The sequence below is a fragment of the Cynocephalus volans genome, chromosome 4 (assembly GCF_027409185.1).
Source record: "Cynocephalus volans isolate mCynVol1 chromosome 4, mCynVol1.pri, whole genome shotgun sequence".
Taxonomy (NCBI): domain Eukaryota; kingdom Metazoa; phylum Chordata; class Mammalia; order Dermoptera; family Cynocephalidae; genus Cynocephalus; species Cynocephalus volans.
The window spans coordinates 5,489,282-5,561,370 of NC_084463.1; the positions used below are offsets into that span (position 1 = coordinate 5,489,282).

The 72,089-nt window shown below is 36.5% G+C and overlaps 1 protein-coding gene across 2 annotated transcripts; it reads right to left on the bottom strand.

Annotated features, from left to right (window-relative positions):
- Positions 1–1,893: 1,893 nt before the first annotated feature.
- ZC3H12C (zinc finger CCCH-type containing 12C) lies at positions 1,894–57,273 on the bottom strand. 2 transcript variants are annotated; one of them, XM_063094438.1, is made up of 7 exons: positions 57,138–57,273; positions 32,121–32,298; positions 28,517–29,268; positions 12,548–12,687; positions 7,013–7,247; positions 4,875–4,981; positions 1,894–4,222 (listed from the first exon to the last, which is right to left on the bottom strand). In XM_063094438.1, exons 3-7 carry the CDS (start codon positions 29,194–29,196, stop codon positions 2,826–2,828), a joined length of 2,559 nt encoding a protein of 852 aa, XP_062950508.1. In that variant the 5' UTR covers positions 29,197–29,268; positions 32,121–32,298; positions 57,138–57,273; the 3' UTR covers positions 1,894–2,825. The 2 variants fall into 2 exon arrangements, with proteins under 2 accessions (XP_062950508.1, XP_062950507.1); XM_063094437.1 differs by having other exon boundaries at positions 57,134–57,155.
- Between the last annotated feature and the right edge of the window lie 14,816 nt (positions 57,274–72,089).

The window sequence follows — 72,089 nt, forward strand, 5'->3', positions numbered from 1 at the left end:
TCTATCAGTTGACCACTTCTGGCAATTTTATTAACACACCTCTCTGGTTATTTATTAGCAAGTCTGGCAAAAGACTTGACTAGGGAGAAAGTTTAGGCTAAAATGAAGGTTTACCATCAGCTGTGGATTTAAATTAATGATGAACCCCTTTTACTTACTGCCTTAGACAAAAAAGAATTTGCTGTACCTAAAGTCTGCCATTCTTATAAGCTCGGAAAGTAACTTTGGTGCTCCAAAAAAGGGGGACAAATTGTCCTTTGTTCATTAAAAAACTGCTGTTTTTTAACTCACAATTAATTATACTGGAGGATTTCAGTGTGAGTAGTTCAGAGCTATTCTCTTCAGTACAGGTGGCAGCTAGCCCATAGTTTTCCATATTTTTCCATAGTTTAACATCCACGAAGCAATGACAAATAGCTAAACATTAGGTTGAATTAAAAATGTCATATACATTTCACCTAAGATGTCATTTAAATAAACTTAGTAAAGTTTAGCAGAATCTTCAAATAATTAAAATGCTTAAACAAAGAAAATGAAAACAAAATCTACATGTACAATTTGAAAGTGTTTTCATCCTAAAAAAGATTCTTAGAATATGAATCAAAGAAAAGGTATGCTAACTATACATTTGTAACCCTATTTTTGGCACTGGGTTAGCCTCTACATTTAAACTTGTTCTATAGTGACTGACAAAATCAAGGAGAACAGTTTCACAAGTGAGTAGGGTCGCTCTCAGACGCCACTCAGGTGGTTTGTGTGGCATCGCCCGTATTACTTCTGGGTACAGATGAGTGCCACGCTCACTTCAAACACAACAGCAACAATTGTGTAGAACACCACTTTCCTGAATTAAGTTTGCTGAACACGGTTCAGATTATTGGATATGTCAATATGCACAATGCCTTTTAGAAGCATTTACTGTATACCCAAATCCTACTTCATGCAACACACAGTGTCACACAAGTAGTGAAAATGTTATCCTAGTCAAAGGTGCTTGGACATTATTTTCAGGCAGCATTTTACCTTTATTTTAAGTTAAGTTCACACTAGATAAATTTTAGGAGAAATAAAATGCCAATAAATTTATTTAATATGTTTTAATATATTATATAAAACTAGGACAAACACTTTTATTTACCTAAATTGTTATTCTTATTTTCTACCCTATTCTAGACCTCAATTTTACTTTAAAAATTTGTATTTAAATAAGGGATAAAATGTTGCCCAAAAGTCTAATCATAGTTACACACTTGTGTTTTAACTAGATCTACAAATCAAAATAGTTCTTATAGTTAAAAAGATACAATTTGTATCAACGGTTAAAGGTACTTTCTGGTTTTTCAGGGCTTTACTTCAAACTGTAGCATGAATAATCAGAACAACCAGGGCATCTAAGAAGTCTACAGAAACAGATCTGAATGTGTCCATTACACTAAGTAAAATTCAAAATCTGGAGGCAACAGTCAAGTTATGTCCATCATACAACCTTCTGCCACTGATTGCAAAATCAATCTTCTAATCTGCAGAAATGTTTTAGCAGTTAGCAAAACCCATGACTTTGAAACCAGAAATATCCCTTACTAATACTAGAACAGACTTTAGTCTGTTTCTAAAACTATACTATTTGTGGCAAGAATCTGGCCTTAATAATATAACAGGCCTCCCCAAAAAAACTACCGTCAGGAAAATGGAAAATATACAATATCTTACAAAAATTTTAAGTTACCATTTACAACTCCTCCATCACCATTTCTATAGTGCAGTATCAATAAATGTTGCATATCCTCAACACATAAAACCACCTCAGGCCAGCCTTGATAAATAGAAGGAAAGCTGAAGAGTGTATTAAATATAAAAGTTGCATTGAGATTAGATTCATTAAAAACAGCCAAGTACTGCTAAAGGGTTATTTAATCCAGTATTGTTGTGCCCCAAAACAAAAAGACAGACATATTAAAAATAAAGGTTAATGGAAATCTAGGAATTCAATTCCATTTCTACTGTCTAGAAGAAGCACATCATAGCTGGATAACAAAACTCTAACCTGCAACAGTTACAGCTTTTACCCTCTTAAAAAAAAAATGGAAACAATTTTTTCCACTGATTGCATCTGCTTTCTTTTAAATCAATCATACTAGATTAACTAATATCTTAACAGAAAAAAAAAAAACAAAAAAAACCCCAATGAAAAGTGCCATACTGTAAATCATTCTAATATATACTGTTACCCATTTCAACATAAACTGGTAACTTACATTTTGTTTAAAATATAAAGTCAGTGCTGTAGTATATCTTTGTTTCTATAAATAATGATTATAGCACAAAGAAGCCCACTTTCCCCAAATAAAAATAACTTAAAAAGCTGTAAAAGAGTCTAATTAAGCTTGGCTTGAAAAAATAGTTTGCAAAGTCTAGTCAAATATTCCACATTCTGAAGGTATTGTAATTGCTTGCAATTGATAGATAAACACCAAGTTAATAAAACATGAAACAAGGATAAAAAGTGCTGCATATAAACCCCTGATGCACCAAAGATTAATATCAAAGATCACAGATACATCTATTAAATCAAACTGGAAAAATTTCCAGCCGAAGATATAGCTTTAAAAAGGAAATATTAAAAAAAAGTTTGAATGTAAAGCAATCCCGTGATACTTCCACCATGTGGGGCTATACATACAGATTCCATGATACAGTATTTCACATAAATGGATACTATATAACCTCCTTGCTGAGAAGGAGATCACATGTGCTATTGTAGCAAACCTCCCTCAGCATTTGAGCTGAACAAAAAACTACTAAACACCACAAAGATGCATCATCTTTCAATAACCCAGCTGGGATTTCTCCACTAGAATGGCTGCAGCAAGCTGCTGGGCATCTGTCATGTGAGGATTCCTTTTCATGACAATTCTCACAAGGTCAGGTGGGAAGATGTTGCACAAGTTGATATAAATCTTTTCTCGGTTGTCTTGGTACCTTGGAGGATCTTGTGGCATTCCACAGTATGGTATTCGCCAAGTTGGCTCTTGCTGTTCAGGTAGGCTCTGGAAGGTGAACTGCTCATAACACGGCTGTGTGGAGCTGTCAGGCAAGGAGTAAGTCTGCCGATATCCATATGCATCAATCCCGTAACTCGGCCTATCCCAGCTTCCCAGCCCTTCCTGGCGGGAATAAGGCTTTCTTTGTCTTGATGGAGAACTGTCATAGAGTCGCGAATCAGAAATGCTGTCTATTCTCGTGGCCACTAAGGACCTCCCTAGGTGTGGTGCTTTAGAGTGCGCTGAACTTGGAGGAGAGGGGTAATCCCCGGGACAGCTGGACCGGGCCCCCACAGCAGGGTGCTGCAGATGCATAGCCACATGTGGAAGAGGAGGCTTGTGATGGAACTTTGGTTCTTCATGACTGTAACTTTGCACTCTGGTTAAGGGGTCGTGGAAATTCTGCAGGAAGGGTTGGGAATTAAGGCGGCTGTGAGGGTGCATGTGTTGACACTTCAAATTCTCTTCCAGCTGCGGGTCAGGAGAACTGACATAGGACCGGTCATTGTACCCCACGTAGGAGTCACTGCTCCCGCAGCTCATGCTCCCTTCACTGCTGCAGTCAGAAGCTACAGAACTTATTCTATAATCAGTGTCTAATGAGAAACGCCTTTCAGGACTTCGTGGGCCTGAGATACTCAGATTTGAATATGCATTCAACATGGAGTAATATCCAATGTCAACAGGAGAGTCACATTTTGGATACTGTTCATAAGGCATTGGCGTTCCATGATTTTTGGTTGCCATCATCATTGGAGGATATTGTCCCTGTGGTCTTTGATCCTGAGGTGGGAAATGAACTCCAGATGGAAGGCCATTGCTTAAAGATGTAGTGCTTTGGGGTTTTGCAATAGAAGTAGCCGGTATACTAACTAAGGAAGGTACAGACCTGGTTTCCAATTTGTTTTTGGTGGGAAGCTTTTCTTCAAGGTCTTGGTAGACCTGAGTCCGAATGCTTGGGTCTGATTGCCTCTTTGGAGCACCTCGTTTGACTTCAGAAGTGCTATCAGCCTTAGTGCTACAAGGAACACTGTTGCTTTTCACCAGTCCTCCTTCATTTGCAGTTTTGGCTGCTGTGTTTCTAGACATGGCACGAAGTTCATCCGCCACTGACCGCTGAGGCTGGCTGCCCCTTTCAGGATGGTAATATTTGCACTTGTGTCCATAGGTACACTTCTTTCCTACGAAGAGTAAAATTAATTAGGCAAAGGAGCATACCATCAGACCCTGAAAATTCAGTTTGGCACTACTATGTTAACTTATGAAAGAAACAAAGGTAGAAATGGGAGATATGCTAAGTGTTACTCTGTTTCTTACTCTTAAGAAATGTCACTTTTGGTTTTCTCACTTCCTTACTATCAAGAGCAGTAAGAAAAGTGGCCAAATGATTAATAATCATCTCCAGAGTTTTTGGTTAATACCTCATGTCCTCAACTCCCACCTGCCTCTTCTCTTCCAATGGGACAGTTTAATCAGGTAGGAAATTCTGTTTTGAAGAGCAACATGTACTGCTGTAATGTGATAAAACCATGCTCATCTGATTTGTATCTAGACGTAAGAACTCCAAATTTTTATCCATCCGAAAATTAACTTCATGTAGAATTAACTGAGCTTTTCAAATCATTTTTTACCTCAGGGAAATGCATTTGTATTGAATCCAAATAGGTAAAAATAATTCTTTTTCATGGCTAAGACACTTTCTTAAATTTAACTGAAATCAAAAGAACCACATACTATGCCATCCAAAATTTTAAATGTTTATTTTTATTAACAAGAGTTTAACAATATAATGTGTTCTGAAGGCATATATTAAATATTCATAAACAAAGTTACCATATGGACAGGGCTGCTTTTTGTGTTCAGGAACAATAGGTTTCTTCCTCAGAAAGTTATCCAGACTTGGGCCATGTCTGCCAAGAGGGTCATCAGGGGGCATGAACCTGTCACGGAGATAATAAAAAATGATACCTAAGTAGGTTGATAACTTAAATATAACGATAGAGTACCAAGATTTATTCACTCTGAGGTATTATTTTGAAAATTTTTTTGTTTTGTCTTTTGGTGGCTGGCTGGTACCAGGATCCAAACCCTTGACCCTGGTGTAGTAATAGCATGTTCTAACCAACTGAGCTAACTCGCCAGCCCCTCCTATCTTTTTGAAATTTTAATTCAGTGTTTTGATTCAATATTTATAGGATAAAAAAAATCACTAAAGTTCTCTTTTGTTAATGAAAACAAAATTAAAATGTTTCAAGCTGAACTGTATTTAATTCAAATAAGTTTTGAAGTTTAGCATGTTCTAATTAATTTTTCCTTCCTCTCGGTCTCAGAATTTTATAAGGATTTTAGACAATGTTTTATCAACATTAATCTTGTGAAGTAGTATGAAGCAGGAGGGGAGTGAGGCAGAGCAGCCGTGCAACAGAAGGGAGGGGTGAAAGAATATGATAGGAAGACAAAAACCGACCTAACACCAATTATGTGTCAGATACTTTACACACACGATTTCACTTCGTCCTAACAATAATCCCATAAAGTATTCGCTCCACTTTACAGACTAATACACTTTTCCAATTTAGGTTTAGATTAATTAAGTAATTTTTATCCAACACTATACGTGACATAGTCAAGATTCAATAATGTCTAACTCCAAAGTCTATTCTCTTTCCACTGTACTAACGTGCTGCTCAGCTGAGACAGAAAAAAATCTTAAAGTTGGTAAGCTTATTATTTTGGATTGACTTTCCAATGGAGGAAAGAAGAATTCATGGCATGCACAATGAAAATAAGTTATGATTAAAGAATTCTACTACTTGTTATGTCAATGTCTGAACTGGAAATAAACCCAAGTATTTACCTATAAAATGGGAATAATACAAATAATGTATGAACCCTTACACAAGTGTCATTATGGCTAAGTAAAAGCACTTAGCAACTATAGTGTTTATTATTATAAAAACAATATGGCAACATTAAAAGTTAAAAAATAGAAAATAAAATCACTCAGTCCCACAATCTGAATACAAGTACCTTCCATGTCTGTGTTAGGTTTAAGTCATTGTCCATATGCACACATCATTTTACATGACTTTAATCAAACACAAATAAAATTTTATGCTTTTGTCTTTTTAACATAGAAATATTTTTCCATGTTTCTTAACTGCCTTCATAGTAATAATTCTATACAGCTGAATGATATTCCATGAGATGTATTGCAACTTGATTATTCAGTTGCCTTTGAATTTTGCAATTATAAATAATTTGATCTTTCTTTTTTTCCCATTATATATTCTAAGAAATGAGATTATTGGGTCTAGTGGAAGACCATATTTTTGAGGCTTCAGTTAGCCTCTGTCAAATTGTCTATCAGTTTAGGTACATGTTTAACAGCGTAAGGCATATAAAAAACATTTCTATGAAATAGGTGAGAAAATATACTTTTCAGATTAATTTGTATTTTGATTAGCAGCAGGTGAACTTTTTCTACATATTTATAAAAGTATTTACTTATCATGAGACACGCTTATGTCATTTGCCCATTCATCAACTTGTAGACTCTGCTCATGACTAGTCTTGCACTGGTATAACAACTTAAAAAAATCAGGTAGTCAGTCAGCCATCGATGCTCTAAATTGAATTTGAAAGGCAGTTGTTGCGGGGTGAGGATGGAAAGTCTCCCTCTATCTGCTACCACAGGTTCCTCACACAGAGTGTTACAAGACTTCCTCTGCCTCAGTGCTCTGCTAGTGACACAGGGAAGGGCAGGGACCTGCCACTAACACGGGGCCTCCTGTAGCACAGTTCTGCAGTTTTTCTTACTCCCTCTGAGGATTAGTGGGGAAACCAGTTGTTGGAAGAAACCTTTCTGAGGTCTGGTCAGTGGCAAAAGGAGAAGAACTCTGCAGCAGCTTCTAGGAATAGTTATATTTTCAGGGAAGCAGTATCATTGGTAAGTAAATGGTTTTACTTACTTGTCATTGACAAATGAATACATTAATAATCGCTCATCTATGAACTTCTTCCATTCTGGTTTTTCATTAGCCAAATCCCTGTAGTTATCATTGGACACAATTATACCATCCGACTCAAAAGCCAGCTTCACGATGAACCTGTCATCGTAACACACCACTCGCCTCCCCTGGACTCGCCGGGATGGCGTGAACACCAGGATTTTCTCCTTCTCTAACTTACGTAAAATTTCCTGATCTGCAAGAATAATAAGGGTAGAATTTCAGGAATAAATACATACATAACACACAAGGCAACTTTCATACAATGTGAGCTCTTATAATGTGAACTGAATATATGTAATCATTTAATTAGAGATTATGGTTGACAGTTTGCAGTCGTAGCAGAATTGGTAACTCCCAATAACATTTTTCCTTCGGGAATTTCAATAATGAAGGCTTTAAAAATAGTTAAAAAACCCAACCACCCAAATAGCATAAAACTTAAACAGGACTGAGCAAATTCTGATTTTCACCACATGAAGCTTCTGCTTAAGAGGCGGGCCGCCGGCACTACCACACAGAATATAACTTCTTACACACTCCTGTCACAAGGACATTCTAACAGAGCAGCTGTGTAGGCTTCAGGGTGAGCAACAGTTCTTCTCCTTTCAAGTTTGTTTGTGTATTTTGTAGTTGTTTTGTTCTAATTAGTGGATGTGAAGGTGGGAGAGTTTGAAAAGTAGTAGTAGAAGTAGTCAAGGCAGCAAAGGAAAAAAAAAAAAATCTTAAAATGCAGAAAGTTCAAAGAACTAGGAGGCAGCAAGGCCAAGAGTGCTGTTACGGTCATAGCTATTACGTGTTCCCTGTCCTTTCCTATGAAACATGTAGTTACACATGCCTGCGTGCTCACAGGGGTCGGACCGAGTAAGGGACTAGAAGTGATCAAGTCGGGAAAACAGCCATTGATAGGAAAGGATAGGTAGAGTAATGCTCATTTTGTCTCTGGTTGGCATACTCTTTCTGCGCTCTATAACTCTACTGACTTGTTTAGTGGTTTAGGGAAAAAAAGGTGCTGAAGTTCATATTTTGATTACTGATAAAAAGTCTTTCTCACCCATCCCTTCTTCCTACTTTTGCTCCTCTATCCCCTATTGTCCCATGAATATAAACTAGGCAAACAGTGCCAGATACAACCTTACAGAAACTATGATTTAAATAATAAAAAAGGCTCACTACTTCTCATGCTTATTAATACTGGCATTAATAGTTTTATTCAAATCCATCTCTTACAGACAATTACTAATGTGTTCTCTGTGGCATGTACTATGCTAGGTGTCTATGGCCATCGAGATTAATAACCTGTCCTCAAAGAGGTCTCAGTCCTACTGGATCGGACAAACATGTAAACTAGGCACACAAAGGCTGCGGTTGCCACAGCATTAGCATGAGCAGGGTATGCAGGAAGAAGGAAGGGCAGGGTGATGAGGGTCAGCTCTAATACTGGCATATGAACTTGATGATGTATGTTCCTCACATGAGAGTTCTTTGACACCAGAATGTTGGTGTAGAAAAGCAGTAGAGGCAGAAATATGGGCATTAGAATCAGCAAGTCATGGATCAATCTTCCCACATGTGGCAATCCCAATCCCAATCTTGTTGAGCCTGTTTCTCTGTGTCCTCAAATGCAGTGGATAGGCTATGAGAAGTAAATGAGTTGACATGGTAAAAGCACCTCGCACAGTGCCTGGCAAGCTCTCAATAAACACTGTGCTCTTCAACTTAATTTTGCTGAATCAGTGTATGCAATTGTTGATCTCTTAAAAATCACAGAACACCAATACAAAATCAAAAGCCCAGTCTCAATTACAGGATTTTTCATATTATAAATTTATATGCTTCCCTTATAAACACTTTGAGAGCAGGCACCATGTGCCATTTCTTTGTATCCATCTGTACCCAGCCCATGAAGCATATCAATAGATGTTCAAGGAACATCTGTGGAATGAATAAATGTGCCACTTAAAGATGATGCATGCTCTGAAGTCTTCCAGTTTATTCACTGTCATATGTTCGTGAGTCATCCATCCATGGTACTTGATTATTTGAGGGGGTGTTTGCTCATATATCCTATGCCTTGATCCTCACCAAAGTGATCGGTGGAATCAGTGTAGTTGGTCCACCAAACAGCCACCATCACCTTGCTTAATTTACATTTAACTGCTAATGAGGGTGAAAGGATACTAATTAGGACACATAAATAATACTAACTTAAATAAATATGGAGTCAGTAAAGCTAGTAAGTTAACTAAATCTCTTGTTCCTAGCACAATACCTGATACATAGCTAGTGCTTGTTAAATATTTGTTAAATGAATGGAAAATTGGCAAAAGTACTGTTTTGAATCTATGACTCTGACAACTTTAATTTCTTATCAAGCCTCTTTTAGGTGGAATTACTATTCAATTTACTGGGTATTATCTGGTTAAGGTTTTTAGTCAAGAGAATTATTACCCTAAAAACCTCTAACATGAGTTCTGGCATTTTACAAAGTAAACTGCAGACTGACGTGTTCCAGAGACTGGTGTGCTGGTATTCTAAAAACTAAACTCAGCCACACCTCACACTGTGTATTATGACTTTCCCTTCTTCCCGATCTCATATTTTTTTCATGCTCAAGAAGCTTTCAAGTCATCTACATGCTTACATGTTTTGGTTTTTTTCCAGTTTACTTCTTTCCCCCTCACCCAATTATCAATGTATTGTAAGTTCCTTACAGAAAATTAGGAATGTAAGGAAAAGTACTAAGAAGTTGAGAGAAATAAAGACCTCATAAAGTCACAATTCAGAGGCAGTTACTGTTAACATTTTGGCCTATTTCCTTCTAGTCATTTTCTGTGTAGTTTGTTCTTTCCATTGTTGACAAAATGTGTATATATGCGTGTATGTGTATATATACACAACACAATAATAAAACCTGCCTTTTATGTAAAAGAGCATTTCCTCAGATCATTACAAATTCTGCCTAAATATCCTAATGCATATCCTATCATATCGAAATAACCTAATTTATTGAACCATTCTTCTAATAAATGTACGCTTTGAGTTTTTTCTATTCTACATAATAATACTGCACTAAATGTCTTTGTTCCTAACTATTCGCCTGTACCTCTGCTTATTTTCATGAGACTGCTTATTCCTAGGAGAACTAGTAGACCCAAGAGTATTAGCATTTAAGAGCAACTGTGTTTCAGACAGGTTGTAACAATTTCCACAGCAGCATCTGAGTAACTCCCTCAGGGTGCTGAGTATTGTCAGTTTAATCTCTCCTAATTTGATGGATGAAAAATAAAATTGTTGGGATTTGCGTTTCTTTAATGCCTGATAAGGCTGAACTTTTTGTTCTTCATATTTGGCACTTGTACTCTGTGAGTTGTCTATTCCTTTCATTTTTTACCATTTATATACTGGGCAGACCTGTGTGTTTGTTTTATCAATCTGTATGTGCTCTTGATATGAAGAACATGGATTCTTTATTTGTTGCATTTTTTCCTTAGGCAATTGGTGGGTTCTCACTTTTAAGAGTTTCCCAAAACGCAGAAGCTTAAATTTTGATGTAATTATATCTATCTTTTCTTTCATAATTTCTTCTAAAAATTTTTTTTGGTTGAAATCTGATTTTATTTATTTTTATTGAAGCATGGTTGATCTTACATATCTGTGGGATACAAAGTTGAACATCAATACCTGTGTGCAATATGTGATGCTCAAATCAGGATAATTAATATACCCAACATTATACAATGTAATCATTTTCTGTGGCCCTTTACTAATTCTTCCCTTACCCCTCTCCCCTTCCTCCTTTCCCACCTCTGTTAACCTCAGTTCTGTTCTCTCCTTTTGAAAGTTCAATGTATTGTTGTGATTGTTCAATCTTTCTTCCTTTGTTTTATTTATTTTTTAGCTCTCACTTAGTGAAGACATGTTATTTCTCTTCACTGAGTGAAGACAGGTGGTATTTCTTTTCCTGTGCCTGGCATATTTCACTTAACATAATTTTCTCTAAGTTCATTCATGTTGCTGTGAATGGCAACATTTCATTCTTTTTTATGATAGAGTAGTATTCCATTGTGTAAATATACCACATTTTCCTAACCCAGTTGTTTGATGATAGACATTTAGGTTGGTTCCAACTCTTGGCTATTGTAAACAGAGCTGCAATGAACATGGGAGTGCAGGTATCCCTTTGACATGATGATTTCCATCCCTTTAGGTACATACCCAGCAGTGGAATTGCTGGGTCACATGGAAGTTCTATCTGATGTTGTTTGAGGAACCTCCATACCATTTTCCATAATGGCTACACCAATTTACAGTCCCACCAACAGTGCAGGAGAGTTCCCATTTCTCTGCATCCTCACCAGCATTTGTTATTCTGTCTTTTTGATAACAGCCATTCTAACTGGGGTTAGATTTCTAAATTTAGAAAGGTCTTCTTCCCCCATTCAATGACTATTCATATTTTCTGATAGCTTAATTTTTGACAATTAATTCTTCAACTATCTGGAGTTTATTATTACATAGTATAAGATAAAGATCTAAATAAGCATATTTCTTTCCAAAGAGTTATCTAATATTTTGGCTCTATTGGTTGAGTTATTCCTACCTCTCCACCTTACTTTGTTATGTAGGCTAGGGTCTGAATCCAAAGCTTTGTACTCTATTGTTACTTGCCTATTCATTCTTATGCTAATTTAACAATGATTTCATAATTGTAGGTAAAAATAAAGTCTTCAAATAATCTTCCCCTTTGGGTACATGGTAGGTGGTCTCTTCATTTGTTTTTGATTCTAAAAGTTTTGTAGTTTTCTTCACACAGGTTCCTCACAGTTTTTGTTAATATTGGTGAAAAGAAGGATAAGAAGGATTGGATGCTAATTGTGAATCACTGAAATTGAACAAAACATTCAACAACAATAATTAAGTTACAGAGGATATCTTTGCCTGAAACTCATATACTTAAAAATTATAAAATAAAGCAAAATAAATATAAATACTTTATTGAGATCTGGTCATTTCTTTTTACTTGACCAGTTAGCATACCCCAGGGTCTTACAGGTCTCTTGATCTGCAGTCATTAGAATTTGACTAATCTAGTCTAATTTCATACGGCACACGAGAACATGGGGGTCCAAAGAATTCAGTGTGTAGCTCAAAGTCATGGCTAGTGAATGGCAAAGTCAGATATGAATCTAGGTTTCCTGACTCCTAGCATGTCTCTAAAGGTCAGAATTTCAAAAAATTTGAAGTCAAAGTTTCCACATAGCTGGAAAAAAACCCAAAACACAAAAAACTGGCTTATGTAGCAAGGATTAATGTTTAGTTAACATAATCAGATAGTTTTCAAACTCAAAAACAACTTTAATGTCCCACCCAAAACAACGTGGAAGTCACACAGATTGAGTAAACAGGAGCACATTAAGAATACCTGACAATGTCAGATAACTGCATAGGTTTTATATGGGAGTTAGTACAAACAGCTCCCTGTAATGAGCTTACCTGTAATGAGAGCATCAGGTCGGGATTGCTCTTTCCTCCAAGCAGGAACAAAAACTGTAATATCTTTGTGGCCTCTTTCCAAAAACCAATCCACTGCCAATTTTATTCCTCGGCAGGAAAATACTTCTTTGTTTCCATGGCTGAAAGATTATTTTAGAATACTTAAAACACAACAAAATCTAAATTCAATTTAATTAATTCAAGTTTGTAAACAGAAACGATCATATAATTACAATAATAATAAGGGACTTCAAATCAAAAATGGGGTTGCATAGCTCAGAGAAACATTAAGATGACTTAGTTGAAAATCAAGATCTGTGAGAATAAAATAAGAAAATTGGGATGATTACTGTGTATTGAATAAAGAAAAGTGAGTTTTCAAATGTAAAGTTGTAAAAGTTAATTAGTCAGAAAGATACAAGCTCTTTTTGATTAGAACAGGGGAAAAAGGAAAGGGATGGAACCACAGCAAGAAGAACTGCAGTCATATATTAACAAGTCACAGAAAAAAATGTGTAAAAATAGTGCAATGTAATACTTATGAGTTTCTAAAAACTTTTCCTTCCCAAGAGTTCCTATGCATATATTTCAATCCAATGACTAAGTAATGCACAAAATTTATTAGGTGAGCAATGTAAACACACCACACACTCACTGAAAGGAAAAACATTTCACAATCGTACAAAAAACCCTTAATCTCATACAAAAAACCCTTCTCATATCCTGCAATGAAAAGACACCTAGTTTCTGTTCAACAATATTGTGTTGGACAAGGATTAATGATGACAAAAGGGCATTCAAAATTGGATTAGCAGTCTTAGTGCCTAAAAGAAAATGCAAAACTAAGAGTGTAGTCATTCAATAAGTATTTATCTAGCACGATTCTCCTTGTTCACTTTAACCTACTAATTCAAAAAATAATACATATTTCAATGTTTTTAAAGAAAAATTCTCCTGCTTTGAATACAGTAATTACGCTCCTTTACATTTTGAGCTCTGAAGGCTTCATTTCTTATCTATAATGGAGACAGATACTTTTCTTCTTGGTACTAAGGAGGGCTGAGTGAAATAATGTAAATAATGTAGGTAAGTGCTTTGTTAACTTGTAGCATAAATAAAACATTAGGCATATTAATATGTTGTTCTAGGGTCTGTTGGAAAGCACTAGAACCATCTAATACATGGCAAATCATTTTTAGTAGAAAACAAAATAGACCAACTTGCTCTGTAGATGTTGAAGGCTATAAATGCAAACACAGAGACTGTTCCTGGTTCTACAGACCTGTCCTAATGGTCCGGTGCAAGATTAAAGGTGACATTAAGTGCACAAGAAGTTTCAGACAATGGGATAAGGAAAGAGAGAGTTTGAGGTCACATTTTCTAGGTAAGAAGGGCTACCTGATGGTCTGGCCGACACCCTAGCAAAATGTACAAAGTGATGTTAGGTTTCAGGGAAAATACTCAAATTTAATCAGTCTTCTGAAAAACTGTTCAAAATGATAGCTCTTGATAGAACATATCCTAAATACAAAAACTCAACTTGTTCAAACCTTACTATGTTTTTACTTTGCATTATGCTTTGAAATCTATTGCATTATGCTTTGAAATCTATTGTATTATGCTTTGCTAGTAAACTAACGATTCTTGGTTTACTAAGAGTTGAGTATTTAATTGCTTCTGGCTCTGAAGTCAGGCCCTCAAAAGCACTTTCCAATTTCACTTGGTAAGGGCAACTGTCATATTTACTCACTCTAAAAATGGAAGATTCCATCTTCTAATTAAAGAACTTTCATAAAATGTGTGTAAACAGCAGGCCATTTATAATCATGGGACATAGATTCTATGGATACTAAAACAGGATACTGTACCATGAAATTCTGATAACAAATATTGTTCTCATTATTGTCCACTCCTCTCTACAAAGCCTCATAAATTGAAAACAAGCACGAGGATGAAAGATGGCACACTGAAATGGTAAATGGAAACATAAAGAGCCTGGGTTCCTGAGCAGATGTCCAACTCTATTATTTGAGAAAAAAATAATCCTCTTCTGTTTGAGCAACTGTAGTCAAGTTTTCTGTTATTTGCACCTGAAAACATCCTTAACTACTACTCTAGGCATACCATGAACCAAAAGAAAACTGACACAGCTCTATTAATACCAGGAAAAAATACACTTTAAGACAAAAACATTATTAGGGATAAAAAAGTTACTACAAAATAGTAAAAAGGGAACAATTCACAGGGAACTGTAGCAATTTTGAACTCAGTCTTCATATTAGTAATGCAAAAGACTGCAGGATTACTAGAAGAAATTAATAAATCCACAATCATGCTAACTGACAGATGAAGTAGAAAAACAGAAAACATTTAATAAGGATATAAATGACTAGAACAATCAATTACAAGTTTGATCTAATGGACATATACAAATCCTGCACAAAATTAGAGAAGATCTTTTTAAGAACACATGAAAGCTTTATAAAGCTGGCTGTGTACTAGACCTTAGAACAGATTTCAACAAATATCCGACATGTGTATCATACACACAATATTCTTTGACCACAATGTTATCACATCGCAGATATAAGGTTCTTGTTCAAAAATTAATGTTGCTATAACATCAAAACCAATTAAAAAATTTAAAAAATAATCCAATTGTTAATGGTAACAAAAACTAAGCAAATCTAAAAAGAAAAATGAAAAGATATGTAAGCGCGTTATACAGAAAATGAAAATTGAAAACCAGTATTAAAGGGCATAAGAGAAGACCTAAATGAAAGGAACAATATACTATTATCATAGATGGCAAGATTCAATTTATAAAGATGGCAAATTAATCTGTAAGTGCACTGCAATTACAAGAGAATCCCTCAAAGGGTTTTTCAGGGAACTTGAGAAGCTGATCCTAAAATCAGTATGGAAAAACAAAAGGCTGAGAATAAGGTGACATTACAAATCAATAAGGAAAAGATGGACCATTCAACAATTGATACTAGGGCAACTGTTTATATGGAAAAAATAAAATTGCATTTTTATCTTATACACAAAAAATAAATTGTAGATAGATCAAAAGATTTAAATATTAAAAAAACATTGTAAAACTTTTAGAAGAAATTATAGGATTTATCCACATGAGGATAGGGAAATACTTCTTAAATGAGACACACAACCACATGCTATCAAGGAAAAGAGTGATACATTAGAGCACATAAAAGTTCTTCACACAGAAGACTATAACAACAAAAAAGGTCATAGACTGGAAGAAGATATTTGCAACATGTAGGACCATTCAAAAGGCTAGTACTCAGAAAAGTACTCATATAACAAAAAGGGTAACTAGGGTTTTTTTTGTTTTTTTTTTTTTAAGGCAAAATATACGAACAGTCAATTCACAGAAGAGGAAACCAAAATGACCAACAAATATATGAAAAGATGCTCAGTAGTAGAGAAATGCAAATTAAAGCCAAAATGAGACACCACTTCACACCCATCAGACTGGTAAAAATAAAGTCTACAAACACCAGATGTGGCCAAGTATGTGTGAAAGTAGGAACTCATATATTACAGGTGGGAGTGTAAATTGGTATAACTATCTGGGAGAGTGATTTGGCAATACTTTACAAAGTTGAAGGCATGCTTTCTCTAAAGCATAGTAATTCTCCATCCAGGCAGAGTAAAACCCCACAGTAACCTGAAATTAGATTTAATGCAATTAGCAATTGGCTTTCCTCTTCTCCCAGCCTTGGATCTCACATGGGGGCAGCCTAATGTTCTTATCTTTTACAGGGGGAGGGAAAGGCAGGCAAGTAGGGATATGCAGGGTGGGTCACTGAGCCTCCAAGACTTTCCCAGCCCAGAATGTTGTCAGGAGGTCTCTTTCTTAAAAATAAATGCCTTATTTTACTCTGTCACATTTGAAATAGTCATATTAATAAAAATTCTGCTTTGCAATGACCAGAGGAAGTTTCATTTAAAGTAGACAAATTGATGTATTTACAGAGATTCTTAGAAAAAGCTCACCCAAAATAAAAAAAATTACTGGTATTTCTGGATCTCAGGAAATAAAAGAAAAAATGAAACAGGCATAGAGAACGAATTAAGAAACTGGAGGAAGAGACTAAGAAACTGAAGCTCCTTTCTCTTTCTCCAGGTTTTTGGACCTTCTCTGCTTCCTTTACTCGCTGTTACCTTCCTTCTTTGCCTTGGTCTGGGACCTAGGACAGGGGGGTGATGACTATTTTTTTTGTCTTTTTGTGACTGGTAAGGGGATCGCAACCCTTGGCTTGGTGTCGCCTGCACCGCGCTCAGCCAGTGAGCGCACCGGCCATTCCTATATAGGATCCAAACCCGCGGTGGGAGCGCCGCTGCACTCCCAAGCGCTGCACTCTCCAGAGTGCGCCACGGGGCCAGCCAGACTTTTTGGGCAGATGGATGGATCCCAATGGCTACAGGATCTGGGGATAACTTCCCTTGGCAGGGGGAGAATTGTCAGCCTCATTTGAATATTCTAATACGAATTCCATCTCCCAAACTCCCGTAAGCTGAACATGCAAAATATAGCTAGGGAAGCAGAGAGGAAGAAGAGGAAGGAACAAAGAATCTGAGAATCTGGATTAAGAGACGGTCCTAAAATTAAGGCATTAGGTTGACAACCAGTTGCCCTAGTAACTTGGATGAAAGGGGAAACAAAAAGAGTCAGGATACCAAAGAGCAAAACAAGACTGAAACTATGGTGCCATACACACCAACTTATTTTTCACCTCAATGTGAAGAAAATCATCCCCACCTCTTTGGAGTTTCAGTGACTCAAATGCTGTTTATACCTGATCCAGGACTCCTAGGTAGATCAGAGGTTGTAAGAGAGCACATGCCTTTTCCCCACCTATTACCCATCTTGAGAATTATTATCCAGTGCTCTGAAATGATGTGCAAAAGTTTGCTAAGGTGCTCTGCAGCATGTTTTCTGTCTAAAGCCCTATGCACAAGGATGCATGCTGGTTGCTGCATGGAGAGTTTCCTCTGGCTGACTTGGCTTGACTAATGGGACAGACATGACAGGGCCCAATGATTAGCCACCACATACGGGACTGCCATGGCCTCAGGAAGCTGTCTACCTCCCCAGCAACTCAGGCTGCTCCTCCTGCCTTGGAATCCCATTGTGGGCACTGCTAATGGCAGTCTTTGACATCTTTGTAGGAGGTGACCTGGGAGACACTACCATGCTGCTGCTGGATGAGTCCCCATTGATTTTCATCAGTCGTTCACTGAGGCATTTTCTAAATTAAAAGGATGGATTTAGGGGCAGATCATAATAGACCCTAACTCCTCTCTACTTTTGTGGCAGCCTTGTTACTGGGAGTTCAAGTGTAAGTAAGAGAAAAGGTATTTGGATGGTAAGGACAGACAAGTTTCTCAGGTGCTGGCAATAGTAATTCAATTTTGAGGAAAAAATGGGGAAAGATAGAGACAACAAAAAAGAAACTTAAGACTACAGTGTAAACTGCCCAGTTAGAATTGTTCACAAAGGGAGCAAACCTTTTTCTGGGGCCACGAACAAATAAGAAGAGACCTGTCATGAGAGTCAGTAGATCACTATTGTGAGAAGCCAGGACATTGGAAAAGGAATGCTGGAGAGACTGAGAACATGCAGGGATGCAACCCAACCACAAAGATTTACTACCTCCTCCAGAGCCTCCTCCCGTCAGGAAGCCAGACAGGAAATAACTGGCAAATGGTGCAAACTAATGAGTAAAGCTGGCATAATGGAGGAACCTCGTGTTTGCTTGTTTTTCCTGCCTTAATCTTTTCCTGTCCTTTCTCGCGGATACTGGAGCCATGAATCCTGCAATTTCTACTGACCTTTTTTGTTTTATCCTGACCCAGAAAAATAAGTTGTAGGTTTCTCTTGACAATCTTCTCCGTTTTTTCTCCTCTGAGATTCCTGAGCAAACAGGTCCTGTGTTAAAGGAACATGCCTCTCTTACCTCCTAATGCTGTTAATCTGTTGGGAAGGGACCTGCTGCATAAACTAAGGGCTACCATATTCTGTACTCTGTGTACAGTATTTTTAAGCTTCCAGGAGACAAGACACTTGAGCTGCTGTGCTCATTTATATGGACGGTAAGTGTGCAGGTGGTCTTCCATGCTACGTGCCAAATTTTGGAAAACAGCAGCTTTCTAACATCAATGGCAAGTAAAATATCACATGGGAAATGAATTGCTGATTTATTAGTCATTGCAACTTCCCCAACAAATTTCTGTAATTCATTGTAGAGCTTATACTGGACAATAAGATGAAATTAATCTGCAAATGAAGCTGTGAAAAGAACTACAAAGGAATGAATTGGGTTAACTGAAGCCCCATTACTTCTATCCAGGGATGCCTACTCACAGTTTCAGACATATGCAACTCCTGATCAGCTGGAAAATTGGAAACCAAGGGGAGCTAAAATGAACACAGATTATCCTGATCAACATATTCTTCAGAAGACTTTCACTACCATAATTTTTCATTATTATGTAAATTCACTTTGTCTCATAGATCAAACAGGGTTATCTTCAATTTATTCATATTTACTACTGTAATGTACTTTTCTGTTCTCAACAGAAGTGCAATTCCATAAGAAGTCAAAATAGTATGTTTGCTATATCCTATAAACCATATATTATTACCACCGAATAACTGAAGTACTACACCTGCTTATTAATGCCATTAAACTAGCCACCTATGATGGTTAACAGATTATAAAGGTGTACTTTGTAATGCAGAGAGAAACTCAGGGAACCACACAATTTAATGCAATCTGCCTCAACCTAAATGAGGAGGACAATGGACTAAGCACTCCATCTGCTATATTAGAACGTAATTTCACATATTACATTTTCTTCAGTTATATACACAGATACCATTAAGGTTAACCACAGGACAGGAAGGGTTATTTCAGAATGACAACTATTATTTTCCAGTGGTAGACATGAAGAGTAACTGAAAAACTTGGAGAAACCTAAAAAGGAAATGAAGACATTTAGTAAGGAAGACTACCTCTTTATAATACTTTATATGGTATTGGGGAAAAAAAAGTCTTTTCAATTATCTTTTAATTTCCTCAAATTTGATTTTACTATAGCTTGTATATTACATAATGCTTGTAAAGAACCTTGAAAATTATGGGTGATTTTAGTTTTTTTATTTTCTAAAATTTATGTAGTAAGTGTATTACTTATGTGATCAAAGAAAAGCTATTCTGAAAATGTAAGTCTGTTTCTTAACTCATCTAAAATCTTTCTTTTTTATTTAGATTTATTTTTTCTTAGTTGACAAATGATAATCCTATATATTTATGGGGTACAATGTAATATTTGGGTACATGTATACAGTGCACAGTGTGCAATTAACTCATCTAAAACTTATAAAAATTGTACCTAGAACGGCACATTTTAGTGCTCCAAATAGAGATGGCTTCTCAAGAGTTGGCTGATATAGTCAATATAACATAGCCTCTGGTATTACACATGAGTTTAAGTCTTTCTGTTACCACTTTACTGTGTAACCTTGGGCAAGTTCTTATTCTGAACCTCAATTTCTCATATTTAAAATGGGGATAACCCCACCTACCTTATAGGATTGTGAAAACTGAACACGTAATATACAAAAAAATCCTAGCAGGCATCAACAAATATTAGTTCCTTTACCTTCTCCTGTCCCCTTATTCCTAATTCTTAGAAAATGGAAAAAAGCTTGCTCTGAAATGGAAATGAAACCAATAAAAGAAACCTTCATTTAACAGCTTAATTTCACCATAGATAATCACTTTGAGAGCCATAAAAGCATGTTTATCTGTGGAGATCACCACACAGTTTTTATTTTAAAAAGAAACCAAAAAAAGATCAAAGTAATATGGGGACTCAAAAACACAACCAGCTGCTTTTCTACAATTCTCTGTATCTTTCATTTAAATAAAAATCTTAACTTATAAGTTTGCTGTGTTCTGAGATGCATCTCTATATGATACCCTCCACTAGAGAACTAAAGTATTATTATAAAACATCTACGACTTTAATGGGTCATTATATTAAGCCACCTATCATGATAAGGACACGAGTTAGAAGGGTTTGTCAATGCAGTGCCTAGAATAAAAAAATATAAGGGTAAAAAATATCTTTTTAAACTAGAAAACCATATTTGAGTCTTTAGTACTGAAGCCCTTTAAGTTTAGATATAGTAAGCTTAATTATTAGAGAGAGTCAGGGTATACTGGATGCTAAGCATAGAATAATAGGAGTATAATAATAATAATAAATATTTATTGAACACTAAATTATTAATACAAAGCCCCAGTGTTTTTCGAATACGTGGCAAACTGATTTTATTTTTTTCCCCTCAATTTTTAGGCCTGATTATACATGAACCATCTTGGACATATGAAAATAGATGTTAATCTTAAAGAACTCTTTAAGAAATAGCTTTAAGACCTTCTTCACTAATACATTTTTCAATGTTTAACAACTGTTAAAAATAAATTCTCTTGCATCTATCCTATGTTCCTTAAGTAGGGAAAAGAAGAGCAGCTGGCTATCATCTTCAATATGGAAATATGGAAATAAGAGATCATTTACTTTCTTTGCAGTCCAATTAAATTTCATATCAAATTTGAGAACCTGTAATTAATTCCACGTGGCTGATTCATGGGCATCTAGAGTTTTTCTTTTGTTCTTAAGGCTCATAACTGTTTGTTTGTTTATGCATGCCTACTTTGTTACTCTTACAGCTACTCAACTTTATTGTCTCTGATCTCTCTTGCAACATACCAAGATCACACTGAACTTAAACCTAGTTCTCAGGATACTACACATACCAGCAGAAAACTAAAACCATACTCCCTTGTCATAGATCATTTAAGTTAATGTTTATTGAGTTGTGTTACAAACAGAAATTCCATGGTGTGACACAGAGAACCTTCTGGGGAGTAGAAAAGGGAATTTTTAAGTGGGAAACACAATCCTTTGTATACTCCCCAATTCAAAGAGAACTCTGCTTGTTTTAAATACTGGGCTTCCATGCAAGATTTGTAGGATTCTACTGCTTTAAATAAAAATCACCAATTTAGGACAACAAAAATATTCAACACCAAAATTACTATAGAGATCTATTATAAATAATTATTACCCTCAAGTTGGTTATGAACATAACAGCAGTATAGTCAAGGGAGGTAGCTTTGAGAATTGCAAAGGCATAAGGAAAAAGAAAAGAGAAAGATTTCTTTCACCTTATGGTTCATAATTTGAGGTAAAGTTAATAATAAAAAGCACATCTAGCTAATCCAGATCCAAGTGGGTCATTAGTTTGAAGATGATGAAGAAAACATATCTATTAGCAGATGTAAAAAGGTCTTATTAACAAAAGTAGAAAATATGAACTCTAATCACTTTTTCCTATTTCTTATAATTGTTAACACTAGTTAGGTGAAGATTTGTGATTAACTTTATTTATATATAACAGGATTACTAAGATTGCTAAGATTTCTCTTTGTCACACTCCACAATGATATAATTAAACAATAACAAAAAGAACTAGTGCTAATTCTTAGATTCTTTGAAATCTAGTACGTATTTCACATCCACAGCATATCTCAATTTGGACTAGACATATTTCGAGAGTTCAATAGCCACACGTGGCTAGTGGTTACAATATTGGACCATGCAGGTCTACTGCACATAATTTTGACATAGCTTTGTTGAGGGAGCCAGAAACAAATTTGAATGAATTCTGTTGCTTTTCCTGTAGTCCAAACCAAACACTTGGACTAGTTATTCAGGGTGATTTTATTAACTATAAGCCACTGCTATACTTAAATGATAAACAGGCATAGGACAGCAAACCAACCAAACCAGCAAAGGCAATTTTAGAGCCTAGGCAAGATGGCCTTCAATATTCAAATTTATATTGAAAAGAGTTCCCAAGTTCATATAACTTCACAAAGCAGATTATATATATGAAAGGCTCTGTACTCCTTTAAGATTAATCCAAAACTTAAATCCTGATTGTACAGATTGTTAAACTCTGCTTGTATTTTATAAATATATGGGCTTAGCTCACTGTTCTTGATATAAAGGAAAGTTATCACAACTTAAGCATTTTCTCTATCCATATTCTGACCTTAAAACATAAATCTGATTTCTGTTCAAACTTTAAGTAAATTACTTTAATGATTCACCTGGGGTGCTTTCTACATCCCAGTTAACTTTCAGATTTGTAGCAACATCAGCTGCTTTCCAACATGTGTCTTTTGGGGGAGGCAGAGTATAAACTGTTAAGCAAATGGTTGGTTTCTTTCTCTGTTCTGTGTCATTTGATTGGTATTCAAAGACAATGATATTGCTGTACATCTTTTCCAAGGAACTGTACACAATTTAACCTTTGCATAGATTTTCAAATGTAAGTAGATCTCCTTGTCTTTAATCTGAGTGCTCAAATCTACTCTCTAAATTTCTCCATAAGTTTCTTTCCTAAAGGCAATTTTTCCTACGCCATTCTTCCTCGCTTAAGTTCTTCTGGTGATTCCCTATCACTAGCAGAGAGGCAATACGAGCATGGGTCCTACTGGCCAAATGTGGTTGACCTGAGATGATTTGCAAACAAAATACTTATCTTAATAATCTACACAAATATGTACTTACATTTGAAAATATATGCAAAAGTTAAACTGTGGGCAATTCCTTGGAAAAGATGCACTGGGAATAACATTGCTTTTGACTACCAATCAAATAAAGCCTCCCACCTGTCAGGAGATTTAATCTAACCCCAGAAACCTGAGTTCACTATTGCAATGACAGAGGGAGGAAAAGCTTCAACAGTTTGTTCATATCAAAGAGAGAAGACTGGTGTGCCTAGCTTCCATTCCAACACTCAGCAGAATTTGTGCTATAGCAAGATGTAGAGGTAGCAATGAGGTTCTGGGTTTTCTCTTATTCACTGTTCTTATTTTATGTAAATTTTGGAAGAAGCTGAAGTAGAATATAGAGATGTAGTTAATTTTAATTAACTAGGTCATGGAAGCATATTGAAGAAATCAGACATTTTAACAATCAAAGGGCTCTAACACCAACTTATCATACTCCTACCCCCGATGGCTCACAAAACTGTACTTTCTTAATGACATGACAAGTCATCTGAACCTAAAATCATATGGAAATCTAAAAAGCGTTGGAGTAATTTAAGAAAATATTGTGTATAAATTTAAACGAATGGATACATGTGGATAGAGACTAATTCTATATTCCACCACTGAGTTATCCCAAGTTTAATGGAATCATAAATTTGAAAGAACCGTAAAGTTACTTGGAGGAAATAAAAATCACAATATCATAAAAACTTCATTTCAGCAATATAAATATTAATCATACTTTGTTTCTGTGTCTATACCTGGAGTATAAATTTCATGGTATACCTACAATATTAAGTATGTGTCCTATTAAAGAAGGAGATTTATTTGCTGAATGACCAATCTGCTAAGTTAATGAGGGTTTTCTTTTTTCTTTTTTTTTAGTTAAAATTAGCTGCTGCCTTTTGTCCGGATTTGTAAATCTAACTCCACTAAATAGAAATTCTACTATTTCACATTTCAGAAACCAAGCACTTCTTGAATACTCAAAATTTTCTATGCAAGTTTAGGGTTTTCTCTAAACTGAGTTTACTCTCTTTTCTATTTTTGAATACTTATGTCCTCGCTGAGACTCTATCTAGCAGTGGAATAGCTATCACAAACTATGTCGGACTAAGTTCCAAGTATTTGCCTGTCAATTTTTGGTGAGTTGCTCATTCAACAAACGTACTCTGATATTCTGTCAATGTGGTACACTTTTAAAAGAACATAAGTAGAAGCAGCATGCTCCCCTCTAAGGCAATGTAGGATGCCTGTGGTTTGGGACCTATGATCTTCTGGGGGTAGTTTTGGAGTCCACCAGCTTTAAGAGTCCGAGTCTCTTTTACGATACTTTAGAAATCATCACTGAAAAGAACTGGTGACATAAACTTGAAATAAAAATTAAAATATGCCTATAGATCATAAAAATAAGATGGACTATTAAATTGCTATGTTTGTTAAATGTTGAATAAAAAAACTAGGATAACTAAGTTTTCATTATATTTGTTACTACATTCTGAATTGAGAGATTAGCCCTTTAATATAATAGTAACATGCCAAGCATTTGGTATTATATCTAATCCTAACAACAAGCCTGCAAAATAAGATTACCCTTTTCACAATTTTGAAAACAGAGGGTAGAGAGTTTAAACAACTTGCTCAGAATCATAAAGGTAGTGTGTAGAGAATTAAATTTTTTTTAAAAAGCCTATTTTGTAATTTTAATAAAAATGCTGTTGCTTTTTTTTATGCTGCTTTAATTTACACCTAAAGAGTCATTTGTATCAATACAATGGCTAGCATTTATCAGCACCACACTCTCCCGAGTGAGCCACGGGCCGGCCCCAATGGCTAGCATTTAAATGAAAGTAAAATATACTCAACTTACATAGGGAATGTATCTAACTGGGAGATAAGAAATGAAATAAAATAGTACTTTATTCTTAAGCAACCCAACATTTACTTATTGTATATAATTTATTATTACATGTACGAATTTAATATATGTATGCTTATAAATAGGTTTGCTAAACTTATTAAAAGTTTAAATTATTAGGAAATTAATTTCCTACTCATGATAAGCTTAGCAAACCTATTTAGGCAACATGAAATGGGTAAAATCCCTCTGCACTTTTATTACATTAAGATTTTGGACCTGAAGTAGATATGTATTTTTAAATGATTTTGCACTTTATGTAAACCTTATAAATGGCAGAAAGTAAACGTTTACTATAACTTTTCATGAGTTCTGGTGCTTCCAAAACTCTGGGCATGGTACAACATTTTATTGTGACTGACAGTATAATGCTGCTATAATAAAAATTTCCTGTCAGCTTGTTTTCTCCTGAAATGCCTGGAGCACTTCAGTTTAAGTGTCAGATTAAAATATATGATGGAGAAAAGAAATGAATCTGCATGGTCCCGTCTTTACAGCAAGGAAAACAGAATGGTGCCAAAATAATGTGGAGTTAGGAGTCTATTTTCATAATTACAGTATATAAAAATTGGTTGTTTAAAATGCTTTAATTATGCCATCTATTTTTGCTTTAGTTTTCTTGTGGATAATTCTCGCTATGTCGGATGAGTAAAGTGTAGAGTTTTATGTAAATTCTTAGTTATCCATGTATTTCCATTGGTAACTAGGTTTCAGTCACGTGAGTTAATAAGAGGCTGAACTGACTATGATATCATTTATCTAAATGGTATTCATCTTAAAATTTCATTTCTATAGGCTCCAAGTTTTATAAGTCTCATGCTGTTTTTCCCCTCAAAAAGTCTGTTCCGGCCTATCCGAACGTGTATGGTCTCCAGTGTCAAATTCTTCATTTGTGCCTTTCTTGTCTCCTTCATAATTTTGCTTCAAAAATTAAAGTCCTCTCACAGCACTGTTCTCTTACTCTCCTGTGGAAACTCCTTCCGCCTTTCCCTCAGCTTATATAGTTACATTCTTAAAAACCATAAACTAAACAAAGTCCTTTCCCAACTCTTTTTTTCTCCTTGCCCTTCCCTTCCTGTCAACTTTCTAGAACAATACTCTAGATCTCTTCCTTCATTTCTTAACATCCTGCAATTGGGTTTCTATCTTTAATGACACATGGCATTCTTGACGACAATGACTTCCTGGCTGTCATGTCTTCTGATTTTTTTTCAGTACAACTCACAGGACATTCTCTCCTTAAAGCCTGCCTCTTCTTTCAGTTGATGACATTTTTATATCTCTTGGTTTTTCTAGCACTATGCTTTTTTCTAACACTAGTACTTTTCACATTACTGTTTCCCTGGATCATCACTCTTTTCTACCACCTGACCTGTAGATACCAATACTTTTAGTGTTAAATGGTTCTCAATGCTGGCTATGCCTCAGAAATAACTGTGGCACTTTTAAAAAATATAGTTTTTTGGGCACTACCATAGCTCCATTGAATCAGATTCTGCAAGAGCAGAATGCTGGAAGATGTCTATTTTAAGAACTCCTCTGATAATTCTGTTATATAGCCATGGCTGTAGGTATTCTTCAAGGATCTGTGACCTTCCCTCACTGCTCTCTCCTTGGATAATGTCATGGCTTTTGGCCTTACATATCCCTAAGAAAATCATTCAGTAGTTGTTACAAGAAAAAAATCATTCTGTGGTCAAGTTTGGGAAAGATCAAACAATAGAGAGGTCATCTTATTGAAGAACTTTTCAAAACCATATGCACACTTCATACCTCTAGGACACTTGTTAAGACTCTCTCTATTCCATTAGAAAGGATTGTTCACATCCAAATTGATATCCTGCCTCTTATAAATCACTGCCAAGTTGTATAAGGCACAACTCTACTCTTGATACTCATCTACTCAAAACCCCTCAACTACCCTTGGATTACAGAGCCAAGTTTAAATTCTCTAGCTTAGCATTCAAGGCACTGTAAAATCTGGCTTGAACCTTTTCGACTTCATTTTTCTCTTTTATTATATGAGGAAGAGTACAAACTTTGAAGTCAGATATATTTGGGTTTCGCCTTGGCAAGTAATTTAAATCCTATCTCATTTGCTTGTAAGTGAAAGAAAGATAATACTGCCCCCGCCTGAAAAGCTATTTGGAGGATTACATGTTGGTCTTCCTTATACTGTATGTGTAAGATCTTGCTACCACCTACTGAAAACAATAGTTCTCAAATTTCAGTACACATCATTATTAGAAGCAGTCCTTCTTAAAAAAGGATGCCTGGGCTATACCTTGAACTTGACTTGGTAGGTCTGCACAGGGCTCTAGAACTACATGGTTCCAATATGGTAGTCAATGGCCACATATGGCTATTGAACACTTGAAATATGGCTATTTTGAATTAAATTGTGCTATAAGTGTAAGATACACAACAGATTTCAAAGACTTAATATCAAAAGAATAATGTAAAATATCTCATTAATAACTTTAATTGATTGCATGTTGAAATGATATTTTGTATATATTAGCATATATAAAAGATATTATTCACATTCATTTCACCTGCTTCTTTTTGCTTTTTAATGTAGGTACTAGAAAATTTTAAATGACATACAAGGTTTGCATTGTATTTCCACTGAACGGCACTGCTATGGAATTTGCATTTTTAACAAGTTCCCCAGGTGATTCTGTGGTAGGTATCTTCAGATCACCTTTTGAGAAACAATGTATGAAATTCTTAAGCTCTCCAGAAGAAAAGAATTGACGCTTTTATATATTTTACCCTTATAGTGCTCTGAACATAGTGAGCAGTTAACTATGTACTGATTGAATTAAATGCACATTAAATTTTGAGCCATCAAAATTCATCAGAAAATTTCATAAGCAGTTTTGCTTTGTTTCTTTCCCCCCCCAGTACATAAAGAATTATTCAAACTATATAGCTCTATTTGTTCCCAAACCAATAAAATAAAGCTTATTTTCTAGAAGAATCAGGGATTTGCCCTATGGTTATTTAACTTCATGTAGAAATAGCCTATTTGACTAGATTCCAAAACTGATGAAATTATCATATTCAAGCTTTTCATTTAAAACTAGTAATTAACACCAAACCAGGAACATACACTAATTTTTATACCATAGTAATTTAGCGAGATGAAGAAAAAAATGAGAAGTATCTGAGAAAAAGTGGTCTCTATTCAGGAATGAATGAGGTAAAGATGGTTAAGTGCTCTAGAAGAAGAGAGAGAGAAAAACTAATGTTTTCTAAAGCTAATATTGGGATACACGATAATGTTGACTTTAATGACAGTGAGAAAGGGAAATAGCCACAAAATTAGGTATTGCTTTTAATGATTGTTTGGTAATAATTTTCAGCAATGATTTTCCCACTTACCTCATTGCCACATTGCTACCATCGATAACTACTGGTTTCAGATTTTCACCGTCATCTGTCACAACCTCTTGCATCGGAGATTCAGATCTCTGAGATTCCAGGGATGACGTTTCCCGCATTACACTGTTAATTGTACTAACTGTTTGATCAGCCTCACTTTTATTCCCAAGTTTGACAAGTTCTCCTAAAATATCATTGATTAAAGCATCGGTACCAAGTTTGTTTAGCACAAGCTGAACCTGTTCTTCAGAATAACCTAACTTAAGTGCAAACTCCAGTTTTGTTTGGTATTCTCGTACCACATCAGGGGGTTTCTTCACTTCCCTGGATGTAGTCTGGGACTCTTCGGGTTTAAAGTCTTGCAAAATTTCATTGCGTTTGAGTATATGAGGCTCTAAACAGGGAGATCTACATAGTTGTCTGTGAGTATTGGTTAATAAGCATGGTTCTACTGAAATGCTACTCAATTGTTCTGACTCGTGATCTGAATTTGTGCTTTCTTCAGAGTCCCCAGAGCTCGCATTCTCTTCACACACCTTTTTTTCTTCCTTTCCGGCATTAACTGTATCCATTGTTGGTTTTTCTACTGTTGACCAAGGTACAGCTGCACTTAACTGTGGGTCAGTGCTCTCCACATAAAGGTGGCTGAGGTCATGTCCCAGGTGATCCTTCAAGCCCATGAAGCTGTTACGTGTACTTGACTCCACTTTGCTGTTTTTTCTGTATTCCTGAATGCAAAGCACCCCGTATTCCTAGAGAAAAATGTAAAATATTTAGAATTTTATATTTATGGTTTGATTTATGTCTCAATGAGAAGTCAGAATTACCAAATTACTGAATATCTACTTTGTATTTTGTATATATTCTCTCATCACTCATAACACCCTTGTCAAGAGAGTGCCATGCACCATTTTTCAGATGAAGAAGTTATAAATTAGAAAGGCCATGTAATTCCTCCAAGGCAACAAGTAAATAAGAACTGGATTTTTTACCCAGTTTCACCTGACTCCAATATCCATATGTTTCCCACTATATCATGCTGCTTCTCTATCTTATTGAATGAGATTTTTCCACTTTTAGAAAGGTTTATGTTTCTAGAGTTACACAATATAAGGAGCCTTCAAGAAGTTCATGGAAAGATTCGTATTCTTTTAGTTCTATTTTCTGCAAACTTTTTGAAGTACCTTTGTATTATCAAAAAGAATATTTTAGATATGCTATGACAGGTCATGTACATTTTCTCTAACAGAATTCATAAAAATCTGTAAAAATTCTTTTAAAGAGAAAGCCATGTAAAAACACATTAACACATTAAGTTATCATATTTAAAAAATTATCATAAATTTGAATTTAGCTTAGCAACAATCTAAAAAAGTTTCAAAATTAGTTTAGATATTTCATATATTCTAAAATGGCCAAAAAGGAATTAAATGATTACAAAGTGAATTATATTCTATTTACAGATTAATACAGTTTTGCTCCAAAAATCATAATTTTGTGAATACTGAACATGGTAAGAGAATATAATTTTTAACATTATGCTACCTGAAGTGCCAAGGGACAGTACAGTCTATTTAATTTTTTTTTATTCTATGTATATTAACGAAAAGCAGAAAAATTAGATATTTCACATAAAATAAGTACATTAAATAAATGATGTTATTTCAGTTTCTTAAATTTTATGGCAGAAAATATTTCTGTATTGCCTCAGATTAATTAACCATTTATCTACATTTGGTTAAAAAGTCATCTTTTCTCCCATTTCTCCCTTATAGGAATACTTTTACTATTTAAAATGCTTTTGCTGTTTTACTATTTTTCTTTAAGTGTATTGGAAATAACTGTTATTTTTCTACTAGGAACAGGTTAGAAAAATAAAGTTATTTTCTCTTGTGCTTCATTGTAAAAACTATATTCACATCAGTGGTTTACTTATTAAGACAATTCCAGTGTTCTACCAAGTATAATATTAACGAGCACTGGTAGCTGAATTTGAGATTGTCATAAACACCTACTTAAATAACCTAAAGAAGAAAACTGGGAAAACATTTTATTCTAAAGCTCTTCAACATCATATTTACACTAGAAAAGAGCTATTGTATAAATGTTAAAAGAAAACACTCAGTGGTTTTCTGAGACGTAACAAATTTAAAAGCATACCTTGTATAATTAAAGAGTCAAGTATTTCTACAAAATGAAATAAATTTTATTAGCTATGATAAATACTGGAGAAGAGAACATGGACTCTTCAGCTTGGTAACAATACACTTAAAATTCCTTCAGTGTATAGCTCCTATACACTTTTACAGAAGTTTCTTCAGGGTTTACTTCCTGAGAAGACAGGTAACTTCAATATCATTGTTCTACTCATACAGCGTTCATTAGTTGTAAAGAAACAGCAAACTCTCCTAGCTCCTGACTGCACAACTGATAAAAGGAAATATTCTTTAGGAGAGCTCTATATACATCTGGTTCATTATGAAGCTGTGTCCATTTCAATTTTTTTCTATTAATATGGATATGCATGAACCCAATTTAGAATTGAAGGGATTTTGAAAGCAAATCTTTACACCCTGTGATTTATTAACTATAGTAATATACTAACACCATAATGCAAGTAACAAATCACAACGGCATCCTAATAAAAGGATACAGTTAAAAGAAAAATCCACACTGTGGCCTTCGTAGAACTCCCACCAAAAGTATCTTATACAAGGAAAACCTATTGGAAGCTGGGCTGCCTGGCAACCAGAAGCTGGTTGCTAAGCTGCACTCCTTTAACATGCCATCATGAATGCTAGCAGAGTGAAAGAATAATTTGGTATGAACAAAAGCCTATAAAAGAGACTGGGACTTAAGTGCGTCTGGTTTACCCTAGGAGAACAATGCAGCTGCCAAACCAATCTGGAAGCTCCGACATCATTGTTCTGTAAACCCCACAATCTGCTCTGACTGCAGGAAGTGCACTTAATGGGCAATTTTTGATCGCCCCTGAAAAGTTTGGGTTTTGCATAAGTGCTGTTGTGAGATAATTCTTCAAGATAATGACTTGCTGACCAAATCCCTGAATTGAACTAGGAAATAATATTTTAATATTGACCAATAGTGCTTTTTGTTTGTTTTGAATCAGACATTGTTTGTTTGAATATGAGTGCCTTATGAAAATTATAGCCATTGGGGAACACTGTAACAAAATATTTTTTCAAAGGATAAAATTCTTAATTTTCATATTTTTCAAAGAAACAAAACCAGATACCCAGATACTGTGAAGTTTTTAAACAGAAAATTAACCACTCTAAGAAAGTATTTAAATATTTCCATATCACCTTCAACATTATATTCGTAAAAAGTGTTGACACTCCTAAATGCGTTCTACTATATAATTTTATTAAATGGCTATAAGGTTAAGATATGGAGAAAAAAATGGGATTATTAGTTACTTTTTATAATATTAAACTACATAAAACATTTGCATACCAATGTATTTAGTTAATATGATACATCTGTAACTCATGATAATTCATGTAATTTGCATAATATTTAAATAAAAAGCTTACAATAATTAGACTTTTTAATGCTAAGGATAAATGTAAACTTAACTTACTTTTTAAAAATCAACATACAATTTTGTTAGGCAAAATAATTTCTGTTTTAAAATACTCTGGTTGAATTTTTTTCACACTGACAGGCCTCTCTTCATCTTCTACATTTCATTGGTTAGTTCAGAGAACGTTATCCAATGTCATCTTGTACTAAACAAGCAGCTAAATGATTTTTAGTTCCTGTAAAGCAAGAGACTAAATGTGAAATAGTACAAATAAGGACAAATGAGTTCAATTTCCAGGCATAAAAGCCACATATATATATTCTCCAACACATAAAACAAATTTGAAATTACCTGATTTGTATTGACCAAATAGTAAAGATTTGGTTTTTTAAATTTTAATCTCTAGAATGCTTCCTTAACCAACTATAATCAATAAAAGATTGCTCTGATTTAATATGGCACTTAAAAACAACCCAGAATTTGACAATATCTTGAAATCATTCAATAAAAAATTAAATGCTAGTCTTAAGATTTAAAAACTGATAAAATATTTTCATAGGCTGTAATATTTGTTAATGTAATGGAATGTATAAAACATACAAGAGATTATTATAAGAAACTTTAGAACAAGGAATGGTATATAATCTTCATTTCTATTCAGTGCCTTAAAAACAATCAATATAATTTTGAAAAAGATAGGAAAAACGCCAATAACATCACAAAATTATTACATATAACAAATACTTTTGTCAATTCTAAGCCATTTATTAGACTTTTAAGTTTTGCATTTACTCAAATGCAAATTTATATAGATCATCTTAAATTGAATCAACTAAATATTCACTAATAAGGGTAATTATCCTCATTTTATGAAGCAGCAGCATAATCAAAGTTTCACACACAAAGTAGATCAGTTTACACTCCCCTAGTTGTCAAAAAACTCCAAGAAATATGGCTTAACTTTTAAACGTTATTTCAGGGATCAATTATAATTGGCCTTTACATACTTTATTGTTGAACTCAAAAGGTATTGTGCAAAACTATGCTGATTTAAAAGAGATTTCTACAGTTGTAAATCTATAGATTACCTCCAGATATTGTATTGGAAGCTCAATTTTTCTTGCTAAAGGCAACCTAAAAAATTAAATAATACTATTTGGTTGAAAAAGAACAAAATTTTCATGCTAATTTTGTAGGTGATGATGAAGAACAATTAATTCTTTTAATAGCCAAAAAGAAACTTTACATTAGCTGAATCCAAGTTTATGATATAATAGCTATTTACTAGAAATTTATCATATACACTGAAATTCCTCCATTTACTAGAGATTTTCTAAAAGTTCTCAGTAGATAACTTGGATAATCCTTCATCTCAAATTAGGTAAAAAAAATTCTTCTTATATTCTAAAAAACCTCACATTAATCAGGAATATTACACCATACTCTTGCTAAACCAATTCATTTTTTGTAATGTAAAGTTACAATGCCATAAAAGTGGGTTCTAGTTGTTATCCAAATGATAGTACTATGAGAACAATAAAAATAAAATAATGAATATGTAATAAATACCTACTGCTGTAGTCTCTGTGTATTTAATTATCATTGTATTTGAGTGAGTGTTGTTGTCTGCATCCCTCCAGCTAACAAAGGAAGGATGTCCCTTTGAACAGATTGGTTAATGTTTTGGGGCAACAGATGTCTACTGGAACTGCAGGAGACCAGCAACTGGTGGCCTGCCCATCTTCTGTAAACTTTCAATAGACTTATGCATATGTTCACACAATAGGGCATGTGGTAGAAATGAAAACCTCTTTTTAACCCTTTATGCTCTTTCTTTCCCTCCCAACTGATAGATGAAAGTCTTTGTCTCCTCCCTTTCCCATTACAGAACTCTTGAAAGCTATAGTTCTTGAAATGATGTCTTTAATCTAATATCTGATACCAAGGTAAGGGAAAAAAAAAAAGGTGGGAGTGAAGAAATTAGAAACCGTACATGAATATTAAAATTGCTGACAAACAACTGAATGCTTAATCACTATGCTTAAAACAAGCTGTTTTGAAACTTCTACCTATATTAACCCATCTCCTGAAGTTAGACTTTTAAGACCATCGAAAAAATCTATCAAATCTTATCATAATTTTATAGCATCTAGATATGACAATGACACCTTAAGAAACATAAGAATTTGTTTGACAAGAAGATAAAACCTAAATTCATTGTTTATCAAAACACTGTTTATCAGAACATTTGTTATAACTTGTCTTTAAACTCCAACTGATTACATGCCATGCCTAATGCCTTATAAATTTTCATGAGGCTATAATTATTTAAATAACTCCAGAATATAAAAACGTAAAAATTGGCTTCAGAGACATATTTTACAGAAAGAATTGAATTTTCAGGTATGTTGGCATGATGTAGGTTTTCATTTGAGGTGCTTTTTATCTTTTACAGAGTTCAAATTAATACTCTCAATATTTAGCAATGTTTAACTGCCAAGGCCTTAAGTAGCACATATACTCACGTTAGCAGGAAAATACAAAGACATTGGTTTCTGTAGCAGCTTCAGCCGTAACTCCTTAACACAATTTTAGCTGCAGACTTCCAGGCAGGCAAGAAGAACAATGAATGGTTGAACAGATGGAATGGCAATGTCTTTGCTTAACCTATTACCGAGTGGAGTAACAGCCAATCATAGGCCAGAAAGCTCACAATTAGTTGGCCAGGCAGATGCAAGACAACCTCAGCACCCTGTGTCAGGTTCGTAGGTTTCTAAGATAAGCAAGTTGATGTCATTCCCCGGGTCTGCCCGGGGCAGCATGTGTATTAACGAGGGTGTGCAGCAACAATAGGCCATACAAAGCTGACTAGTAGGCAGCTGCTCTATGAGAGCAGAGTCATTAGGGAGCAGGCTGCCAACAAGAAACACCTGGCTTGGGCAGACTTCAGCTTTTTTTCCTTGTTTTTAATGTATGAAACAAAGAAACCAATTATATTTTGAAGTAGTAAAAGTTGCATGTTTCCAAAAAGTTGAGGCTATGCTCTATTAGCTTTTCATTTTTATTTGAGAAACAAAGAAAATGAGGTGTGTCAAAGTAGCAATTAACTATGGCAGCAACCCCTTTTCTTTAATAAACAAGTTACTGGTGCAATGAGACAGTAGGTTATAGTAAAACTATTTCCCTGGAAATAGTGGGAAATCTGTATTTTTGAGTATTTGTTAATTTGTTGCAAGACAAAAAAACAACAAAAAAGATGATAAAAATAAGATTGCAAAAGAAAAAGGTTTAAGACATTACATATAGAATAGATTTTAAAAAGTAAGTCCACTAAAAATGTAGTATGGTAAGATAAAACAAAAGTTCAGTCCAACTTTGTGCCAAATGAATTATCTAAACTGAACATTTTGACAAAACTATTTAACTTCAATCTAAAATCATCAGAAAAGCCCATTTTATGTATGTCAAATAGCAGTGTATTTTTTTTTTCTTTTTATGGACACTAGTTAACCATGTAATTAAGCAGAAGCAAAACCTTTCATTATGTCTTAACATACAAAATATTTTACATGTTAAAAGTATTTTTATTTCATACAATTTTGTAAAATGTAATACTCAAATTTCAGTTCAGGAACTGGTTAAAAGAAATATTGTGATATTTTTGAAGGATATAAAGTATACAAAACTAAGCCCCATGAGTGAGGAAGCTTGCTATTCCTGATTTATTTCCAAGTTTCAGATTACAGCATTTATAATACTTTGGACTACTTGCTCTTGAGGGCTGTATAAGTTATATCTTGAGTGGTCTCTCACTGCTAAAAAATAAATTCAATCAAAATGCAAACACCATAAGGCATTGTGAGGATATTTCCCTACTAAAGAAAAAGGAAATCTATGGCTGTCCTACTACTTACATGATGTGAAGGCAAAGAGCTGCTCTTCAAATACAACTTTCTGGCCTGACCGGTAAGCTCAGTTGGTCAGAGCATGGTGTTATAACACCAAGGTCAAGGGTTCGGATCCCTGTACTGTCCAGCTGCCAAAAACAGTTTTCTGATATATGCTGATTTATGCAGACCCAAGACTTTTTCATTACATGATTATGAACTCTAAATATATAAAACTTAGTTACAGCACCCCAAACAATCTAAACTAATCTCTCTTTTTCATAAGCAAATACAGAGGCTACTCAGAATCAGGATCATTTGTGAATACTTGGAAAAAAGTAACACTGGTTTGGGACTCCAGGCCCTGTCCTTATTGTGCCCACTCAAATGCAAATGAGATCTTCACTATTTACAAAATAAAAGGAAGATCTGTTCTACATGGTTAAGAGTTTTCAGTTATCTCACCAAAAACATTCCTTATGCCTACTAAAAACCTAAACATTATTGTTTTCAGAAAGAAAAAGTATGATACTGTAGATCACCACTGTTTATAGATCATTTTTCCTCAAAAGAGCTTAATATTTTAGTGAAATATGCCATTCCAAAACTGTTCTGAATATCAAACTAATTTCCAAAGCAATAACTATTCTTTTTCTCTCAAGGGTTACAGTAATGTTACTGAAATAGTTAAGCTCATGGTCTAATTTCATAAGCCCATTATAGATCAGGATAAAACATCTCTAACTTTATAGTTTATTGCAAATTTCAATGTGAATTACATAGAATTCAAATTTCACATCTTGGGTAAGCATATGAAAATCACAGAAATAAAGAAAAGTTAGTTTTGGTTTTTGTTTTTCTTGCTGCTGTTGGTAGTTCTTTTTGAAATCTCATGAGTAAAAATGGTATCAACCCTGAAAGGAATAAGAAAGATAAATCAAGCCACTGCTATAGCTAGTAAAAGTAATTCTTCTGGTAAACTGAGTCTAATTAAATAAGATAAAGATGAAAAAGGTAACATATATCCATGCAATGTAGTCACAAAACCAAAACCTAATAAAAACTTACTAGCTATGCACTGACTAGAAGAGACTGTGAAGTCAATATTTATAAATTCATATTAAAAACTTTTTCTTTTGTATGTAAAAGGAAACTGATTAGTATGAATAGACAGACTTCTCTTTTCCCTTGGGTTTTCTTCCTTCTCTTTATCCCTTGCTACTATAGTTACTACTTTATAGCTTTAATTCAGGAGGAGGAGGAATCTTCTCACTAATTCCTGCCACTGTGAACACAAAGAATGAGAGAAAACTACCCAAGAGCTCAGCAGGAAGCCTGATCTCTAGCACTGGATTAAGCTTTTTTGCAAACAGCAAATAAAGGCAGTGATCTGAAAAAGCTAATCAGATCCTGCTGTGGCATTTAGACTACCTCGGTTGCTAGTATTGGATAATGTTAAGCACATTAAACATCTGTAGGTGAAAAGACGACCCAGTCTGGCTTTCTTAGTCACATAGCCCTAGTCCATATCCCAGTGTAGGGCAAATACAAACAGCTGTACTGGGCTCTGTTTGAGTCATTACAATGAGTGACTGAGCACAGTGACCAGTTACAACAGGAAAAAAAAAAAAAAAAATGTAGTTTTAGGAATTACTAAAATCTGTCAATGCGAAGGGTGGGTCTAACATTTGAAACTTCAACAATTTGAGAGACCTTGTACTTTTCTGAGGCACAAATGTAAAACAAGTGGGCCTTGATGCTGGAAGCTGGAATCAATTCTCTTTGCCAGTGGTGATCCAAGCTAACTTCCTGGTACCTTTCTTAACATGGATTTGTTCCCCTAACGTACAATCTCTTTTGATCCTAACAATAACACTACGGGAGGAAGATTATTATATTCAATTTTCCTAATTATCCCCAAAGGGCTGAAAGTTAAAAATTTTAACAAGAAACTGTTATTATTGTTCAAAGTTTTTTAAAAAATGAATTAACCAACAAAAAAAATCTAATTCATACACATAGTGTTAAAGAATGAAGCAAAATCAATCAAACATTAATAACTCTAATATCTGAGAGTTATATTTAGGAAGTCAGATGGGTCATGAGATCTTTCATATATAAAACTAGTTAGTATTATTTGAAAAGTGTTAAAGACTAACTTTAAACCACAAAACAATGCTAAGAATATTGCCTCTATGAATCAAAGACAAATAAATTGCTATAGATCTAGATAGCATTAGTTAAAAGAAAGTCATAAGGTCAATTATATCAAGAACCTGATAAACATCTCTGACATGCCAATTGCAGAAAAAGTTAGACATTCTCCTAATTCCCTTCTGTCAATGAAACCATGCCACTTTTCAGGGAAGAGGAAGACCCTGAAAGTCCCAACATTGGCCCGTATTTGGAACCAGCACTGAATATAATCCACCCAAAGTACGTGCTAGAAAAATGTAGCTTTATATTTATCATTAACTGTAAGAGAAGAGACCTCAACTGTAATCAAGGCTTTGAAACATCAGAGACCAGGACTGAACCCAGGGTTTCACTGGCAGAGCTTCTAGAATACCTCCGCGTGATAATCTGGCACTACCTTTTCTCTAACCTTGGTCTCCATTCAGGCTTCTAATTCCTGAGACAGAGAATCTGATCAGCACAGTTTAGGTCATATACTCACTTCTTTGCCCAATTACTCTGGCCAGAGGTATGTGAGGCTATGATTGACAGCCCCACCAGAACTGTATGGAGATGGATTTGGGGAGTTCCTCAAGTGGGGTAATATCAACAAAAGCAGAGGGGGATAAAATGCTAGCTGGACAGAAACATCAGGCACCCACTACAGTAGGTCATTAAATACATTAGTAAGAGATTCTATGATTACCATGAGACCCATCAAAATCACTTTTAAAAAGACAGAATCTGGAAGTAGTGAAGAAATAAATTTTTAAAAGGTAAGCAAAACAAAAAAAGGGGCACCAACATTAAATCAAAATGAAAACCCATGTTTCTGATTAATTTTTTACACATAGAAAGGAAATAAAAAGTGAAATATACACATCATTCTTGGAGAACAGTGTACTGCTTGGCTTCAGTTTTCACATCTATAAGTTATATTGTTATCTCTTGCCCAATTTCCCTTAAAGGACACTTAATGCACTTGTTACAATGGAGCATTCTTGAAACTTCAGTCACCTCTGTCTATATCTCAATTGCTTTGTTCATTTAATAAATCATCAAGATCCAATTAATCAATTCCTGTTTATTCTTCTCTTTCCAAATTAAAAATAAATTTTTGTTTGTTTGTTTGTTTCCAACTTTCCTGTTCTCATGGCCATGAGCATCCCCAGCACTCATTCCCTTAGGCTTAGATTACCTATTTTTCTTAATTTATCTCCTTCTTTCTATACCCCCTAGGTTCCTCCTTGCCAAAGCAATTTTCAGTGGCATTAGTCTTACACTTAAAAAAAAAAAAAAAAAAATCTCAGCTGCAAATCAAAATCTCTGGTCTTCTGCATTGTTTTCAAGGCTATGTCTACAATTTGAGACTTCTCTGGCCCTGTAATCTTATTTCCCACTTCACTTAAGGAGAAGGGACAGCAAAACTGAAGTCACAGATGCTGGAATAACTGCCCCTCACCTTATGTGGTTTTTTGTACTGCCTTACCTTCCCAGACCACATCCACCATTCTAAGGCCACCTCAAGGCTTATTTATTCCATAAAACCTTGGACTACTTCAGTTTTTATTGATTTCCAACTCATTCAAATTTCTATAACATGAAATGTCTGCACGGCACAATTTAGCACTCCTTTATGAACCAGGCTATGAACTTCTTAAAAACAGAACTATTCACTCTTCCATAATCCACGTGGTACAACTTATATGGCATGCATCAGTGTGCTGATCTTCAGATCCTTGAGTGAAAAGTGAAAAAACAGGTCCCTGCAAATTTGAATGCAGGCATTTATATGAACAAAAATGCTGCCCTGCTACTATTTCTCTGAGTGCGAGCTTATCAAAAAACCTTCGGCTATAGGTAAATTTCCTGTAGCCCCGTTCTCGCCATTCAAGGAAGCTCAAGCCTCCCAGTGATGAGAGGTCTTTTCCTGCAGTCTCCTCTGGATTCAGCTTCCCAACTACAGTGGCAGCCACTGGAATAACACTGTAGCCTCTGCCTCCTCACTTGAGGATGACTTATCTGATGAGTAAGTCTGGGAAGAGGACTCGTGGAAGCAACGTCTAGCCCCTTCCGCTACACATTTCTCTTTGGGATCTGCCCACAGGCAGAGAGCACACGGTTGCTTTGCTCTCCAGCATGGTCTGAGGCTGGATGGTTAAATCTTCCTAATTCTTGGGTTCAGTGCTAGTTAAGTTTTTCATGCTGTTCTCTTAAGTCATGTTCTCCAATAGTTCTGTGGATACAAAGGGCTGCTATTTTGATATCCATCTGCTGGCTCCTTTGTCTATTTCTCGGTTGGTTCAGAACTAAGGCAGGAAAAAGACCCCCTCAAACTCCAGCAATGCTCAACCATAAAAAGTTTTGTTATAGAGAACTATTAAGAAAAAATAGGGGTAACAAAGACTACATAAATTAACCTTAATCAGACCACTTTTATAATACTAATATGAAGGGATAAAGTTAAAAAAAAAAAAAGGAAAAATTCAGTAACAAAGAAGACAGTTAATGTTACTCAGTCAAAATTCTTAAGGGTTATGAAAATCTTAATAATCATAAGACAGACTTGTCATTTTCTTAACTTACTTGCTTTGCCACATTTGGCACCACTATTTTGTTGACCTAGAAGGGATACAGTATTCCATCTAAAACTTTTTTTCAATGGCAAACCAACGGGGCAATGCCAAAGGGAGCTATACTAGATTAGACCACTTGTTCCTATATAGGTATTGCCACTCCTAGAGATTTGATTAACTGGTTTTCTGAAATTTGTCCCTGAACACTTACTATAACTTCCAGGGTACAGTTTTCTCCAGCATAAAGTCCAGAGAAAAAGAGATTGTGGAAGCAGATGATTTCATAATTTCTAGATATAAGAACAAATACCATGCCATGTCTTGTCCCCCAAACTAACCAAGTAACCTGGACAAGTTATTAACCTGTGTCTCAGGTTCTTCAACTATAAAATGAGGATAAGAACATCACCAATAGCATAGGGTTGTTATGAGGATTAAATGAGTTAATATAAATAATAATTTACATCAGTGTCTGTTACATAATAAATGCTAAAGCGTACCTTTTAAAAAGTTTCCACTAAAAGTGAAACTGCAGTACAAAAAAATAGAAAACCTAATTTCCATTATTTATTTTATAGTCTCATTACTATAATTCTAAAGATTCTGTCTTCTTTTAATATAGAGGAAAGAACATTATGCAGGCAAAGGCTGTAACTGTGTCCCACTAGGTCTTTTTACCACATGCTTATGGAACCAAGAAATCAAACCACTTGGAGTTCAAACACCCACCCCACTCTGTTCCTTTGTTTGTGATATCTTATATGAATTTTGCAAAAAAAAAAAAAAAAATAGTAATAATTCAGAACAATGTCTCTCAAAGGGAAAGAGAAATAACACCTAGTTTGAAAAAACCAAGTATATCTATCCTTTTTTATAAGAAAAACTACTAAAGATTAAAGTGCCATGGAATATTTTGGCTAGTGAGGATAATTAGAAAATAATGTTAGAAACTGGTAAGAAACATGAGTATAAAAACAGGTGGAAACCACTGATTTAGAAAACGTACAATGATTTAATGGTGGGGAGGAGTGAAGGGAAGAGGGAAAAAATGGAAGGCCCCTGAACTGAAACAAAGATTTTCTTTCAGAAAATGAGAAAATATTCATCTCAGACTAACAATATAGATAGTGGACACTGAAAAATTATTTCAAAATATAAATGGCTGTAGACAAAGGGCAGCCATCCCCTCCCACCTCTCCCATAATACAATCTCATTAACATTTTAATTTCTAGCCACAGAATTTTCCTAAAGTCATAAAGTGTTATACTTTTCAGAGTTAGCTTTCTCCAAAGATTTATAACTTAACTATTGAAAAGTTAAAGCCATAACAACGTCCCCCCAAATGACTGTTACTTAACAGAATCATTTCTGTAAAAAAAGGATTCCTATGAGTTAGGATTTTATTTTATTGATAGTAGTAAATAAATATAGAGTACCTTAGTTCCTAGGGCACTTTATAGATATTAGCTATGTTATCAAACTTTATTTCAAAATTCTGAACAAATAATACATTTTTAAAGTATTTGATGAGGGGCAGGAAGACAGCAGCATGGTCCATAATTATAAAGTCAAACTAAGTGAGAGGTTAAGCCAGTTTTCAATGAATTCATTTATTCACTTAAGAAACATTTATTTGAATGCCTACTATGAGAAAGAGATAATGCTAAGTGAAGGAGAGAGGTTATAAACATGAATATAGTTGCTACTCTTAAGGAGATAACATTAGGGAAACCAGATAAATAAACATCTGTGCAATACAAGGCATGCCAAAATTAATGCAATTAACAGAGATATGTTATAGAGTACAAGAGACAGATTTGGGAAGATTCTGAGAGGTGACATAATCTAGGTACAGAATAATAGTGAGGACATACTCCCATATACACTATGGGGTATGTGTCTGTGGTGGGGGGAAGGAGAGGAGTAGGGTAAGAGAGGGGGGAAAAAAAAAGAGCAGTTGCCCAGAGAGCAAGAGGATCAAAGGCCCAGAGTTGTGAGAAATGATAACACACACAGAACACTGTGTGATTAACACTGCTGTAGAAGAGTCTAGAAAGTCAGGTGTGACTAGCTCGTGGGAAGTCTTCAAGGCCACACTAAGGAGTTTCAACTTTGGTAATGGGAAACTACTGAAGGTTTCTGAAAAAGGTAATGATGTATTTTACTCACATTTTAGAGAAGCAGTAGGGAGTCACTGAAGGTTTCTGAGAAGATGAACATGTTTCTACCTATATTTCAGGATGATAATTCCAGCTGTATTAGTTTTGAGGAGGCAAGAAACTCAAAGATGACAACTCAGGAAGATAATACAATATTCCAAGGACTTTAAGTTAACTGATATCTAAAGTTATGCAGAAAAAGGGGAAACAAATAAATATTTTCCAAGACAGAGCCAATGTGTGTAGTCAGTATTTGATACTAAAGACAAAGGAGGAAGGAGTTATAAAAAATAACTGATGGCATCAAATGATACAAACACATCACAGAATGACTGAGAAGAGGACTTGGGTAAATACTACCACTGGCCACTGAGAGAGCTATTTCTGCAAAATGAAGAAAGGTGGAATGAACAACTATTCTTTACCATGTTTTTCTGCCATGGACCATTTCTTAGTCTAATGAAGCCTATGGTTCTCTTTTCAAAGTAATGTTTTTAAATGCATAAAACAAAAACATAGGATTGCCCTACGAAGGAAGTCAATTACATTAGTCATCAAAATATTAAACACTGTGGTATAGTGAAAAATATGCCTTTTATTAGGCACATTAAAATAAGATGTAGCAGCAGATTTAATAACTTATGATTTTGAAGTAGTTAAAAGAGCAAATGGTATTTCAGGACATTTGCTTCAACTGTAACACAACAGGGAAACATCTGTGATTTCTACGGGTGACTAGTGCTATTAATATTGGATTTGTTGCTTACATTCATAATTGAGGGAAATGCTAAATTTCAATTAGAGGATGTGAAAATAAAGATGTAAGTTTTTTCCCATCCAGCATCACAGAATCCCCAAACTCTATCCATCAACCCTTTGGAAAACCACAGAACGCAGGTTAAAAACTCAAGGTTAAGAAATGTATTTTGGAGGAGAGATGACAGCAAATGTTTGACAGGAAAATAATATGTTATAGAAAGATATTTTGGAGGTGGTAGGGAAGAATAGGAATAGTTTCAAAGGAAAGTCTTTTTTTTTGGGGGGGGGGCGGATAAGAACTTTAAACCAGGAGAATGGATTTGATGGGGCAGGATGGATGAAAGGTACGTGCATACACATCTGTGTATAAATGAATGAATGAATGAGAATAACCAACAGGACAATAACTTAGAGGAAAAAAGGAGGAAGAGCAGTGAAGTGGGGAAACAAAAGATTTGATTCAGCCAGGCAATCACTGACTCTGCTTTATCCTATTAATTCTCTGCTAACACTAACAAGCCTACACTAACAATTCTGCAGTCCTTCCCAGCCTCCATAAGACCCACTGGGCTGGTACTGCCTAGGAGTGAAGAGTGAAAGGCTAGGAAAGGGGCGTCTGGCAGGTAACTGCCAACAGGAGGTTTTGCCTCCTTTCTGGACACTTCTTTAATCCTTCCCAGTGCTTCAGATACCCAGAGGCTTATGGCTGCTATTTGATACTCTAAATACTTCTATCCTAGTGCTCCTTCCAATATCTCTTCCACCAAAACTCAAAATTCCAAAAGAAAGATCAGTGAGGGTGTTAAGATACTTGTATGAGTAAAATAATTAAACATTTAAGTGTGAACGATTCTTGAGGAAGGGGATGTAAGTGTGATGGATATTATAAGGATAGCTTGTTATACCAAATGAGTACTTAGATTAAAAAGATTGAGGAAATACTGTTAAATAGAAGAATCTTAGTATACTTCTATTCTCAGGCCCTCCTTCCTTATGCCTGCACCTTTTCTCCTCTGTGCCTGTGTGTGTGTATGTGTATGTGTACATGCATGCACATGCATGGAGAGAAGGCGAGGAGGGGGGATAGAATCAGCTTACCCATTTCTCACTATTGGTCTTACCCCATTACTCTTGGAAGAAATTTTTAACCCATTGGGTTTGGTAAACAAAAGCTACTGGGGAAGCAAAGATTTGGCAGTTTTCAGTCTTCAAAATCAGTATTTCTAAAATAAGTAACTGACCGTTTTATTTTACCTTTTAATTCCGATTATCTTTTTAAGAGATAACACAAAAAGTTGAGAAAGAGGCTATCACACAGTGAGAAGTATAAGAATTTTATACACTATAAGTTTATAAATGAAAATTATTTCAGGATTTTGATATTTAAATCCATATCCTACTTACATTAGGAGTATACTATCAAATAAATACCCAGTCTATTAAAATGCACATGAAAGTTAAACACTCATTTGCTATCAAAGTGGGAAATAAACATTTATGATCCACCTGTTATTTTGAGGAATGCTTGGGCCCAAAAATCAGCATCTAGTAGCAGACTTGCCAAATTAGCATTCTGGCTTCTGGCTGTCACTCAGGAGTTCCAAAGTGCTTTCTCCACCCTCCACGTCTTCACGCGGGTGCTATCACAGCATGGATGGTCTCCAAGCTAAGCTGCAGCTGCCAACCAGTACATGCTTCCCAGCCATCCAGGCCAGCAATAAAATTTTCTACTTCAACCAAATTCACAAAATGAATTTCATGAAGTTTTTTCTTATAAACTGCTTTCCGATTTAAAAAGGTATACTTTAAACATATACTACCTATACTCTGAAACTAGTCTGTTTCTTAGTACAGAAAATCTTTCTGATCATGAATTGACTTCAAACATTCTCTGCTGATGTCCTTATTCAAAAGGGAGGTTTTAAAGACATTAAGACAATGAGAAGGTCTTCCATTAATGTAATCGGAAGACCTGAAAGAACACTGAAAAGTAGGAAACTTAATGGGAAATAAAAGGGCAATGATTTGAAGCATTTTTTTCTTCCAAAAAAAAAGTAGTTTGCTAATTTTCTTACTAACAGGAACCACTAGAATTGCCACCATTCTGCACTCTCAAGAATGTGGAATAATTCTGTAATTCCACTTCCTATGGCCAGTTTATTCATCTCATCTATAAACAGGATGGGAACGAGGAGCTGATTTCTATTTCCAAAGCTTTACAATCTTGGGGATGAAAGTAAGGAGTATTCAGAAGATGCTTCCTGTAATACTGTTAAACTAGTAAAGAGCACAGTGGGGGCAACGGAGAAGCCACAGGTGCTGGCCCAACTTCCAAGCCCTGGGAAATCCTAGAAAACCCACTGAAGGGAGCACACCAGGGCCAAGCGGTATGGAGTTCTACTAGCAGGGAAACACCATTGAAGGAACTCAAATACTTTAAAAAACAAACTAGGAAATCCATTTATTTTGAAGGTTATACCATCCTATTCTTATACAAAGAGGACAAAAAGCCCTGACAATCCAAAGCATGAGATTTATTTATTTTATCTACAGGCCTTAAAAAAATGATGATAGTATTAAACTCTAGGCTATATAGGTATTTAAATAGCAATGACAACAAAAATGATCCTTACTTCAAGTAGTTACATAATAATTCAGTGTGGGTTGATTGACTACAAAGCTGAGATAAAACATCTGTGCTAGACCAACTTTTTCAAGGCACAGAAGGAAAACTCAAACCTTGAGAGTTGAATTATACTCTGACCATGATACATAAAAATGAGAAGTTAGCAGCAGATGGATAGCCAGAAACAACAAATAAACAAAAACCCTACAAAAAACCCAGAATCTGTAAATCAAAACTCTATTCCAAATAACTCTGTAGTTTAAAAAAATAATAAAATTATGGACTATTTAGAAATGGATGACAATAAAATTATAGTCTATGGCATGTGGCAAAACTCAAAAGAAAAATTTACGGGGTAAACGCATTTAATAGAAAAGAAGAAGCCAAGAATTAAACACTTAAATTGGAAAGGATAAAACGAGCAAATGAATCAAAATAAAGGTGGGTAAAGGAATAAAATTAAAAGCAGAAATAAGTAAATTAGGAAGCAAAAATGAAAAGTAAAACTGGTTAATAAAATGGAAAACTGATGACTGAACAAATGAGTGAATAACTTCCAAAAAGTATGACCAAGAGGTTAGAGAACTCCACAAATATATAATATTACAAATGTAATATTTGAAAGGATGAAAGGGATTCTTTACATGTAACATTTCTGTATAAATCTTTATGCCAATAAATGAAGAATATATAAGCAAAACTGATTTTTTCTTTTTTTTTTTTTTAACAGATGACCAGTAAGGGGATCTTAACCCTTGACTTGGTGTTGTCAGCACCATGCTCACCCAGTGAGCCATGGGCTGGCCCAAAGCAAAACTGATTTAAGCAGTGGTTGCAAGTATGAATAACCATGGAAGAAATAAAGACCTTGTACACTCTATTTCATTCCTTACAAAGGATGCTATACCCATAAGTTCTGTGGACATGTTCTAGCAAAACTTCAAAGCATCCAGCAACCCTTACGTTAGATTATTCTAGGGCACTGATGAAGATGGGGGGTATCCCAACTAGTTTAATGAGGCTAGCATAAGTCTGTTGACAAAACTCAACAAAGATGGCACCAAAACTAATCAAACATATATATAGATTAATCTTACTTATTCACAAAAGTCCTAAGTGTAAGAAGAGTAAATATATAGTATATCCAAATTATAATAATACACACTAACCAGGTAGGTTTATTCTATAACAGATTTTCTAATATCGAACAACCTTGTTAATTCAACTCATTACATGTATTGGTTAAAGGCTCTTATGTTGGGGCCGAGCCCGTGGCGCACTCGGTAGAGTGCTGCGCTGGGAGCGCGGCGACGCTCCCGCCGCGGGTTCGGATCCTATATAAGAATGACCAGTGCACTCACTGGCTGAGTGCCGGTCACGAAAAAAAAAAAAAAAAGGCTCTTATGTTGGATTGAGTATGGAAGATGACATGAGGTATCAAGAACTTCTAGACTTTTGGTTTGAGCAGTTGAGGAGGAGGTAGTAACATTTACTAGACTTGGAGGATAAAAATTCTGTTTTAGATTATTTTAGTTTCAGATACCAATAGCTATCCAAGTGGAGCTGTCTACAAGAGAGCTGTGGCTGTATACAAGAACGATGTCAGAACTGGAGATATAAATATGGTAATCATCAGCAAATAGATAGTATTTTAAAACATGGTATGGGATAGACTCATTTTGGAAGAGTGTAGAAAAAAGAAGAGTCCAGGAGCAAAATTTTAGCAATCTAAAATAGAAAGACACTACCAAGATTTGTGAATACTGTATTTTCATGTACTGTGTATGAGAGGTCTTCATAATGTTCATGGAAAGACTCATATTATCAGTTAATTCCATTTTTCCATGAACTTTTTAAAGTACCCTCATACAGTTTCTCAAACAACTACAGATAGATCCTCCATATGATCCAGCAATCCCACTTCTGGGTATGTACACAGAGGAATGGAAATCATCATGTCGAAGGGATACCTGCACTCCCATGTTCATCGCAGCTCTGTTTACAATAGCCAAGATATGGAACCAACTTAAATGTCCATCAATGGATGACTGGATAAGGAAACTGTGGTATATATACATCATGGAATACTACTCTGCCATTAAAAAGAATGAAATTCTCCCATTTGCAACAACATGGATAAGCTTGGAGAAACTTATGTTGAGTGAAATAAGCAAAGCACGGAGGGATAAATATCATATGTACTCTCTCATAAGTGGGAGCTAAGAGATAAAGAAGAAAGGAAAGAAATACCACAGTGGTGTGTTGGATTGCAGAGGGAGAGAACATACATAGGGATACAAAGTGGAGTGGGGAAAGAGGGATAAGGAGGAAGGTTGAGGATAACTGAGGGGATAATTGGGTGAAGGACATGGGGTATAATCACAATTTGTGGTAATGGACATGCTGCCAGTATGGATCTGACCATCACATCTTAGGCATGAGTGGTGACAATGTGCTTTGTACCCCATGAATATTTATAACCAATAAAAACAAAACAATTTAAAAAAATACATTAATAAAGTTAAAATGAAGATACAGAAAAAAAAATAATAAAATATAATAAAGTACCCTCATACATTGCTACACTTAATCATTTTTTAATATGCTAAATTAGGATTTCAGTACACAAACTATTTAATAAAAACCTCATGATATCACAAAGTGGTTTGCCTGTCAGCCTCTGAAAAGTTCCATTTCAGTAGCATGACCATTTTGGGGGTTTGTAAATTATTTAAATCTTTTTTAGGGGACAGGCATTTTCAACAGTGCTCTGGCAAAGATGCCTAAGGGCCTAGGCAAGGAGAGCATAGGGACCCTGATCCTATGACTTCATTTGAATGAAAGGTTTTGTTCTAAACGGTTTCATTTACAGTACAAACTGTTTCATCTACTCATACTCTATCGAAATGACATAACAAGTGGCCAATAAAAAAAAAGAACAGGTCTCAAAGTATACACAACTGAGACAAGGACAGAATCATTAAGTGGACTGAAAGTAATAAAATTTCATCCTTACTAGATTTAAGCTGATTGACTGTATATTCATTTAAAAAAGAAGAGACCATATCTTAAATACTTTAAATATGTTGTTGAAGATGTTTCTTAAAGGATACGTAGGGATTTAATAATTTAAAGGAATCCCCCTATAACACATAAACCTACTTTTAAGTTTCTCACATTTAACTGCTATAAATATATTCAGAATATATGTATTTAACTAGGGAACACCTGTATTAAAAAACAATAGCCACAATAGCATTTTAAAAAGTGAAATACCAAAGAGAAGTCTCATTAAAATCAGAAATAAGTCCTAAATGCCTATTATGAATCAACACTGCTCTCTCATTTCAGCAAATGAAATAAGACAAGAAAAAAGAGTATAAAAGAATTAAAAAAAAAAAAAACTGTATTATTGGGCCATTATTATATATCCTGAAAATCAAGAGACTCAACTGAAAAAGTATTAGAACCAGGTCCTCCAATTTATCTAACAGTACATAACAGAGTTCAGTAAGGTAGCCAGACAGTTATATAAAAAATGAGTAACTACCACGTATAAAATATAGTATATAAGAAGGGGAAATCACATTCATAATACAAAGTAATAGCTAAATTTCTCAAGGATTTAAGTGCTTCAATATACATCTTCAGCTAATCCCTACAATGATATCACATAATATTACCATGGTAACAGGTATTATCATCACCATTTCACAGACAAAGAAACAGGTTTAGGGAAATTAATAAGAAACTTGCCTCCCATCACATACATAACCAGTAAGTTTCACAAGAGGAACTCAAACGGTCTCTCTAACTCTACAAAATGAGCTTTTTAAAAGCACTATTATGCCCAGTATTGTCTATCAAAGGAACAAAAATAGGCTGTATGGAGAAATAGCAATGGATGCAGAGAAATGGGCATTCATGCACTGCTGACAGAAATATAAATTGGTGCAACTTTTCTAGAGGGAAATTTGTATAATCACATCTAGGAATTTGTTAAAAATGTACATGGAACTATATTCACAGCCATTTACCACACTGTTTTTTATTACAATGAAAAAAAACTGGTCACAATCTAAATACTCAATGATATGAACTTGATTAAACCACAGTACTTGACTATACTGAATGCCATTCAGCTAATAAAAATAATCTCTTAAAAGGATAATGACACAAGAAAACTTATGATATATTGAATGAAAAGAAACAAAACTATATATGCATACATTTTTTTTAAAAAGGATGTGATTATAATGATTAAATGATTTTTAAAAATGAAAACAAGGATATGAATAATTTATCTCTAGGTGAGAATTATAGACGATTTTCACTGTATAACTTTATACTTCTATATTTTACAAATGTGATAAAATATGTTGAAATAGTAAACTCAAAATTTAACTTTAAAAGATAAACTGAAGTAGTCAAAATAATAACAATGCAGTTTAGGAGACATTCCTCCCATTTTTTTTTTTTTTTGTCTTTTTGTGACCAGCCGCACTGCGCCGGCCATCCTTATATAGGATCCGAACCCGCGGGCGGGAGCACTGCTGCGCTCCCAGCGCCGCACTCTCCCGAGTGCGCCACAGGGTCGGCCCGACATTCCTCCCATTTAAAACTATTTGTTCCTATGCATGATATAGCTAATTTATTTTAACATACTTTATGCCCACAATTTTTATGTTACTTAAGGCATTTTTCTATCTTAGCAAAACAGAAATAATAATGTACGTTACCTAAAATAAATTATTTATTGCACATTTTAAGTCTTTTAGATTTGTACTAGTCATTTAAAATTACAGCAAAATTCCAGAGTATCTAACAGGTAAGATCACTAACTCAATGAGGCCATCAAAGAAAATGATGACATAAAGTTTAAAAAAAAAGTGTAAGTCAACAATGAGCAGCCTCAATATACGGGACAACTGTTCCCTGTAAGTATACAAAATAATAGAAATAAATTATAAAGTAAAAGCCAAGATGTGAACAGACTAAATCACTGAATAAAGATAAAATTAAGCCCACATAATTTTGAATAGGAAACGAGTACAGATGACTAAGAACAAAGAACAAAAACTAATTTTAACTTCACCCTAAAAGATGTGAAGTAATAGATTTGAAAGCCCTTTGAAAAACCTAAAATATAAACTGACATATTAAAAGCAATAAAAGTAAACTTGATTTTATAGAAATTTTATATCTGGCAATTCCAGTCACTCAGAACACAACTAAGAGCCAGTGAATAAGGAGAAAAACAAAATAAATAAAATCTTTGTCCCATCAAATCAATGGATACTGCTAAATCATTTAATAATATTCAGTGCCTTCTACGTGTCAAGCACTTCTACATTCATTATCTTGAATCAGTAAAAACAACTCTGCAAAGTATTTGATGGATGAGATATCAGAGAGCAACTGAGAGTACTGCCTAGGGTCATAGCCAGAAAATGACAGAGCTGGGATTCAAACGCAGGTGGAACTGATTTCAGAGGCCCTAACTGCTCTCTCCACACAGTGCAACCTTTCAGTTCTTCAACCTAGACTCTCTGAGTATCCTACAGGCCTATAATTGCTGCCTAAAACTTTTACTTTAGACATAATGTTAGCATGATGTCATCCAGTTGCACAGTCCATAGCAGATACCTTCTGCAAATTAGAGGGAGGGAGTAACAATGTCAGCAAGGAACAGCTAACAAGGAGAGAAGACCAAAAATCACTGACACAAATCAATGTAAATAATTGATTTCTGTTACCTGCCCCCTCCCACCATCTAAAACACACACAAAAAAGCATAACAAGTATTGCTATTTAGTTTAGGATAAATCAGAAATCTCAACAAAGTGTGCCAAGTTACTTAACATCTCTAGGCATCAGTTCCATTACCTGGAAGATAAGCAAAACAATAGCATATACCATATAGGGTTGTTGTAAAATTAAATTAGATAATGTAAGTAAAGCTCTTAATACTGCATGTGGCATAGGAGTTAATGCCCAATAAATATTAGCAATTATTATCTTTCAAAATAAGACAGATCATAGGCCACATATTATTTGAAGATAGAAAAATATAATACATGTGTATAAATTCTTCCATTTAAAATAGTTAAGATGTTTTGTTCTTGAAAGATTTTAAAGATTAACTTTTTGGAAAATTCACTTCTATAATATCCTTTCCCTGCTAAGAGGAGTAAATAAAATTAATCATATTCTTTTTTTTTTTTTTTGACCAGTAAGGGGATCGCAACCCTTGGCTTGGTGTCATCTGCACCACACTCATCCAGTGGGCGCACCAGCCATCCCTATATAGGATCCGGACCCGCAGCCTCCGTGCTACCAGAGCTGCACTCTCCCAAGTGAGCCACAGGGCCAGCCCAAGATTAATCATATTCTTAAAAAATAAATGTATATTGCCCCTTAAGAAATCACATAATACCTTCTAAGTTAATTTTTAAATGTTTCGGTACCAATTGTGTTATTTGCTCTGCATTGATTTTGTATCTATTTCTGACCCATCTATTTGCTTTTGTTCATCATACCTACTACCAGGAGATTCATTTAAAGTACTATATGGCTTTTATTAGTAAAAAGACATGAAGTTATCTACTATGTGCCAAACCCTGTAGAAGAATTGGGATAAAACAATGTAGACCACAGAGTCCTGGTCCTCAGGGAGCCTAAGAATATTGAGATAAAAAAAAAAATCCTATGCACAGTATGAGGTACAATCAACATTTTGTATTATCAGTTAATCTTTATGACAAATCTATGTAGAAGGTAGTCTTTTTTCTGTTTTGTAGATAAAGAGCAGAAACAGAGAAAGCAGGAAAGAAAAGAAGAGGAAACAGTTAACTATCATCTAATATGCAAGTGTTAGAGTATTTTGAAAACACAGGGGAATGAATAATTAATTTTACCTGGGGCTGGAAGATTAGGAAATGCTTGTGATATGTTTTTACTTAAAAATCCACCTTATAAATTCTGTAAGGTATAACTATGGGAATAACAAATAATCAAGAGAATATTTATAAAATATTCACATTAGTCATTTTTGGGTAAGGAGATTTCAAGTGGCTTTACTTATTCTATACTTTGCTTTTTCTTAATCAACTTGCACTACTTTAATAATTTAAATAAGTAGAAATTTCAACATTAAAATGAAATATCAATGCTCATCTAATGAATGTCAGAGATTTTAGAAGTTAATACTTATTGCGTTCAAACATGGGATGAAATCAGCATACTCACTCTTTGCTAATGGATATAGCTATGAAAACAACTTTCTGAAAAGCTTTTTGGTCATCTGAAACCTTAAAGCTTATTATTTGTGATCATTACTTCTAGGAATCCATCCTGAGAACACAGATGCAGAAAAAAGATTTTTACTGAGATGCTTAAGTAAAGCATTATGATATTAGAATATTAGGAAAAAACCAAATGTCTGAAATAGGAAAATGATGAAATAAAATAACATATTGTTACAAAGAAAATGTTTGAAATATTTTTAATGTCACATTAAATGAGAGTGGGAAAATGGGATGCAAAGCTCTATAGACAATATAATTCTAATTATACAGGAAAATTATATATCTTTTTAGAACTAAACTCCCTAGAAAGATGATTCCGTTATATTGTCTAAACCTCACAATAACAGACAAATGTATTAACATGTATTAGGTTACAGGCACCTTAATATTTCTTAACAGGGACTTAGCATGGCTATGTTGGAACCCTCACTCAGCCTTATTAATTGCGGGACCTCGAGCAAGTTATTTAACCATATTGTAGTTTGGTTTCCTCATCTGAAAAAGGAGGTATTGAAATACTTCACAGGCATGTAGTAAAATGCATTAACACATGTAGAGCACTTACAACATCACTGGGCACAATAAATGTTACATACTGTACTTAAACCACAATGAAGTAACCCAAGTGATATGAGGGTACTTCAAAAAGTTCATGGAAAAACTGAATTAAAAGATAATATGAATCCTTACAAGAACTTTTGGAAGACCCCTCCTGGTGTGAGCCAGGCAAAAGGTGAGGGAGGACAGGGTGAAATGCTTAGCAGGAAGACCCTGGGATTCTCTATTCCATATCCACCCTTAGGGATTTAAATTTGGAATCCTGACTTAATAAACTTTAATATTCACTGACTATCTTTTTATTTAATATTTCTTTTCAATAAAACTATATTCCAAAACTCCACTTGACACCCACTACTCCTATAATCATCTGCCACATGCCCCAGACACTGGACTACCCACTCCCTGCTTTTCTGCCCTGGTTCCTTGACTCATAGTACTCATTTGGAAATGATTCCAACCAGTTCTACCTACTTGAATGCTACCACTGAGGTCTTCCTTAGTATCGGAATTTCTCACTTCTTCACTCATAGCATTTAGAACATATGCCTAGTGGAATGTACTATCTGTTTATTATCTATCCTCTTAGAGGTCAGGGGCCTTACACAGCAACTAGATTGATACTAAATAATTATTTGCTGAGGGAATAGAAGTATATCAATTTCAAATGAGCAATAACTGCATATTATAGTCCTACATTCCAAAACCAAAAAGAAAAAAAAATTTCCTACTTAATATCTTATGTGTCTTTAAAACTGCTGTCAAATCAGAATGAAAGAATTCCTTGAATTTATGTACAAAAACAATGAAAAACACTAAAAAGGCATGCAACTTTTGTATTTGTTATACTAGTTAAAATTAATGTAGAAACCATTGTGGGCTGCTAGAATGAAGGCAAGGTAATCCAATTGTAGTATGAGAAAAACGCTTTAAAGATACAATTTCAATTAACCACTGGGGGTCCAATTTGGCAGATGTAACCCATGAAAACACAGCTCCAGAGAAGCATGTAACACAAAATAGGATATTCTTATTAGTCTGGTAATTAAAACAAAAATTTATTAAAGTGAAGTGACTAATAAAAACTCCCATCAGCATACAAACATTCCAAGCTTCTGTTTCCTATCCTATAATATTTTCCATTATTAATGGGAGGTTAAAAAATACTGGTCTCTTTTTTTATTGTTTTATTTAAAAGTTCATTTTACTTTGGTTATAATGTTTAAGTACTTTTATGATGACAAGAAGCTAGATGTAGAGTTGTAAATTACTTTGAAAGTAAAATCCATTCTTTAAGTAAAAATACTGAAACACTTTAAATTATGGATACACAGTCAATGGACCATTCTGATATTTTTATGGTACCTTCAAGAAGAGAGATTTAAGTAACTCAGAGTAAGCATGCTAAATTGGAAGAAAACAGATAAACAGAGGGGCAAGTCTGAAATAGGCATCTTCCTGGGCTTATCACTGTAAGACTAATTTTATGAATCTTTGGCGAAGCTATCTGTATATTCAAACATCAGAGAACACTAAAAACAAGAAATTGCTACTATAATTAGTTATATATGTGATTAAATACATGGAAGTTATACTCTCTAAACCCTAAATATGTTGACTTAAAAAAATATGTAACACACTGTATTCATGACTTATTGTGGTTCTTGGAAAGTCCAAAAAATGTGTTGAGGCATAGCCCCGGGTTTCCATTTATAATATGCATTAGAAAATGAAAAACTAAATGAGGAAATAAGTGAAGAACAAAACAACTTTTCCAAATTTTTAAACCAACACACAGTACTTAGTCCCCAAGTATCTCTGCATCTGTTCTAAAATGGTTAAAAAAAAAAAAAAAGAAGAAGAAAAAAAAAAAAAATCCTGAATCAGGAAGAGCCTTGGTGGGCCTGGGGATACACAGTCTTGCAACCAATAGGAAAACTTTCCCTAAATCTGGGTTAGTATTTGATCTCTTCCTTGCAAAACAGAGTAGAAACCGGGATTGTTAACGGATACGACACCCAAGAAGCAAGAAACCCAGTCAGAGTAATCAGTACGTGGACTACTACAGTACTAGGCTGTTTTTAAGGACTTTAGGAGGTGAAGGATGAGACCGTTTGGGGAAGAAAGGTGGGATTCATTTCTGCAAGTTGTAACACCTCTTTGTAGGGAGTTAAAAAATGTGAACTAGCCGAGCTAAGATGAACGCAGGCTGTAAAAGGGAATTGGGCTGGAGCGAGAAGGGTGAAAGAGGAACGAGCGAGGGGTGAGGGGTTCTCGTTAGCACCGGCGGGGAGGGTGGTGGCGGTTTGGACGCAGGGATGGATAAGAAAAGCCAGTGGCTGGGGCTGGACCCGAGATGTCGGATGATGCCTCACCCCAGGGGCGCGCGACGGTCTGAGCCGCAGGAGCAGAGCTGTGGGTCCGTTTCCATCGGGGGCGCCCGAGCCCGCCTCCATGTTCGTTGGCCGTGCCCCTGGGCAGGCGGGAGTGGAGGGGCGCCCTAGGCCGCGGGGCCGGGGACACCGGCCTCACCTCGCCCGAAATCCCAGCGAGGACGGCGCTGCCCTCGGTGAGGATGCGCTGGGCTTTCCGCTCGGCCCCACCTGAGCGGCGGGAGCTCAGCGACTCGACCTCGGGGAGCCCGACCCTCCTGGGCCTGGAGATCACCCGGCGCGGCCGCTCCGGCCCCGGCCCCTCCGCCCCGCGCTGGGGCGCCCGGGCGCGGCCTCCGGGCCCCGCGGCCCTCCCTACGCCAGGCTCCCTCAGGACCACTCTCGCCGCCGTCGGCGTCCCCCACCCTCTTCCCGAGGACAAACCTGGGGGCCGCTACCCGGCATGGCCAGCTCCTCTAGGAGGCGGCGAGCGGGCGGCGGGGCCCGCGGCGACAGCGGCCACCTCGGCCCTCCTCGCGCCCGCCCGCCCGCCCGCGAGCCCTCCCCGCCGGCTGCGGCCCCGGCGCCCCGTCCCCCGGCTTGCACAACTCACACCCCACACTCGCGCGCACACGGATCTGTTGCTCAACCTACTTGCAGTCTCTTCTCAGAAGCCATCACAACATGCCCTGGAAACCGGAGCAACCCCGCGGCCCTCCGGCAGGCGGCCGCCTCTCGCCTCAGCCCTGGGCCGCCGCGGCCGCCGCTAGGGCGCGGGGCGAGCGGGAGGCTCCCCCATGCCGTCCGCCTGGCCGGCCAGCCCGCCTCACGCCGGGGCCCCGGCTCGGGCGCGCCCCGGCTCTGGGCTCGGCCAGCCTCCCGCGCCGCTGCTCCGCGGGCGAGAGCGAACCCGGCTGTGCCGCACGCCGCCTCGCCCCTCGCCCGCCCGCAGCCGCCGCAGCCGCAGCGCCGCTTCCTCCTCCCCTTCCCTCTTCCCCTTCTCCTCCTCGGCTGTCTCTGGAGCCGAGGTTGGCAAACCAGCACCTGCTGCTGGAGATCGCCGAGAACTGAAACAGGAAACCCCGAGCCAAGGGGAAAACCCGGGAGGCGTGGAGAGGGGTGAGGGGAGCTGTTGGAACCTGTCGGGCTCGACCCAGCCGCTGGGGCCGCCCGAGGTTCCTGCGCCTCCTCCCCTCGCGCCCATTCCCTTCCCCGGTCAACCCAGGCGTCCCGACTTTCCCGCGCCGCTCCCGCAGCCCATTCCGGGAGGGCACCTCTCCCCTCGGCAACACCTGCTTCCCCCAGTGATAACACGGATCGTGCCCTGTGCAGTCAAGGAAATCGACGGGCCACCCTCTTAAGGCATGTTTCCCGTGGTTGTTTACTTATTATCAATATTCTGTAATGAGGAAAAACCACACCCTGCCTTAGCAAGACCAATAAGGGAATTTAAACAAATGAAGCTGTTGGGATTTCATCCAGGGGAAGGACTTCTTTCAGCAAGGAAATTGACCTTGTTGGAAACAGCAATCAGGTCAAAATCGAGGTTACACCCAGGATAAATCCAGATCTCTTTCAGGAGGTTTGGAGAAAGTAGCCCTCTGCACTGAGGTGGGCGCCTGAGTTGCAAGTGTGAAAAACACTGAGAGCAGAGCCTTTCTACTTCCGTGAATTGTACAACACCCAGCACAATCTAGGTCAACGTTTCAGAAATGCTCAAATGTTATTCACCTTTCTGTGGAATTGTTACCAGGCGCCTCACTCCTAGCCTGGGGCAGGATGCATCTGCTTCTGGAGTAAGAGGGAAAGAAACTTAATGGATTGTGCCCCTACCATGAGCCAAGGACCAGGTAGCCTGCTTTACATGCACTATCCCATTTACTTGTCACCACAGCCATGTGATTTGGGTATTATAATCCGCTTTACCCATCGGAAAATTGAGGTTAGAAAATTTACGTGCAATTACAGTTTGAACGTGAAGGATCCAGATCTACCACAGCCAAAGTGCGCATTGTTTCACTGGGCCAGGACTTACGTCTTTGATCACACTTTTCATCTTTAGTAAAATTGTTTCTTGCCTCTCTGAATTGTTTTCAACGGGGAATATATGGTTTAAACCCGGATCTGTTGAATTTGATTGGGCTACTTAATGGTAGTGATAGCCATGATGCTTATTGAGTCTCAAACTATGTAGTTCCAGTTTAATATTCTCTACCAAAAAATCTGCCTTGATGGCTCAGTTGTGTAGCACGGATGTCTCCACCTCTTTGGCCAGCATGTGTTGTTCTTTAGCTATTGATAATGCTTAGTGCATACTGCTGGCTGGTGCCCACGGGCACCCTGACTCTGTCTGTGAGATGAAAGGAGAGTGTCTGTTAAATAAAACTGCAGACAGGTAGGCTGGCTTCTCCTGTCCACATTTTTTTAGTACCACCTTGAAGACCCTTAGGAAGACTGGCAACCTGCTCTCTAAAGCTGGGTCAGATTTTATTGGCAGGAAAGGTAGCAGCTCTGGGAAAGTAGTCCCTGTATACTGGGCCAACCCTCAGAAATCTCTGGAACAGGATTAGAGAGTGGCAGGGATTTAGAAGGAGGCTGGCTGGCTGATGACAATAAGTGACAGCATCGATGACATGATTTTAGCTATACCAGGAAGTTCTCCCACTTCACAATATACCACCCACATAGTCTACATCTTGCCTTGTGTCCCACAATTGACTCAGCTGAATTCCATTCAATACTGATTAAGCATTGTTAAAGATCATATTCTACGAGGTCCTCTGGAGGTAAGAGATGAATAATAGTTATAACAGCTAACATTTAATGAATGCTTACCATGTTTCAGATACTATTTTAAGCACTTTGCATGTGTTATATGATGCCCACAAAACCCCTATAGGGAAATACCTATCACTACTTCCATTTCTTAGATGAGAAAACTGAGACCAAGATTACAGTCAGTAAATAATGCGAAAACTAAAACGCAGGCAGTCTGCCTCTAGAATCCGGACCCATTATGTGAATACGGTATGGTAACTGCCCTTAATTACTTTACTATTTAGTTGAGGTGATAAAAACACATGAAGGTTAAAAGAAAACTAAGACAAGATAATTTATGTGTCAAATATATGTCATAGGTAATAAATGCCATAAGGTATTAGAAGACAGAGGAATCACATTAGGTTGGAGTGGCTGGGAAGTCTCACATAGAAGATGAGTATGGGTTTCAAAAAAGGGGAATTTGAGCTGAATTGTGATGAACAAATAGTATTTCGGTGGGGAGGATAAGGAAGGATATATACATGGAACTGACAGCATAAACAAAGATAGGTTGCCAGGGAAATTTGGAGAACAGTGATAAGAAAAAGCTGGAGAGGAAAAGTAGGACAAAATTACAGAGATCTGCAAAACAAGAGAAGGACCCATACACACACACATAGATATTTGGCTCTATGTAGCCTGTGTACCAGTGGAAAATCTGTGAAGGGTTTTGACCAGAAGGCAATGAGAATTTTAGTAACACCAATATTGTAATGGTTATTGGGTGGTTTGGAAAGAAGAGGAAAACACATTTGAAGGCTAATATGGCAGAACTGACCTAAAATAATGTGGTAGACAGTGAGAAAAGAATGTAAGAGACAGGGTAGTGAAACACTATGACTTAAAAACCATAGAGGCTTTGTGAATGATTGAATGCACTTGATGGAGATGGACTTAAAAGGGAAAAGTCCAAAATGAATTAATGGGTATGAACGTGAAACTTGGCAGTATTACTGACTGGAAAAAGGGGGAAGTGTAAGGGTAGAGGAACTACTTTTTAAAAAATGTTCAGAATAGTTTGGTTCTAGGCATATATTTGAGGTAGTAGTGGGATATGCACCTGGAAATGTTTTATAGTATTATCTAGAAAAGCAGATGGTTGGGCAAATGTGGCCCATTTAAGGCTATTATCACTATTGAGAAAATAAGTGTGAAAATGTAAAATATTCACTATTATAACAATAATGAGGCATGCCTGTTCATCTTTAGTAAACCAGAATTGAAAGAAAATTTCTAATAAAAATAAAACATTTTTACGATTGAGTTAAATGGGCATTAGGGAATTCCTCTTATATTATCTTTTTTTTAATGCCAAATTATATTTACTTAAAAGAAAAGAGAATAGTGTATATAGGGAAGAATTTTCATGGGTTCAGAGAATGTTAGGATGATGAAAGAAAATTTAGAGATCATTTAATCTGACCTCCCTTTTCATTTTGCAAATGGCAAAATTGATCAAATTCTGAGCATCAGGTCGTAAAGCTTCAAAAGAGGCATTAGGGAAATATGGCACTTTTGCTCTTGCCAATTCCTGATAGCTAAATCATATTTTAGTTATAAAATCAAGATTGGACATTGAGTTATGACTTTATAGTCCACATAATTAAAAAACTTGAATGTCTTTGTTTCCATAGTAGGCCAAATCTTGGGATAGCCTCACTAGTTAAAAGCAAAAGCTTTGGAAAGAACAGATGGGGGGTGAAGGGCAGCACTAATGCTTTCTAAATATGGCTCCCGGGTAGACTATCACACACTAGCTTCACATCTGAGCCATCAAAGTCGAGTTTCAGATGCCCATCACATTTCCCTGTGGCTGCCTCAGCCCAGAACTTCCAACTGCCCGGCTACCTCATCTAAGACCTCCAGCGACCACAAAATGTTACCTCAGATTCAAAACTGACACACACCCGTGGCAAATGCTTCTAGTTCTATCCCGTGGTGTCCTTAGAAGTTTTCTTATTGAAAATATGTGGACTCAGTGGCTCTACCACTTCTGCCAGAACACTTACCTTAGTTGAAATAATATCAGCAGTTCCCAGGAGGCGCCTCCCTCTCCAGCTCTTTGGACAGCGCTTGATTTCCTCTAACTGAAGAGCTTCACACACATAGCCAGGTAGCTATTGTGATGTTTCATCCACAGATTCTCTTGTCTTTAACACGTCCTGGTTTATTCCAACAACCTACGTGAAATGTCAAGCTTCACTTTGGACAATCACTTACTGAGCACCTGCTATGTATGAAGCAGACACAGAGGGATGAAATCCATTCTTGCTCATGAGCTTCAGTGACTGGCTAGAGTTCCTTTTTAATACTGTTCTTAAAGAAAGGAAACGAGAGGACACGAGATATGTGCTGTTGACCAATCTCTGGACTTCTTTCTTCTTAAGGGTAACCACAAAGTTCTACACCAGCAGCATGACTTTTTTTTCCCTCCAGCATTTGTGGGAGGCTACCAGATAAGACCAACAGAAAGAATGAACAGCAAAGTTTTCAAAATGCTAGTGTCCTTCAGTCATGTGCTGGATTTTCTACCTGAACCAGATAGTGTGACTGCCCTACTTTTGCCACATTTGGCCAATGTGCGAATTTTGAGAACAATGAACACTTAATATAGAAAGAAAATGTGCCTAAGGTGTCACTTTGCCATTTTTACTAGGACCACACTTGCAATTCCATTGCAGTTCACGCTGCCCATAAGTTTTAAAATTTTTGTTTCAACGTGGAATTTCAAGTGCACTAAAACATTCTCTTAACCTCACATGTTTTAAAAGGAAATGGCATATAGAATTATAAATGTACAAAGGTTGAAATAGTTGAAAACAGAGTTATGAAATTTTCAGGTTAGGGTACATCTTATGTTAAAAGGCTATATCCCAAGAATATTAATGGAGGCATTATTTGCAAAGGCACAAAAATTAGAATCAACTTAATGTCCGTTGATAGGGGACTGTTTAAATAAACTGTAGTATCTCCATGTATTAGAAAGCCATTCACTTATTAAACAGAGTGGAGTGGCTTTATATGAATAGAATAAACTTCAACATACATTGTTTATGGAAAAAGGAAGAGGAAGACCAGTGTATATAGTATGCTACCATTTATGTGAAAGAAAATCTCTGTGTTTGCCTATATATATGCATATAATATCTCCGATGGAACAGACAAGAATCTGGTAATGCTGGTTGTCCCTGGACAGGAGAACTAGATAATTGGGAAGAAGGGGCAGAGAGAGATTCACTTTTTGCTCTTTACCCTTTTATAGCTTTTGAATTTTGAATTGGGTTCTTGAATAAACTACTCAAAAATATATATTTTATTTACTTTTTAAATTTTAACGTTACTTTTATATGTTTGTGGGGTGCAGTGTGTTGTTTCAGTACATGGATATACCGCACAATGATTCACTTAGGGTAGATAGCTTTGTAGCTGTTAGTCTACCATGTCTCTACTCCCTGTCCCCACTTTCCCCTCCCAGCCACTGGTAACCATTATTACACTTTTTTTCTTCTCTTTTTAATTTTTTATTGAGGTTTAATTCAGATAACATAAAATTTGCCATTTTAATATGTACAATAAAAGTGTGATTTTTAGTAACGTAACCATCACGACTATCTAATTCCTTAATATTTTCATCATCCCTGAAAGAAACCTTGTACCTATGATCAGTTGGTCCCACTTCCCCTCTATGCCCAGTCCCAGGCAAACACTAACCTATTTTTTGTCTCTATGGGTTTGCCAATTCTGAGCATGTCTGCTCTCTACTTCTATGAGAACCACTTTTTTTTTTCCAAAAATATTTTTAAAAGGCTACATTTATTGGTGATATATGCTTTGTCTACACCCGCCTATTAGATTCTATAGATAACCAGCTATTATTTTTTTCAAATAGTACCCAGTCACAAAGAAGAGGAAGTTGAGGGAGTCCTATGAGTTGCACGTGTAGAGCTCGGGGCTTCCCAGTCAAGGGAAAGATTCCTATGATCATGTGGAAGGGGAGATCCCATAATTGCTCAAGGATTCCCAGCTGGCTTTAATGGGATTAGTCATTGTTTTCTTGCAACTTAATTTTCTAAAGCTCTAAACTCAGATTTTTGATGGGAACTGCATTAACCAGGGGATGTTCCCACGGGTAGATACAGGAAGAAGTACACGTAAGCTGGAGGCATCGCAGCAGGTCAGTTGTAGGCATGAGGCAGACAGAACATGCATGTTTTTTCATCATCCTCATCAACTAGAATTGTATTTGCTTATTTGTTTTATTGTTCGTCTTCCCACATCAGAATGTAAGCTCCATGAAGGCAGAAGCTCTGTCTTGCTCTTTGCAGAGTCCTCAGCTCTTCTGTGTCTGGCATGTAGAAGACATTCAGGTTGGCCACGGACACCTGGGAGACCTCCATGACTCTCCAGTCTGTGGCTGCTTGTTCAGGCATTAATCCATTAGAAGATAGTAAAGACATGGCCATAGGAACCATGATTCAGGACTCCAGTCTCTGAAAGAGTGGGCAAAGTAGAATTCAAATTTCAAAGGAACTGGGGAATTAGAAGAAATACTCAAGTATGGGGGAACAAGGCAAGGAGCCAACTACTAAACTAGCAAAAGAAAGCAGGGGCTTGGTTAAAAAAAAAAAGGAGAAGAAGAAAGAAAGGGAAAGAAAAAAGGAAAGCAACCAATGAGCAAACAACTTAAAACAAAAACAATCCCCCAAACAATCAAAAAACAAATAGTACAACAGTAAAATAGAAGAGAAAACTCCATAATTAGGGCTGCAGTTAACAGAGCAGGATTATGAACAGAGTAGGTTTGCTATGGAGTAACTGTACCGCCAAAGACTTAGGTCATTGGGGTGGATCAAGTCACCTTGACTTAGGATCTAGATTGGCTTCAGAATCTAGGATAGGGAGCAGATAAATGAGCCTAGTGGCTAAGGTCAGAGGGATATAGGAGAAACAACCAATTTAGATGGTGCCAGGTACTTACTGTCAACCTTAGAGTGGAAGTCAATGGAAAATTTACACTGTCAGCTATGTTTGTTTGAACACTGAAAGTCCAGGAGATATTCAGCCAAAGTGCATCCAGAAGGAGTCAAAATGAGGAGACAAGTCAGGTAGGTGATGTTAAGCAAATCTTCATAGTTCCATAAATAAGTGCCACAGGCCTAGGTGGGAGATGATAGAGGCTAAAGAGATAAATAGGCTGGAACCATGTGATGGCTTTAAATGGTTTTGGTAGGTCACAGATCAGGGATTTGGTGGAGGTCAGTTCTGATCTTAGAGGAGCTATTTGTCTCCTGCCTTTTTTATTCTGTGGTCAGTCTAGAGCACACAGGTTTAAACTTACAGGCAGGAGTAAGTCAGGCTGTACTTTGGGATACAGTAGAGCCATTCACCTATTCCTATGTCTCATGATACTTCATTTTGGTCAGAACACTTACCTTATTTGAAACAACATACATAGTCCTCTGTTTTTCTCCACCTTTTCAATCATCATGTGACCTCCTCTAGTTTTTAGGTTTCATACACAGAACCCTGAAGGTTTATTCAGAAGGGCTAGGCCTTCTGAATCATTCTTACAAACATTTGTTTTTAACAGTGAGCATTATCTGTCTTAAGCAGTCCTTACTTTTTCTAATGGAGAACTTGCTAGAGAAATTTGGGAACTTGTTTTATCTGGGTAACTACAAGAGGTAGTTAAATGTTTAGTAAGCTTTGGCAAGGACAACTTGTTTACAAGAAGACACTGTCCTGATGAAATGCATTGCTACTGCTTTCTGTGGTTTTGAAATAGAGCTCCCTACACAGTCATAACATATGCTATCTGCTTCTGTAGAATTGCTTGCTTAACCTAAGTAACTCCATTTTACCCTGTCTGACCTGCAGACTACCCCCCTTCTGCATGAGAAACCATCGACCTTCTCATAGAAACAAAAGCTGTTGCATAGAAACAGGAGCCACACAAACTATTACATGGGAACAGGAACCATACACAGTGAACTATTACATGGGAACATACACAGTGAAAAGTTATATGCTTGATTGCTTTAACGGCTCATTCTTGGCTTCTGTGACCTAGCTCCCTAGCTTGCTTTGTGTGTCTGGACAAACCCGTGTGCCAACGGGATGTAGTTTTTGCCTTTAAACCCCCCCACAAGACCAAGGCCCAATGCCCCTCTTCCTTGGTTGCTCCTTGGGAGACAGATGCTGGCCAGCTGGAGTGAATAAATTGCCCTCTTCTACCTGAGTGGCGTGTAAGTGCATTTCTTGTCGGAGGGTGCCTTACAACAGTTTACTTTGCTAAAACATGTCTGCAAGAGCATTTTAGAGTGTCAGTAGGATAGGGTCTATACAATGACTTGCATTGACTTAGTGATCAGTTCTTTATGTACAAAATCAGGAGCTGGTATTTTCTGAGACTCATATATATATATAGCCGACCAACAGTGAAACTGAGGTTCAAATACTTCAGCTGTATGGATCTGGAACAAGGGTCAATGGAGGTGGATTTCACTGGCTTTAAAATCTAATACATTTTAGTATTCTAATGCATTATTTTAAATCATAACAGTACTACATGCTCACTGTAGAAAGTTTTTAAGACACGAATGTTTTCAAAAATACAAACCATCTCTAATCTTATCAGCCAGAGGTAACACCATCGTTACAGTTTTTTAATTTTCTTCCATTCTATACCTCTATTCTACTACCTTTCTTGATTTGATTCAATCAAACAAGTGTTTGTTGAGTGCCAGCACTGAAGTCAGAATCATAAAATAAAAGACATGTTCTATATCTTAAATAAACTAAATATTTTCTTGGGAAGATAAAAGATACATTTGAAAAAAAAATCTACAGAAAACACTAAATTAAATACTCATATAATCAAAGGCCAAATTTGACTGAGTTAGAGACTTAGTTATCTGGAATCCCTAGGACTGGGTTCTTAAAACATTTCTCTGCTCACCTTGGGGAGTCATTAATTCAACAAATGTTTATTGAGCACCTACTATGTGCCAGGCACTGTTTGGATGTACCACTACTTCCTAAGGCAGACTTGGAGAATTCCTAAGCTGAAAGCAGTTGCTGCTTCCTTTAGTCTATCCTGCCACCCCCTCATCCTCTACCACTCATGCTCTATCAGCCACACTGGCCTTCTTGCTCTTGCTATCCCTCTCTTTGGAGCATTCTTTACCAAATGTCTACATGGCTTTGTCTCTAATGTCCTTCAGATTTCTGCTCAAAAGTCACCTTATTAGAGAAGCCATCCCTCAACACTCAATCTAGACTGTCACACATATCCTCCCTTTGCATACGTTCTGGTCACCATCCAGCCCCTTCAACCTGCTTTTTTTTTCCCCTTAGCATTTATAATCACCTGATTATTATATGTATATATTTACATATATATATATATATATTTGCCAGTGAGGAGGCCAGATAGGATGCTTCTGGCTTCAATGTTACGTTCACTTAACACAGGTTGAAAACTACAGTCTCGTGCTATTATCAAGATTTTGAGGGCTGGGGAATAGGATAAAGATTATAAGAACTGTAGATTCTGTCTTGTTAATAAAGAAATAATTTTATGGGAGAGGCAGAGGAGAAGTATATGAATGGAAATTTGTGTTCCTAAAGGTAAAAGTGTAGGAAAGTTTATTTGAGTAAGGTAAAAGCAGAACAGGCATAACATCACTACCGGGATATATCACAGGAAATTCAGAGGCTTTCTTCAGAGAGGTCCCCATATCCGCACAATGAGACAAAGTAATTAGTTATGTCTTGAGCTTTCCAGGTATCTGCTGTACATCATAATCAGCCAGAAGCAAATTATGTAATCAAGTCTTGATTTACATTATGGACTCTGTTTTCCTTTGGCTTCTGAGATACCACTTCTTTCCTGGTTGCCCTTACTTTCCCTGATCAGTCTCTTTGAGGTTTTCCTTCTTCTGTTTATTACTACCAAGAATTTCTCTCTGACCAATTATCTTTTGGCTCCACACACCTGTCCTGGGTTTTTTCACCCATTCCTGTGGCATTAGCTACTACCTGTAATCCGATGGTTGCTAAATCAATCTCTGTTGCCCATAGTACCTGACACTGAATAGGTGCACAATAAAAGCATCACTCATTTATTCAAAATGAATAAATGGGCTTTATTGGGCTCCTTCTGTGTGTCAGCCATTGTTGCAGGTGCTGGAAAAGTTTCCTGCTCCAACAGAGTTTATATCACATACGCAATATACAGTTAAACAAGGACATGAAATATACACAGAAACAAATAAAATAATTTCACATAATAGTCTGTGCTCTGAAAAAATAAATTAGACCTGAGTGCTAGCAAGTCTGGGGATGGCTTGTGGATGCTGATCAGAGAAGTCATCTTTTAAATCCCATTTGGGCCGAGACGATGTTAAAGAGCCAGCCACGCAGAATGCATTCTAGGTAGAGAAATAGCAAGTGAAGGAACGTCCACTTCCAGGTAGTATAAACTGGTTGGTTTGAGGAAGAGAGTGAAGAGCAGTGTTCTGGAGCTTGGTGAGCGAGGGAAAGTGCTTGACCTGAGTGGAAGCTGCCCCTTTACATGGGTCATGTGCTCCCCAGTTTGCCCTGGATCTCACATCTTCCCATTGCCCTACCCCCAACACACCGCCCCCCACCCCCGCCCCAGCCTCACTTATTTACCTTACCTGCTTGGCCCTTGTACACATTTGAGTCTGTGACCCTTTCCTGCCCATTAAAAATCGCACTGGCATTTATCAAAAGGTTGCATGCTTTTGTTTAATTCTGGGTCTTTACATAGACTGCTCTCTCTGCCTGCAACACTTTTCTCCTAATGACTCTGTGAACACAGATTTAGCTTAGCATTTCATTCCATTCTAGAAACGCTTCTTTGCTCTCATCTGTCTGGGTTAGATGTCCCTCCTCTATGCTCTCAGAGTCCCATGTGATAACCAAGTGCATAAAAGTTGAATAACTTGCCCCATATTACACGACTGAGCCAGGATTTGAACCCAGGCTGTCTAACCCACGCTCTTAACCATTATGGCTCATAAGGCTGTTGGGAGAATTACATGGGTGACACATCTAAAGTGCTTAGCACAGGCTCTGACCTTTGGAAAATACTCAATAAACGTTAGCTCTACTTATAGACATACTCTGCTCCTAGAAGCTTATGGTTAAATAAGGGAGCCTATTAAATAAATGACATAGTTGAAAAAAACAACTTGAATACCTGGAAGGATCTTTACTATAGTTTTTAACTGCTCCTCTCATCTGCATTCCTTTCTGTAAAATACCTGCCACTTAATAACAGTCATGGTGACATTCTTTGAAAAAGTATTAAAATAAGGAGTAGGTCTTATGGAAAAAATAACACAAAAAATTTAGATATGTTGAATGTGAGGTGCTTCTGGAATATCCAATTAGAGATGATCAGTAGGCTGGAAAAATAGCCTCACGGTTCACCCTATTTCTTAAGCATCCTCCTTGATTTGTGCCTTCCCTCATTTCCACATTAAATCCAGCAGGCAGGCCTTGTTGGTTCTGCCTTCAAAGCATATCTGTAATCTGCCCACTTTTCTTCTCCTCTACTGTCACCCTGACCCAAACAACACCGTATCCCTGTGTCTCACTTATTTCATGTGTAAAATGAGGATACTAATAGTGTCTAACTTATGGGGTTGTGGTGAGCCTTAAATGAGAGAATTTATGTAAAGCACTAAGAATGCTTCCTAGCACGTAGAGGAAGGAAGTACCGAAAAAGTAGAGAGAGGACTGAGGTTGTGTGGGGCTATGGAATCCAAGGATCAAAGGTTTCTAGAAGAAAAATAGTTATCAGAGGTTAAGAAGATTGGGAACTCTCAAACACATCATATCTTGTTCTGTTAGGATATATTTGTGTAGTGTGGTGAAATAGAAAGTTGAACAAGCATTATTCCATATGATCAGTTAATCAGAATAGTGTATACAACCATTGTCCCCAGAAAGGTGGAGTCAACTGCAGTCTCTGGATGAGAGAGAACAAGACTCAGCTAGAATCTGGTTGACTCAGATCTCCTCTGTTGAGTCAAAACTTTTTGTGCCAGGCCACCTCAGAGGCATCTGCCCAGTCTGTGGATTGGCTTTTTTGGGGGTCAGTTACTCACTCCTGTTCAATCAGCAGAGGCCAGAGAGGGGTTTGGCTAAAGCACTGTGACTGGCCAGGGCTGCCCTGTCAGCAGGGGCTCGAGATGGAGCAGCTTCCTTTCGAAGTGGCTCTGGGCTCTGACTGTGGCAGGTACCACGATGAACACAGTTGAGAGAGACAGTTATGCTGAGGAAAAGCACGAGGTTTGAAGTCTAATGCCTGCTTTTGAGTCCCAACGATACAGTTCCACTTGGGACCAGCTATGTGCTTTGAGCAAGTTAGTGAATTTCTCTAATGCCTGGCTTCTCCTTTATTACGTGGATGTGTTCATAATTTCACAGATGTTTGCTTTGGAAAGCACTATGTAAACTGTAACCACCCTGAACCACCCAAGTCCTACATAACATAGCAAGAGGGGCAGTTTTAACTAAGTTAATTGCTGAAACTCTTTGTTATGATACAGCTTAAAGCGACGCTGCTCTCTGGGAATAGAGTAGCAAGATAATTCTCACAAAAGGTTTACTCTTCTCTCAGAGGTATAAGAAGAAGGAATTCCTTAATACTGAGAGATAATATGGGCCAACTCCAGCAAGAACAGTCTATCATGCACAATTTACTGCTATGATTTTATCTCCTAAGAAGTAGGATGATGGGGTAGACTAATCAAGGTTCCTCTTTTAAAAAATTAATTAATTAACTGCCAAAGACAGTTTTATCTGAAATATTCTTTGTTTTAAAATTCTTTTTTATTGAAACATATTGATTGCACATTTTTATGGGGTACAGAGTTATATTTTAATACTTGTATACAATGCATAATGATCTATTCAGGGTAGTTGGCATATTCATCATTGCAAAACTTAATCATTATATATATTTGTTTATGATGTGTATACGATGTGATATTTTGATATATGTTGTATATATTGTGGAATGGCTAAATCAACTAATTAACGTATCCATTACCTCACATATTTTTTTCTTGTGGTGAGAACAATTAAAATCTACTCTCTCAGCAGTTTGCAAGTATACAATACATTGTTAAGACTCTTCTTTAAAGAAGCAGAACACTGCACTAAAGAACTCTGACAAGAAACTGGAAAGAGAATGAACAAAATGAGGGAAAGTCCAATGGAACAAGAAGGTTCATTTGAAAGATGTTCTCAGATGGGAATTAATCCCAAAGCCAAGTGCCCCGAGGGAGCCAGTCAGTGTGGCTGGAAGCCACAGTACTGTGTGAGGACTCAAGGACTCCAGGGTAAAAGGAAACAATTAAATGCTGATGCACATTGTGTGTCAATGCACAGTCATTACCTCCTGGAAAGTACATTTTGGAATTCAAAGTGAGAATGCCCCAAACTGACAGCAAATGTTTCCACAGTTGCAAAGCTTCCAATTGCCTTGTGGTATGTGTGTTTCATTGTCTTCTTCTCTTTTAACCTAGAAGGAACTGCTCCATTTCTCAAGCTGTAATATGTGTATATAGCTGAAGTAATGTGAACAATGTTTTTTTAAAAAATTGTAAATACAATGAAATAGTCAGGATTCTGGTCTCATGTGATAGAACTGATTAAAGAATATTGGATATCTGACCTAATCTCTAGACGTGCTGGAGAACCAGGCTTGGAGGCTACAAAGCCAGGCAGTGTGACAACATCATGCAGCAGAAGTATCCCAGGAAGATATCAATGCCTCTGCTGATAGGCACAGGCACCACAGCTTGTCTTACGTCCAGCTCAATGCATGCCTGCTGCCCCTGGAAAATGAATGTAGCTTCTGTATTACCCTTGCTAGAATGGACTCTATGACGTTCCTCTTTCTTTGGTTGTTAGCTCTGGGTTCAAAATCTCAAGCAAATGCATCTAATCAGGGGAATCAAGGCCATGTACCAGAACCCTAGCTCCAAGGGAGGCTGGGCAAGGAAACACGTAGTATGTTTATCTTCTAGAGGTGGAAGGTGGGCTCTGCCTCCCAAGGTTTCTCATGCATAGCAAAGGGGTTTACATGCTGGGGAGCCAAAAGTATTTTAAATTTACATAAGGATTGTCTACTAAAAGTTCCTGATTTTGGTAAATAAACCCTTGATTTAGTTAATACAATGTATTTTGGCACACAATTCTCAATATCCTAGACATTTCCTTTTTAGCTCTCAGTTCTTACTGGCAATTTTTGAGAAGTTCCCAAAAAAGTGAAGACGATACTGATTCATCAGACCCTTTGACCTAAATATTATTTTTCCTGAGGAATATTATATAAACAGTATTTTTAGTTCAAAAATTGAACATTCACTAGCATTAAAATTAAGAAAATTTTTTTGTTGCACAAATATAATTGTTAATATATTGAGCAATCACCCATAAAAATAATGAACAGATTGGAAGAAAAGCTTATGTGTCATATTTTCACACTTAAGATATGTCAAGATTAGTAGCATTGAAAGGTGCATAATAATAATAATAATATATTAAACAAGGAAGGAATAGCATTCTAAATATTTTATTTATTCTTAGATTTTTTTTTGGTTTCTATTCAGACCTCTGACAATATACACAAGTAGTAAAGAAGCTTCACTCTCTTTTTGTCACAGATGGAATATTTTTGTGGTCCAACATCTAGACTGAAATAATACGCTCTTTTATCAAAGCTATCTGTCATTTCACAATTGA

Bases quoted from the DNA above. Each gene is read 5' to 3' on its own strand.
- ZC3H12C (XM_063094438.1), bottom strand. From the start codon at position 29,196: ATGGGCTTGAAGGATCACCTGGGACATGACCTCAGCCACCTTTATGTG. The intron at 7,248-12,547 runs GTAAGCTCATTA...TTATTCTTGCAG, and splicing joins ACCTGATGCTCTCATTACAG to ATCAGGAAATTTTACGTAAG. The intron at 4,223-4,874 runs GTAACTTTGTTT...TACTCTTCGTAG, and splicing joins AAAGCAGCCCTGTCCATATG to GAAAGAAGTGTACCTATGGA.